This window comes from Vicia villosa, unplaced genomic scaffold (assembly GCF_029867415.1).
Source record: "Vicia villosa cultivar HV-30 ecotype Madison, WI unplaced genomic scaffold, Vvil1.0 ctg.004044F_1_1, whole genome shotgun sequence".
In the NCBI taxonomy this organism is placed as follows: Eukaryota; Viridiplantae; Streptophyta; class Magnoliopsida; order Fabales; family Fabaceae; genus Vicia; species Vicia villosa.
In genome coordinates, this window is record NW_026706361.1 from 94454 (window position 1) to 166542 (window position 72089).

Here is a 72089-nt window from a genome sequence, read left to right on the forward strand (position 1 = left end):
AATTAGGGATCTCTTAATGGGAGCTGCTAAAGCAACATATTTTCAAGCTTGGGAGAAAAAGATGAATGAGTTGAAGGCCCTTGACAAGAAGGCATGGGAATGGCTTATGGGTGTTCCAACCAGATTGTGGTGTAAGCATTCTTTCTCTTTTTATCCAAAGTGTGATGTATTGATGAACAATTTAAGTGAGTCATTTAACAGTACAATCTTGCAAGTTAGGGACAAACCTATCCTCACAATGTGTGAGTGGATTAGAAACTACTTGATGAATAGGATTGTTAATAATTTAGAAAAGCTAAGCAAGTGGAATCACAATATTATGCCAATGCCTAGGAAGAGACTAGACAAGGAAGTCTCAATGAGTGGTCAATGGCTCCCTACTTGGAGTATGGGTGACATCTGGCAGGTGCATCACCCATTCAATGGCCAACAGTTTATAGTTGATATTGGGAAAAAAAACATGTTCATGTTGTTTTTGGGAACTAGTGGGTATACCATGTATGCATGTTGTGTCTGCCATGAGTTATCAAAGTTTGAATCCAGAGTCATATGTAGACGAGTGCTATACTAGAGAGGCATATCAAAAGTGTTATGAACATAATGTGAGCCCCATCAATGGGATGGAAATGTGGCCATCAGTAGATGTGGAAGATATGCTGCCACCTATGTTTAAGAAAGGACCTGGTAGGCCAAAGAAGTTAAGGTATAGGGAACAAGATGAGTCTGGTTCAAGAATGCGAAGGCCTGGTATTTCATATAGATGCACCAAGTGTGATCAGTTTGGGCATAACTCAAGGAAATGCAAAAGCAAGGAACAAAACCCTAATGCACTAAAGAGAAAGGTAAACCACTAAATACATTTATTCAATTTATTAACTTGTTGTAAACACTTGGTTGCTTATAATAAATTGCATGATTTTCAGAGAAAGGCACCAAGAGCCAAAGCTGCACCTGCTGGAAATAATAGAGATCTCCCTGCTGAAAATGATGAAGCTGCAACTGCACCTATTGGAAATGAGGAAGCTGCACCTACTGAGAATTATGATGATCCTGAAATAGATGTTGTAATTGAAGCTATGCTGCACCAAGAAGAATTATCACAAGTCTGCAATCCCACACCCTCTACACATGTTCAAGCTGCAGCAGTCAATCCAGTCCCTGCATCACATGTTCAAGCTGAAACAACAACCATAGCAGCTGATCAACCTAAGTCTACTGCATCTGTTGCAAAAAAAGAAAAGAAAAAGGGACCTGTTGACAAGCCTAAGAGGAAGAGGGTTAGTGAAAGGATTAAGATTTTGAAGAATTCAAGGCAAATTAGTGGGCCTGGCTCAACTTCAAATGCACCATTGGTGGTTGATGATGCATCAGAAAAATGGAAGGACATTGCAAGAAGAATGACTCAGTAGTTTATTTGTCTCCTATTTTGTAACTTTAAGGACCTCTAATTGAAAGAAATCCGTCCCAATGATACTTTGTAATGAACATGTTATTAGGGGAATTCATTGTTTTTGGTGACTGTTTGCAATGAATATGTAATAGATGCTGTAAGGTTTCTAAGCCTCTTTTTGTAATGAACATGTAATGATCATTGTAATGCAACTGTTATGAATATTATAGTGTTATTGATCATTGTAATGCAACTGCTATAGCAGTCTGTTATGGCATACCATATGGCATTATGGTATTTTGATATATGGTTCAATTGTTTCTGCATTCCATAGATAAGTTGGTAGAGTTTATTACTTTGAAAACTATACTAAACTAAATTAAGATAAACATTGACTGCCAGGTGTGTATGGTTTTGTTTTATAATAGTACCCATAAAAAAGTAATACACTATAGCAGTTTGTTATAGATCAGAAACAATTTCTCTGTTATAGCAGTCTATGGCATTATGGTATTCTGATATGGCATTTTGATATGGCATACCATATGTTTTGTTTTATAATAGTACCCATAAAAAAGTAATACACTATAGCAGTCTGTTATAGATCAGAAACAATTTCTCTGTTATAGCTATAACAGCCCAAATTTTATTATTTGGCTAATTAAATTAAATAAGAATTTATTTACTTAATTTGGACGAAGTTTGATAATTAATTGGATCGTCGGTGTTATTGAGAAACGTGTTCAAATTATTAAGTGAAGTTAGAATTTATTCGGTTAATCGAAGAATTAATAAAGTGGAGCATGTGGAGAAATAATATTAGAAATAATATTATTATTGGATTTTACTTATTTGAGATAAAGTCGGATTTAATTGGATTAATTAGAAAATAATATTAAGGGTAATAATATTATTTGTTGGAGCATAATTATTTATTTGACTACTATATTTTATGATTGGGCCTAATTAGTTAGGAAGTGGAATTATTTGGGTAAGCCCAATATCATAAATAAAGATAGAAAGAGAGGAAATGAGAAGTAGGAGAATCATTAGTTCATTTCAAGAGAAGAGAAGAGAGGAAATAAGGAGAAGAGGAGCAAAAGAGGAATAAAGAGAAAAGCTAGGTTTGAAGAAATTGAAGAGGTAAGGGGGAGAATGCTTATTATTATGGGTTAGTATGATTGGGTCAATGGGTATATTAACATGATTTAGGAATTTTGTTCTTCAATTTTTAGGCTTTTGACATGTTAGGTTTTGTTGAGAATTCATAAAAATTGATCTTAAAAATATGTTTTGATGTTAGTAATTGATACATTGGTGAAGTTGAGAGATGATTGAGAATCACAAAGTGACATATGTGAGTTAGATCCACAGGAATAACACTGTCACTTGCGTTTTAATGTGAACTGCAGTGTTTGAAAATGTTGTTGCGGTACCCTGTTGTAGCTTCATGTTTCAATTTATTGGAGTATCATGTGTTCAATTGCTAATATATGTTCCTCAATAATAATAATATTATTATTATATTCATACTTATAAATGCTTGCACAAGTGCTTGTGGTGAGAATTTGATACTGATAGTGATAAGTCCAAATACAAGTGCTTCTACTAATAATTTATCATAATGAGTACCATTTACTTTTTGTATTATTTTACTGATACTAAAATGTGTGGTAAGGTATATTGCAATTGATAGATAACATTTTGGCATATATACTGTATCGGTATCACCTTTTAACTCTACTGATATATCACATTTTAGTACATCACATTTCATTAGTATAAATAATTATATGACTAAAACAAATGTTAGATCATGTTCCTGTTATACTAAAGGTGACATTTCAAGCTATGACTCTTAGAATTAGAGATGTATTTCAAGTTAAAACAATATAGTGTTTTCTACTGTAGCGACTTGTAGATATATAAATATATGTTTCATTAATGTATTATTTGAAATTATAGATAAACAATTAAATTAATGAGTTAATTTAAATTAGTTTTCGATTTTGATAGATTTTTCAATAAAGTTGTTAGAGTTGTCAACAGAGTTGTCAATAAAATTGTCGGAGTTGTTTCGAGTTATTACGAGTCATATTTTAATTGTTTCGCGTAATTCTGACATGTTTAGAGTTGTTAGTGTATGGTGTCGGTGTTTGTTTTTTTTATAAAAACTTTAAAAAATTCATAACTTTTGAACCGTAACTCTGTTTGAGTCTCCGTTAGAAGCCTTAGAAAGCTAGCGCGGTATTCTTTTCAATTAAAATGGTCTAATTGGAAATAATTGATTTAATAATGACGTGATTATGTAAATGACTTGTAATTGTGTGTACATTTATGTTAAGAATAATATATTGCTATGTCAATGATGTTGTTTTGAATAATATTCTCTGTGCGTACCCGTATAGCATGAATCCTAGTGATTAATTGATTGATTGTGAAAGTGTGTATTTGTATATATCGGCAAATGTGAATTAACATGAGATAGTATAATTAATAGTGTTAATTGGATTGTGTGAATCGTAATTGATTAATTGGCCTCTTATATATGATGTCTGTGTGTTGTGAATGTTGTGTATAATTGGTGGATAATTCATAGAGTTGAATTATTGTGATATGCGGAAAATTAAGATGGTAGGGATGATCTTAATTGCTTATGTTTGTTGACATTGTACATACATTCATAGCATGGTGTTCCTTGAAACAAAGGTGGTTTGCTTTGAAACAAAAGCGAGGCTTAGATTCTAGAGTGAATCGGAAGCGGTAAACTATATGTTTACGTTTTGGTGGGCTTTGATCTTGTACGGATCGGAAGCGTGGCTTGGATTCTAGATATTGAATCGGAAAGCGGTGAAACCTTGGGTTCACTATTCGGTACCACATGCATAGCGTCACATATCTTGCATTGAGTCACATTAAAATCATGCGATAATTGAGTATGTGAAGTTGATGTAGTTGTGATATGTGTATGAGTTTGATAATTGAACGAGTGAAGTTTGAATATATATTTGATTAAATGTGTGAATATGTGATAATTATGATTGTGTACTTAATTGAGAAAATAATAGTAGAATTGAAATATTATACTATTTAAGCTTGTTGTATACTCGATAACATGTGAAATATGGGTTGATTACTATTATTTACATGGTTATACATAGTATGATTAATTACCTGAAGTGTTGATTTAACCTTTGTATTCCGTTATACTTTCTTCATAATGGTTCGTATTCTCACCCTTCTGTTTTAATGTTGCCCTCGATTGGCGACATGCAGGCTTGACGATTAGTAGCTGGCGTGTGATCTAGTCGGAGTTTCTTCTGAGTTGCTTGGTAATTAAGTAGTGAGTCGATGCTCTGGTCATGTAACACTGGGTAGATTAGTCGTGTTGAACTCATGTTCCTATTTGGTTATGTATTATGTTTATGACTTGAGAACTTGTTATTTGGCTACTTGTTGTTTGAGAGGCTTTCAAGCCAAATATTCTGAATTATGTTTTAATTTATGTTGATATGATTATTGAGACTTGATCATGGTATGGGACATGGATCATTTTATGAAACACATGAGTATTTAGTAGTTTCCGCTGTGAATGCATATTCTGGATAAAATATGATTAATTGAGAAGTGTTATTTGAAATGACCAGGTGTATCATATATTGTAAGTAAATGCTGTCGGTTTTTAAAGGCTTTTAGTTTTTGAAAACATCGATGTGACGCCCTTTTATTATATGCATGTTTATTCTCTGATTATATGCTTAATTATTTTGGGGTATAAAAGGGGTGTTACATTAGTGGTATCAGAGCATGGTCGACCAGTTGGTCAAGGTTATTAATGTCTTTTATCCTGTTGTATTTGATTCGTGTATCTGACACGATCGATACTGTTTTGTCTGGTTGTTTGGTTTTTTAGGATGATGGCTACAAGAAGGAATGTTGACATTAATGTTGAGGCAATGATGAGGTGGACTGGTGTGATTGGACAAGCGCCGCAAGAGAATGTCGGTTATGGAGGAAAGGATGAGTTTCGTGCTTTTGGAGACTTTCAAAGGTGCAACCCGCCGATCTTTGAAGGAGGGTATGGATCGGACAAAGCGCACGCATGGATGAGAGAAATTGAGAAGATCTTTCAAGTCGTGAGTTATACTGATGTACAGAAGGTACAGTTTGGTACTCACATGCTGACAAAAGAAGCTGACGTTTGGTGGAGTAATACTGTACGGAGATTTGAAATAGAAGGTATTGAAGTTACTTGGACTCTTTTCCGTGATGCATTTTTGGGAAACTATTTTCCAGAAGATGTGCGTGGAAAGAAAGAAGTGAGGTTTCTACAGTTGAAACGAGGAGGAGAACAGTTCCGTGAGAAATCGTATGATGACATGAGGGAACAATCTGGTCTTGGCAAGAAGCCAAGTGGGGGAGGAGCTTCTACTCCGATTAAATGCTACAGGTGTGGCGAGACGGGTCACAAAACTGTTGACTGTGGAGTTGGTTCGAGTAGGATTTGCTACAGTTGTGGTGAGCAAGGACACAATTGTGCCATGTGCGATAAGCCAAAGAAGGAGCAAGCGAAAGGAAAAGTGTCTGCGTTGTCTGGTGCTGAGACTAATACTAAGGATAAGTTAATCTGAGGTACGTGCTTTATTATTGATAATAGTGCAACGCGTTATTTTATTCTTTGAATTGTGCTATAAGATTGGATCATGTTTTATCTGTTATGCATGGAAGTGTAGTTATTGATACAACCGTTGTGGCTTTGTTTCTATTTCTTTTACGAGTTTGAATTATTTGTTGATCATCTTTGGTAGAGATTTTGAGAATTGATGTAATTTGTTTTCCGTTAGACCATGTTGATGAATTTTGGTGTGAACTGTTTGGAGTTAAACTAAGTAATTGTAACTGTAAGAGAGATTGTGGAACTCGGTGTTGTAAGTGATTTCGAGTACGAGTTCTGAAGGAACACTATTATGGTTTAGTAACGATGGTTTATGTTTCATTATGATTGTCGATTGTCTATTGACAAATTGAGGATTTGATCACCCTTGATCTATTGTTGATAGGAGGCGATATGGTATTGAACGAGATAGACTTGTCTTACTAACTTGGTAGTGTGTAAGCGACTAAGGAGAAGTTGAAGAGTAGATTTGAGGAATTTTTTGAGAAAAGGGTTCATTGTCTGAGTGTATAGTCGTAGAGTTACCCTGCTCGTCGAGTAAGAAGAAAGAAGGTTCTATGAGGTAATGTTTCTTGAGGATATTTGATTCAAAGAGCGACGATGATCATGTTTAACATTTAAGGATTGTGTTATCGGTGCTGAAAGAGAAGAAGGTTATGTAAAGCTTTCTGAATGTGAGTTTTGGTTGGAAGAAGTGAATTTTCTTGGATATGGGATTTCGAGTTGAGGTGTGTTGATGCAGATATCGATAAGTGGTAGCTTATGCTTCAAGGTAACTTAAAGTTTATAAGGGGAATTATTCGATGTATGTATTGGAGTTGTTGCCTTTGTGTTTGTTTGGAATGTAAGAGGCATTGGTAGTGTGGATCAAGGTTTGATGTGTTGAGTGATCACAAGAGTTGAATATGAGGTAAACAAGACGAGTAGAATTTCGAAGAATTTTAATCTTTGGTTTGAATTACCATCCTGGAAAAGCGAATGTTGTAACTTATGCATTGAGTAGGAAATCATTGCATATGTCTATGTCAATGATTTGAGAATTAAAGGTGTTGGAACAATTTAGAGACTCGAGTTTGGTTTGTGAGATGAAGCCTTCGTATGTTAAGTTTGGTATGTTGAAGCTTACTTGTGGGATTCTTGACGAGGTTAGAGAGGGTAAAAAAATGGATTTAGAATTAGTTGACAAGATGACATTGATGAAACAAGGAAAAAGGTAATAACTTTCGGATTGATGAGAATGGTGTCATGAGATGTTGTGATCGAGTTTGTATTCCTGATGGTTAGAATTCGGACAAAGAGAATTTTTAATGAGGAACATCGTAATGATTTGAGTATTAATCATGGTGTTAATTATGTATCGAGAATTGAGGAAATGTGTAGTGGTAAAGTATGAAGAGGGATATACCGGAATTGTGTATTTGAGTTGGAGTATCAGGAACCGTTTCGTTTGGTGCAACAGTTATCTATTTTTCGAGTGGAAGGGAGATAGTATCTCTATGGATTTTGTTTCGAGATTGCCGAGGCATCGAGTAAATGTGGAGTGAGTTGGGTCAGTATGGATAGTTGACAAATTGTGCTCGTTTTATTCTGATGAAGATGGATTATTCGATGAAGAGACTTGCTAAGTTGTGCATCAAAAGGATTGTGTTTTGCATGGTATTTCCTTCGGATGTTGAAATTATATCTTTTGAAGCTTTGTATGGTCGTAAGTGTAGACTGTTTTGTATCAATATGAATAGATAGAGAGGGTGGATGTGGTCTGGGTGCTGAGATGGTTGTGTCGACTGAATTTTCGAGGACGAAAATATTTTAAGTGGGGGAGAGTTGTAACAGCCCGAATTTTATTATTTGGCTAATTAAATTAAATAATTATTTACTTAATTTGGAAGAAGTTTGATAATTAATTGGATCGTCGGTGTTATTGAGAAATGTGTTCAAATTATTAAGTGAAGTTAGAATTTATTCGGTTAATCGAAGAATTAATAAAGTGGAGCATGTGGAGAAATAATATTAGAAATAATATTATTACTGGATTTTACTTATTTGAGATAAAGTCGGATTTAATTGGATTAATTGGAAAATAATATTAAGGGTAATAATATTATTTGTTTGAGCATAATTATTTATTTGACTACTATATTTTATGATTGGGCCTAATTAGTTAGGAAGTGGAATTATTTGGGTAAGCCCAATATCATAAATAAAGATAGTAAGAGAGGAAATGAGAAGTAGGAGAATCATTAGTTCATTTCAAGAGAAGAGAAGAGAGGAAATAAGGAGAAGAAGAGCAAAAGAGGAATATAGAGAAAAGCTAGGTTTGAAGAAATTGAAGAGGTAAGGGGGAGAATGCTTATTATTATGGGTTAGTATGATTGGATCAATGGGTATATTAACATGATTTAGGAATTTTGTTCTTCAATTTTTAGGCTTTTGACATGTTAGGTTTTGTTGAGAATTCATAAAAATTGATGTTAAAAATATGTTTTGATGTTAGTAATTGATACATTGGTGAAGTTGAGAGATGATTGAGAATCACAAAGTGACATATGTGAGTTAGATCCACAGGAATAACACTGTCACTTGCGTTTTAATGTGAACTGCAGTGTTTGAAAATGCTGTTGCGGTACCCTGTTGTAGCTTCATGTTTCAATTTATTGGAGTATCATGTGTTCAATTGCTAATATATGTTCCTCAATAATAATAATAATAATATTATTATATTAATACTTATAAATGCTTGCACAAGTGCTTGTGGTGAGAATTTGATAGTGATAGTGATAAGTCCAAATACAAGTGCTTCTACTAATAATTTATTATAATGAGTACCATTTACTTTTTGTATTATTTTACTGATATTAAAATGTGTGGTAAGGTATATTGCAATTGATAGATAACATTTTGGCATATATACTGTATCGGTATCACCTTTTAACTCTACTGATATATCACATTTTAGTACATCACATTTCATTAGTATAAATAATTATATGACTAAAACAAATGTTAGATCATGTTCCTGTAATACTAAAGGTGACATTTCAAGTTATGACTCTTAGAATTAGAGATGTATTTCAAGTTAAAACAATATAGTGTTTTCTACTGTAGCGACTTGTAGATATATAAATATATGTTTCATTAATGTATTATTTGAAATTAGAGATAAACAATTAAATTAATGAGTTAATTTAAATTAGTTTTCGATTTTGATAGATTTTTCAATAAAGTTGTTAGAGTTGTCAACAGAGTTGTCAATAAAATTGTCGGAGTTGTTTCGAGTTATTACGAGTCATATTTTAATTGTTTCGCGTAATTCTGACATGTTTAGAGTTGTTAGTGTATGGTGTCGGTGTTTGTTTTTTTTATAAAAACTTTAGAAAATTCATAACTTTTGAACCGTAACTCTGTTTGAGTCTCCGTTAGAAGCCTTAGAAAGCTAGCGCGGTATTCTTTTCAATTAAAATGGTCTAATTGGAAATAATTGATTTAATAATGACGTGATTATGTAAATGACTTGTAATTGTGTGTACATTTATGTTAAGAATAATATATTGCTATGTCAATGATGTTGTTTTGAATAATATTCTCTGTGCGTACCCGTATAGCATGAATCCTAGTGATTAATTGATTGATTGTGAAAGTGTGTATTTGTATATATCGGCAAATGTGAATTAACATGAGATAGTATAATTAATAGTGTTAATTGGATTGTGTGAATCGTAATTGATTAATTGGCCTCTTATATATGATGTCTGTGTGTTGTGAATGTTGTGTATAATTGGTGGATAATTCATAGAGTTGAATTATTGTGATATGCGGAAAATTAAGATGGTAGGGATGATCTTAATTGCTTATGTTTGTTGACATTGTACATACATTCATAGCATGGTGTTCCTTGAAACAAAGGTGGTTTGCTTTGAAACAAAAGCGAGGCTTAGATTCTAGAGTGAATCGGAAGCGGTAAACTATATGTTTACGTTTTGGTGGGCTTTGATCTTGTACGGATCGGAAGCGTGGCTTGGATTCTAGATATTGAATCGGAAAGCGGTGAAACCTTGGGTTCACTATTCGGTACCACATGCATAGCGTCACATATCTTGCATTGAGTCACATTAAAATCATGCGATAATTGAGTATGTGAAGTTGATGTAGTTGTGATATGTGTATGAGTTTGATAATTGAACGAGTGAAGTTTGAATATATATTTGATTAAATGTGTGAATATGTGATAATTATGATTGTGTACTTAATTGAGAAAATAATAGTAGAATTGAAATATTATACTATTTAAGCTTGTTGTATACTCGATAACATGTGAAATATGGGTTGATTACTATTATTTACATGGTTATACATAGTATGATTAATTACCTGAAGTGTTGATTTAACCTTTGTATTCCGTTATACTTTCTTCATAATGGTTCGTATTCTCACCCTTCTGTTTTAATGTTGCCCTCGATTGGCGACATGCAGGCTTGACGATTAGTAGCTGGCGTGTGATCTAGTCGGAGTTTCTTCTGAGTTGCTTGGTAATTAAGTAGTGAGTCGATGCTCTGGTCATGTAACACTGGGTAGATTAGTCGTGTTGAACTCATGTTCCTATTTGGTTATGTATTATGTTTATGACTTGAGAACTTGTTATTTGGCTACTTGTTGTTTGAGAGGCTTTCAAGCCAAATATTCTGAATTATGTTTTAATTTATGTTGATATGATTATTGAGACTTGATCATGGTATGGGACATGGATCATTTTATGAAACACATGAGTATTTAGTAGTTTCCGCTGTGAATGCATATTCTGGATAAAATATGATTAATTGAGAAGTGTTATTTGAAATGACCAGGTGTATCATATATTGTAAGTAAATGCTGTCGGTTTTTAAAGGCTTTTAGTTTTTGAAAACATCGATGTGACGCCCTTTTATTATATGCATGTTTATTCTCTGATTATATGCTTAATTATTTTGGGGTATAAAAGGGGTGTTACATTAGTGGTATCAGAGCATGGTCGACCAGTTGGTCAAGGTTATTAATGTCTTTTATCCTGTTGTATTTGATTCGTGTATCTGACACGATCGATACTGTTTTGTCTGGTTGTTTGGTTTTTTAGGATGATGGCTACAAGAAGGAATGTTGACATTAATGTTGAGGCAATGATGAGGTGGACTGGTGTGATTGGACAAGCGCCGCAAGAGAATGTCGGTTATGGAGGAAAGGATGAGTTTCGTGCTTTTGGAGACTTTCAAAGGTGCAACCCGCCGATCTTTGAAGGAGGGTATGGATCGGACAAAGCGCACGCATGGATGAGAGAAATTGAGAAGATCTTTCAAGTCGTGAGTTATACTGATGTACAGAAGGTACAGTTTGGTACTCACATGCTGACAAAAGAAGCTGACGTTTGGTGGAGTAATACTGTACGGAGATTTGAAATAGAAGGTATTGAAGTTACTTGGACTCTTTTCCGTGATGCATTTTTGGGAAACTATTTTCCAGAAGATGTGCGTGGAAAGAAAGAAGTGAGGTTTCTACAGTTGAAACGAGGAGGAGAACAGTTCCGTGAGAAATCGTATGATGACATGAGGGAACAATCTGGTCTTGGCAAGAAGCCAAGTGGGGGAGGAGCTTCTACTCCAATTAAATGCTACAGGTGTGGCGAGACGGGTCACAAAACTGTTGACTGTGGAGTTGGTTCGAGTAGGATTTGCTACAGTTGTGGTGAGCAAGGACACAATTGTGCCATGTGCGATAAGCCAAAGAAGGAGCAAGCGAAAGGAAAAGTGTCTGCGTTGTCTGGTGCTGAGACTAATACTAAGGATAAGTTAATCTGAGGTACGTGCTTTATTATTGATAATAGTGCAACGCGTTATTTTATTCTTTGAATTGTGCTATAAGATTGGATCATGTTTTATCTGTTATGCATGGAAGTGTAGTTATTGATACAACCGTTGTGGCTTTGTTTCTATTTCTTTTACGAGTTTGAATTATTTGTTGATCATCTTTGGTAGAGATTTTGAGAATTGATGTAATTTGTTTTCCGTTAGACCATGTTGATGAATTTTGGTGTGAACTGTTTGGAGTTAAACTAAGTAATTGTAACTGTAAGAGAGATTGTGGAACTCGGTGTTGTAAGTGATTTCGAGTACGAGTTCTGAAGGAACACTATTATGGTTTAGTAACGATGGTTTATGTTTCATTATGATTGTCGATTGTCTATTGACAAATTGAGGATTTGATCACCCTTGATCTATTGTTGATAGGAGGCGATATGGTATTGAACGAGATAGACTTGTCTTACTAACTTGGTAGTGTGTAAGCGACTAAGGAGAAGTTGAAGAGTAGATTTGAGGAATTTTTTGAGAAAAGGGTTCATTGTCTGAGTGTATAGTCGTAGAGTTACCCTGCTCGTCGAGTAAGAAGAAAGAAGGTTCTATGAGGTAATGTTTCTTGAGGATATTTGATTCAAAGAGCGACGATGATCATGTTTAACATTTAAGGATTGTGTTATCGGTGCTGAAAGAGAAGAAGGTTATGTAAAGCTTTTTGAATGTGAGTTTTGGTTGGAAGAAGTGAATTTTCTTGGATATGGGATTTCGAGTTGAGGTGTGTTGATGCAGATATCGATAAGTGGTAGCTTATGCTTCAAGGTAACTTAAAGTTTATAAGGGGAATTATTCGATGTATGTATTGGAGTTGTTGCCTTTGTGTTTGTTTGGAATGTAAGAGGCATTGGTAGTGTGGATCAAGGTTTGATGTGTTGAGTGATCACAAGAGTTGAATATGAGGTAAACAAGACGAGTAGAATTTCGAAGAATTTTAATCTTTGGTTTGAATTACCATCCTGGAAAAGCGAATGTTGTAACTTATGCATTGAGTAGGAAATCATTGCATATGTCTATGTCAATGATTTGAGAATTAAAGGTGTTGGAACAATTTAGAGACTCGAGTTTGGTTTGTGAGATGAAGCCTTCGTATGTTAAGTTTGGTATGTTGAAGCTTACTTGTGGGATTCTTGACGAGGTTAGAGAGGGTAAAAAAATGGATTTAGAATTAGTTGACAAGATGACATTGATGAAACAAGGAAAAAGGTAATAACTTTCGGATTGATGAGAATGGTGTCATGAGATGTTGTGATCGAGTTTGTATTCCTGATGGTTAGAATTCGGACAAAGAGAATTTTTAATGAGGAACATCGTAATGATTTGAGTATTAATCATGGTGTTAATTATGTATCGAGAGTTGAGGAAATGTGTAGTGGTAAAGTATGAAGAGGGATATACCGGAATTGTGTATTTGAGTTGGAGTATCAGGAACCGTTTCGTTTGGTGCAACAGTTATCTATTTTTCGAGTGGAAGGGAGATAGTATCTCTATGGATTTTGTTTCGAGATTGCCGAGGCATCGAGTAAATGTGGAGTGAGTTGGGTCAGTATGGATAGTTGACAAATTGTGCTCGTTTTATTCTGATGAAGATGGATTATTCGATGAAGAGACTTGCTAAGTTGTGCATCAAAAGGATTGTGTGTTGCATGGTATTTCCTTCGGATGTTGAAATTATATCTTTTGAAGCTTTGTATGGTCGTAAGTGTAGAATGTTTTGTATCGATATGAATAGATAGAGAGGGTGGATGTGGTCTGGGTGCTGAGATGGTTGTGTCGACTGAATTTTCGAGGACGAAAATATTTTAAGTGGGGGAGAGTTGTAACAGCCCGAATTTTATTATTTGGCTAATTAAATTAAATAAGAATTTATTTACTTAATTTGGACGAAGTTTGATAATTAATTGGATCGTCGGTGTTATTGAGAAATGTGTTCAAATTATTAAGTGAAGTTAGAATTTATTCGGTTAATCGAAGAATTAATAAAGTGGAGCATGTGGAGAAATAATATTAGAAATAATATTATTATTGGATTTTACTTATTTGAGATAAAGTCGGATTTAATTGGATTATTTGGAAAATAATATTAAGGGTAATAATATTATTTGTTTGAGCATAATTATTTATTTGACTACTATATTTTATGATTGGGCCTAATTAGTTAGGAAGTGGAATTATTTGGGTAAGCCCAATATCATAAATAAAGATAGTAAGAGATGAAATGAGAAGTAGGAGAATCATTAGTTCATTTCAAGAGAAGAGAAGAGAGGAAATAAGGAGAAGAAGAGCAAAAGAGGAATATAGAGAAAAGCTAGGTTTGAAGAAATTGAAGAGGTAAGGGGGAGAATGCTTATTATTATGGGTTAGTATGATTGGATCAATGGGTATATTAACATGATTTAGGAATTTTGTTCTTCAATTTTTAGGCTTTTGACATGTTAGGTTTTGTTGAGAATTCATAAAAATTGTTGTTAAAAATATGTTTTGATGTTAGTAATTGATACATTGGTGAAGTTGAGAGATGATTGAGAATCACAAAGTGACATATGTGAGTTAGATCCACAGGAATAACACTGTCACTTGCGTTTTAATGTGAACTGCAGTGTTTGAAAATGCTGTTGCGGTACCCTGTTGTAGCTTCATGTTTCAATTTATTGGAGTATCATGTGTTCAATTGCTAATATATGTTCCTCAATAATAATAATAATAATATTATTATATTAATACTTATAAATGCTTGCACAAGTGCTTGTGGTGAGAATTTGATAGTGATAGTGATAAGTCCAAATACAAGTGCTTCTACTAATAATTTATTATAATGAGTACCATTTACTTTTTGTATTATTTTACTGATATTAAAATGTGTGGTAAGGTATATTGCAATTGATAGATAACATTTTGGCATATATACTGTATCGGTATCACCTTTTAACTCTACTGATATATCACATTTTAGTACATCACATTTCATTAGTATAAATAATTATATGACTAAAACAAATGTTAGATCATGTGCCTGTTATACTAAAGGTGACATTTCAAGTTATGACTCTTAGAATTAGAGATGTATTTCAAGTTAAAACAATATAGTGTTTTCTACTGTAGCGACTTGTAGATATATAAATATATGTTTCATTAATGTATTATTTGAAATTAGAGATAAACAATTAAATTAATGAGTTAATTTAAATTAGTTTTCGATTTTGATAGATTTTTTAATAAAGTTGTTAGAGTTGTCAACAGAGTTGTCAATAAAATTGTCGGAGTTGTTTCGAGTTATTACGAGTCATATTTTAATTGTTTCGCGTAATTCTGACATGTTTAGAGTTGTTAGTGTATGGTGTCGGTGTTTATTTTTTTTATAAAAACTTTAAAAAATTCATAACTTTTGAACCGTAACTCTGTTTGAGTCTCCGTTAGAAGCCTTAGAAAGCTAGCGCGATATTCTTTTCAATTAAAATGGTCTAATTGGAAATAATTGATTTAATAATGACGTGATTATGTAAATGACTTATAATTGTGTGTACATTTATGTTGAGAATAATATATTGCTATGTCAATGATGTTGTTTTGAATAATATTCTCTGTGCGTACCCGTATAGCATGAATCCTAGTGATTAATTGATTGATTGTGAAAGTGTGTATTTGTATATATCGGCAAATGTGAATTAACATGAGATAGTATAATTAATAGTGTTAATTGGATTGTGTGAATCGTAATTGATTAATTGGCCTCTTATATATGATGTCTGTGTGTTGTGAATGTTGTGTATAATTGGTGGATAATTCATAGAGTTGAATTATTGTGATATGCGGAAAATTAAGATGGTAGGGATGATCTTAATTGCATATGTTTGTTGACATTGTACATACATTCATAGCATGGTGTGCCTTGAAATAAAGGTGGTTTGCTTTGAAACAAAAGCGAGGCTTAGATTCTAGAGTGAATCGGAAGCGGTAAACTATATGTTTACGTTTTTGTGGGCTTTGATCTTGTCCGGATCGGAAGTGTGGCTTGGATTCTAGATATTGAATCGGAAAGCGGTGAAACCTTGGGTTCACGATTCGGTACCACATGCATAGCGTCACATATCTTGCATTGAGTCACATTAAAATCATGCGATAATTGAGTATGTGAAGTTGATGTAGTTGTGATATGTGTATGAGTTTGATAATTGAACGAGTGAAGTTTGAATATATATTTGATTAAGTGTGTGAATATGTGATAATTATGATTGTGTACTTAATTGAGAAAATAATAGTAGAATTGAAATATTATACTATTTAAGCTTGTTGTATACTCGATAACATGTGAAATATGAGTTGATTACTATTATTTACATGGTTATACATAGTATGATTAATTACCTGAAGTGTTGATTTAACCTTTGTATTCCGTTATACTTTCTTCATAATGGTTCGTATTCCCACCCTTCTGTTTTAATGTTGCCCTCGATTGGCGACATGCAGGCTTGACGATTAGTAGCTGGCGTGTGATCTAGTCGGAGTTTCTTCTGAGTTGCTTGGTAATTAAGTAGTGAGTCGATGCTCTGGTCATGTAACACTGGGTAGATTAGTCGTGTTGAACTCATGTTCCTATTTGGTTATGTATTATGTTTATGACTTGAGAACTTGTTATTTGGCTACTTGTTGTTTGAGAGGCTTTCAAGCCAAATATTCTGAATTATGTTTTAATTTATGTTGATATGATTATTGAGACTTGATCATGGTATGGGACATGGATCATTTTATGAAACACATGAGTATTTAGTAGTTTCCGCTGTGAATGCATATTCTGGATAAAATATGATTAATTGAGAAGTGTTATTTGAAATGACCAGGTGTATCATATATTGTAAGTAAATGCTGTCGGTTTTTAAAGACTTTTAGTTTTTGAAAACATCGATGTGACGCCCTTTTATTATATGCATGTTTATTCTCTGATTATATGCTTAATTATTTTGGGGTATAAAAGGGGTGTTACAATAGCAGTCTATGGCATTATGGTATTTTGATATGGCATACCATATGGCAGTCTGTTATGGCTCATAAATTAAGCTTCATTCACAACAAGCTGAAATTAAGCTATCATATAAATTAAGCTTGATTCACAACAATCAAAAATAACATTGAGCAACATTGATTTACATTAGAAATTTGAGTTACACGACATTCATACATCATGTTTCTTACATTCTTCCTAAGCCTATAACAGATATCCTTACATTCTTCCAAAGCCTATAACAGATATCCTTACATTCTTCCTAAGCCTATAACATAAAACACCCAGTAACAAGCAACTATTGATATCACAAATTTCACTACTTTTCTAGTGTTGTCAATAGTAATCTTCAAGTCTTCTATCTCCTTCGTGAGCATCTTAATCTGGTGAGCCACAGTCTCGTACGTACAGACCAAACGATCTTCCTTTGAAACGTCCACTCCAAAATACTCATCATCCCATAGAAACAGCTCGCAATCCTCCTCTTTCTGCAAACACATAATACAGTTATGTTCCAAATAGCTGGAAATCAGTATAAGTAGAAGAAATAGAAAATTGGAAAGCTAATGAATCTAACCCCCCAGTGCTTGCACTTCCAGTATTTTCTCCCTGGATTTGCTTTGGATTTGGAAATAAACATTTTCATTGGGAGATCGTGTCCACATTTGGGTCTTGTTCTTCCATTAGAGAGGATGCTTGTGTTTGAGCTTTCTTCCATGAAGACGAAGATGAGAACGCAACGGCGGGAATACGGCAAAGGAAGATCGAGGGTTTTGCTAGTAGAAAGAAGAAGAAGATCGAGCTTTCTTATAAGAAGAAAAAGATGACTTTCTCGGGCTGCTGTTGAAGAAAGGAGAAGAAGAAGATAACCTAATTTGTTTTAGGGTATTCGGTTTGGGATTAGGGTTTGTTAACTCATGAAATTTTTTTACCGCGACTAATTTCAATTACTGTGCCAACTCATCATCTAATCCATGTGTGCTACTAAAAAAACACAAAAAATTATTAAAATAATGAAGATTCTGGTGACTGGTTGGGGGGAGGGGCCAATATGCATGAATCTGAATATGTTAGGGATGGAATCTAAATTTTTTTTTACGGGGGTGTTTTTCAAACCTCGGTAATATGCCAGGGGGAAAATAGGTATTATCCCTATTTAAAAAATACTTTCCGGAAGCAATTGTTGGTTTCTTAATTGACCTAACTCATTAAAAACATAGAATAATCTAGTGGGATCGTAATAGGGCACAGTCGACTCGACAGTAAATTTGGCTTCTCCCGCATCGTTCAACCCCATTCTGCTCGTAGCTAATCCTTTTTCAATCTCTACAACTTTCAACAAAAAAAACCCTAAACATGTGAGCACTCACCATCCCATTTCAAAAACCAACAAAAAATTTCATTCATTTTGATATCTCTGTTTCACGTAATCGATTTTTCTCACTTGTTTGATTATTTTTTGGGGTAAACATGAAGGAAGCCAAAATCATCGGTGAATCGACCTCCAACACCAGATGTTTCCGATAGTCTCCCAGAAAGGGAACCCACGTTTCAGGAACTCATCAATATCAAGGTTTTTGTCTTTCTGTTTTCAGGGTTTTGAGTATTATGATGATTTGAATGGTAAAGTTGTGTTTTTTTAGTTGAATTTTGATGTTTGGTTTGGTTGGTAGTTTATTGAGACTGGAGAGAAGGAGCGGTTGATGGAACTTTTGAGGGAAAGGCTTGTGGATTGTGGTTGGAAGGATGAGATGAAATCTATCTGCAGGTTTTGTTTATTTTTATTGTTGTGTTCTGAGATTCTTATTGAATTGGGGTTTTTGGTAGAAAGTTAATTTAGGGTTTTTGGTTTATTTGTTATATTTGTGCATCTGTTTTCGAACAATATTTTCAATCACTGATCAAGGAAAGTAATGGTTTGTTTAAAATTCTGGTCCATTACAGTGTGGCTAATTGACATTTTGCATTGAATTGTTGCATCGCTGAAAAATAGTGGTTTCCGCAAATTCTGTTATGCTTTATAGCGGTCACTTGACAACATTGTTTGAAAATAGACTTACAAAAGTGGGGCGATGTGGCGAAATAGTGAATCCTAGGCAAGGCGTCAGGACATTTTTTTACGATAATGTATAATGAGACCATATGATGGTTTTCCGTATCAACTAACTTAACTGATCTTTTCCCTTTACAAATGAAACTGAGTGTATGATCTGTATATTATGTTCAAAGTGATTTTTGTATTGTACTGTACTGGCTCGAGGTGCATGATATATTAGAGCTTCAGTGCTATGGAAAATGTGTGCCGGAAAGAATCTAAGTTGCTGTCAAAGAACTGTACGCAACGGCGGAATTGCCGAGAAGATGAACCAAACAGAGAAGACAAACCGAAAAACAAGAAATGCTCTTATTTTCATCATTAAAAGACAAAAATGCCCTTGTTTTTTATCCGTTGAGGGTTATTTTCTCTGATAATGTAGTCTTTTATGAAGGGTTTAGGGTTTTTATTTCCGTGAGGTCTCTTTTTTTTATTTCACGATCTCTCCTCCACGCGACTTCTGTTGCCCTGTGACTGGTGTGGTTTTTCCCGACTCCACAGGGCCTTCTCTCTCCTGCTCTCTGCCCGACCAAATCTGTTCTTCTCCCCTAGACTTCAAGTATCGGCGTTACTGCTACCGGCCGCTACCCCCTACCCTACGCCATCAAGTACATAGAGCCAAATAATATAATGCCGTATTTTTTCTTTCTCAATTAAACGTGTTGTTTGGCTGATGGATTACTGATTCGTGAATTAATTTTGGCTCAGTGTCTATGTTTGTGGATGTAGTTCTAGGTTCAGTGGTATGAGCTTTAGTTTCCACTTAGCAATGTTACAATATGACCATGAATACCTGAAATGAATTCCTAAAAATAAAGTAATCTGAGAAATATTTGCAATATGCTTTTTTATACATTGCTTTGACCCTTTCTTTGAATGTCGATTTAGCTGTCTCGTAAATTAATCATATTTTTTAAAAATGTATTGATTTTCATGAAATGAATCAACTATCAAGAATGTATTAAAGAGGATGCTGCTAGTTTCATTTCGTATTGTTGTGTTTCTCTGTTTGATTCAACCTTTTCTTCATATTTTGATACATCTCTATTTTGTGTGACTTCTAAAAGTTGGAATCTATTTTTTTCCTACAGAGCTTTTGTGAAAAAGAAAGGAAGGAATAATGTTACTCTAGATGAACTTATACACGTAATTACTCCAAAGGGTCGAGGTATTGTTAATTGCTTCACTGATGCACTTCTTTCTGCATATTGTTTACCTGATGGTAACCACATTCAAGCGACTTATTACTAAAGAACCATGCACGGAATTCTCCATTTTATTTGTTTATGAATCTATTGTCAAACATTTAAGAAGCACTTACATGGAGTATCATGTCTCTCAAGATTTGAATCTGTACGACTGTGTTGTCCCTTTAATTATTGTTCTGCACCAAAATTTCTAACTGACGAGACAAAAACTTCTCTATGCAGCCTCAGTTCCTGATTCTGTAAAAGCCGAGCTATTGCAAAGAATTCGAACATTTCTTGTTTCTGCTGCTCTCTAATGGCTTGATCGGCTATATCTCACCAACATTCTGTAAAGGGTTAAGGGTTCTTGTTTGGATTGCAGTTGGAATTGCGGCAGCACTCGTTTCAATGATAAGTAGCAAAGAGATTGCTTTAAAACTGAATTTGAAAACATTGGAAAGAGTACTGCCAATTTTCCAAACATGCAAAGAGCTGCACACATTTCTACCAGATTGTGTTGCAGAGGTATGCTTATGTGTTGTAAAACCAATATTTTTCTCCTTCGTATTAAAATTTGCTAGATAATTTTAATATCTAAATTCTGATAGTAGCCATTAATCGCATCCTTGTTAGTGCCTCATATAAATGTTAGAGTGGCTATGATGTCTATTTAATTTAGCAGATGGAAAAATCAGATTGCAGCATTCCTAATATGAATATAAAAGAAATTCTTTGATTGCATAGACCTTTGTTAAAAATATCTACAACTTCTTATTCCACCTATGCATTTCTAGCGCACTACGCAGAATTTCAAAAATGCTTTTAAAAATCAGAAATATATTTCCGGGCGCACTCTCACACACATAATTTATTTGTTTTTGAGATTCGCCCCCATTTTATTGTAAAACTAATTCCAAAAATATACTTTTGGTAAAAACCGAAAATGTATTTTCAGTTTCTAATAAACATGACCCAAATGGCTTTGTATACCCCAAATAAAACTTGGTATTATGACCTTGTTTCCTTTGTTTTTTTTTTTTTTTTGTGTAAGCAAGGTTTCCATAAAACGGAGACCTAAATGTTAATAAAACAAATGAGATGAGTATCTATAAAAGACGAAAGCATATCCCATTCCTATTTAACCAAATAATCCACACCTTCCTTCCTTTGTTAATAGAAGGGTAGATCCGATTTCTTTTAATTTATAAATTGTCTTTTTTTCATAAATATAATAAATTAAAATATTAAAGTATTACTATATGTTTAAATATGCAACTAGTAAGAAACTCGTGCTGCCGCACGGGTAATAATTTATTTTTTTGTCGAAAAAAAAAAGCCTCAAATGATATAATTGTACATAAAAACAAATAACATTTATGAACTAAAGACCTTGTTCAAATATGATGAGTTTTGATAAAGTCGCAACATATGAATGATAGTTAATAGTTTATACAATTTTTTTGCATGTATTAATCGAGAAACAGCTGCAAAGGAATCTCCAAAACATTTAGCAATGAATAATAAAAAGGAAAACAAAGCTGCAACATGATTCTCCAAAATGAGTAGGATGTATGGACCTGAAATAGCACGAAAACACAAAAATCATATACTGTGGAAGTAAAGAAATAAATTATTTCGGCATTGTTGTCATGGGATAATAAGTTTATATTTTTAAAAACATACCTTCAAATGTTATGGAACACTTCTTTGAATACAACATTGGTGGTAGAGAGCATAGGTTCTTTATCTTTGTCATGAATAAGAATCCTTAATCCCTTTTTGGATCTCACTCTTGAGATAGCCACATATAATTGCCCATGACTAAAAACTTCTTTTGGCAAGTACAAACCAACATTGTCAAGCGATTGGCCTTGAGACTTGTTAATAGTCATGGCAAAGGAAACAATAATTGGAAATTGGCGTCTCACCAGTTTAAATGGCCATGGTGACTGTGAAGGGGACAAAGATATTCTAGGAATATAAAATAAGTTACCAACATTTTTTCCAGAAATGATCTTAGCTTCAATGACATGAGCAGCAAGCCTGGTAACAGTTAGCCTGGTACCATTGCACAAACCTTCAGATTGGTCTAGGTTGCGCATTAACATAATAGTGGCACCAACTTTTAACTTAATTGAATGGTTAGGCAATCCCGAAGTCTTAAGAGCATTTAGGAACTCGGGTGTTACGTGCTCATATGCATCAAAGCTATTTGCATCAGATTTATCAATAGAATCACTGCTAAAGTATTCTTTCTCTTCTCCTACAACAATTGAAAAAGATGAATATTTAGATAAAATGTATGCCCAACAGTAGTTTATATTTTGAAATAGCCAAAAGTTGCTATTATTAACGGAAAAAAACTTGAATACCTGAAAGAAGGTTTGTTATATATTGGTTGATATCATCGACTACTTCGATTGTTGAAGCTAAGATTGCACGACTCTGAAGATAGGTGGAATCAAGATAGTTATGAATGAGATCAGGGTACGTATCTTCAACAATTCCCTTAATCGGATCTGAAAAGTTGGAAATTAAGAACTCTTCTGGAATACAAATATCAGCATAGCCATCATTTGGCTCGCACATGGTACCATCTCCAATTTTTAAAATCCACTCAGAAAAACTCCTTATCTCATCATTTGTAGAAGTAGGCTGACCAACTTGCAAGCGCATGTTCTTTGTAAGCCTCAAGACTTTACAATGATCCCAAATGTAAGACGCATTGATTGTTGCATGAATGATATCAGATCTAGTACCTCTCGGTATAACAAGGAGAATTTGTCTGAAGTCACCTCCAAAGACAACAACCTTTCCTCCAAAAAGTCTTTTAGATGCATTTGTGTCTCCACTCATAATATCTCTCAAGGATTTGTCAAGTGATTCAAAGCAAAACTTGTTAGCCATAGGAGCCTCATCCCATATGAGTAGATCTGTCATCTTTAGAAGCTCAGCAAGGTGATCTTGTTTTTCAATGTTGCATATGGAATTTTCTAAAGTAGGGACAGGAATCTTAAATCTAGAATGAGCCGTTCTTCCACCTGGTAACAACAAACTTGCAATCCCACTTGAAGCAACCGGCAAAACAATTTTTTTTTTAGACCTAAGTGCTGCTGATAGAGTGTTCCACATGAAGGTCTTACCAGTGCCACCGTAGCCATATAAAAAAAAAACTCCGCCTTCTTGCTTTTCTACAGCATCCATGATTTCCTCAAAGATGCTCCTTTGTTCATCTAAATCAAACAGACATTTCCAAAGAGAGTTGTTAACCATTATAGGACGTTGATGAATTTTAAAATGCAATAACACACTAATCAATTACCTGTAAGAGAAGCGTAGAGACTTTCAAACAGTTGTTGTTGAGCAAGAACATCATATTGCTGTTCATCATAAAGGAGTCGATTTCCTGTAAAGGTTTCGACATAGTCTTTCGGATATGGCATGGTCTTGAAGTCCTTCAAACTTCGATTATTATTTTGCAACAGTGTTTCAATAGCCATGAGTGTTCGTTCTTTTAGCTCGGCATCACACATTGTCAGACCTATGATAAAGAATAAAGAAAAACAAAGTTTCAATGCTGAATAAAAGTCTGAACACACATCATGAACATTGTATATACTGTATATCTTTGTATTATTTAACATAAACGAATTAATACTTGTTAAATTTGGTAAAGCAATAGTGATTGTAAACATTAATTATATGCATAAATTTGCGTAGCTGAGATATTATATAAACCAAACACGGACCAAGTTGCAATTGTCCCAACTTTTAAAGAAACAGTGGCTGCAATATGTGAAACTCCCGCAGCAACTACCAGTTTTGATGCAAAGAACTTATTGTCGACCTGTTCCATGGTTTTAGCACGTGCTTTTGAGCTGTGTCAAACTTATGGTCGTGTTACAAATAGAGTATTATTAATTCCCAAATGATACTGGAAATGTCAATATGTGAAATTACCTATTGTAATAGTATGTAACTACAATAAAATCAGTATAGTAAACATACCCTTTGGCAAGCTAGTTGGGCAATTCTACTTATAAGAGTCTGTAATAAGTAGAAAACGGGAATCCAATAGATTTGCAAACGGCTGAAGATAGATAATATGAAAAAAATCGAAAGACCGAATATGTTTTTAGTAAAGATTAAATACCTTGATCTCTTGCGAATGCTCGTTGATCATAAAGAATGCCATCTGATAAATACATCCAAGTCTTTCTCCAAACGTGTTCCGGTCTATTCATCGATGAAGATAGTAACATGGTAACAAATAGCTTGCGTAAAAAATGACCTGAACCCCACTGATGTGCCTCTTTGATGGCCTCGACAAATTCGCGATCATCTTGTAAAAACCCCATTGCAAAGCATGCATCTCGAAATGTTTTTAGTTTCTTACCGTCAACCGTCTTGATGTCTTGATAGGATAAAGGGCCTTTTTTGCAAGTGAGCATCATCCTTAAATAAAACAACTCCCCAGTGCTTTGAGGAACCCAAATGAGTCGACCAATGGTATACCCTCGTTTCCTTGGTTTCCAAGATCGACTTCGTTTATGATAAACAAATTTAGAAACAAAGTCCCCATAAGTTAGTAATCTTGCTTCTTCATAAGTTTTGTTTGCTTCGAACCATGCTGTAAACATAGACTCTGTTACACTTGGTTTGAGCAACACATCACCAACCTGCTCATAGTCTTTGTAGTACACAGAGTTTTCACCTTCCATGTGGAAAAACAATCTTTCTACGGCTGGCTTTCTGCCATGTATAGAATAGGAAAATATCCTCCAGCATGCTTCACTTGGGGAGATGTATCGACAATCCAAATATTGTTTGATTTCGTCGACGTTGTTTTTATCTTGGCCTTGTATGATTGCAGAAATTCTATCGGAACCTTTGTTTATATACTTGAAGAGGTATTTGATAGAAGTACTTTGGTTGCACCATTCCATGTTAATGTGGGCTTCGTACTTCAACAACAAACTTGGATTGTGAGGAACAACATGACCACTATGAAAGATGAGTCCATTTTTTTCAATGGTGTGTTTGTTGTCTCTTCTCCTATAAACAGGATACCCTTCTTGGTCCACGATCGTCGTAGGTTGAAATTTCTTAGGGTAAAACTTGGTGCACCTTCCATCTTTCGTGCAAGGTGTTTTGGGATTTGCCAAACCACAAGGACCATGAACCATGTGAGCTTTGACCAAACTGTACAACCGAGGGTGTGTTTCGGAATCGGGCACTTCAGCACTAATGATCTTGTCAATGTCTTCTGGACCTGGATATTTGTTTGAAGGATGCAAGAAGATCAATATATGGGCATGAGGCAATCCTCTCTTTTGAAACTCAATGGTGTACATATCTACAATTGGAAAAGCAAAAAAAAAACTCAGACCTACTGTTAAAAATGATAAACAATATTAAGTCATCAAAGTTAAGGGGGAGAATAAACTCAAAGGCAAGTACTTTGCCAAGAACACCTTTTTTGGTTAAATCTGTAAGCAATTGATCAAATTTGATTTTGAAGACTCTTGAGATGATATCCAGTCGATCTTGAGGTTTCAAATGAAGAGGTCTAAGTACTCTTTGAATCTCAGGCCAATTTGGATTACAAGTAAAGGTAATAAACAAATCAGGAAATCCAACTTTACTGCATATAGCCATTCCATCATAGTACAATTGATCCATAAACCTACGTCCTCCAACAAAGGAAGAAGGCAATACCACTCGTTTGCCTATGCTGTTCCCTTGGGCTTGACTTTGGTCTCCCTCTTCATTCAAGGAGTTGTACTTGGAAACTCGAAGTTTTGGTTGATTTTTACGTAGCCATTCTAGTTTCTCAGACTCTAACATTGTGTAACCATCGACCAGAAACTGCTGGAACAACCTTCTAGAAGATAATAAAGTCTTAGCTTCATTGGACCTACTTTGAATGCGGTATGCCAAGAACTCCCGAATTGTGAGCCTATTTCGTATGTTGTTATTGTTGCTAGGCAAGTCCCTATGAGCTACATGAGGTCTATAACCGTCCTCACCATAAGGAAAAATCAAAGGATACTGGTATGCCATGTAAGCTGCATGCAATTCGTTGATTCTTTGAAGTCCCCCACCTCTTGTTTGCATAATGATATCACGCATTTCCGCCGTGTCAATATCACCAACGACCAAGGCCGCGACTTCAGACACAGTAGGTTGGTTATACACCCTTCCATCGGTCGATCGGTTAGAAATGAGGCGTAGCTTGAGATTTTGAGTTTCCCCATTGCTTAACCATTGTTTCGCCATCTAAAAGCTCTTTGCATGAGGATTGTATTCGTACAGCATTTTGGACAACTGGTTTACTACATCAGAATCAATGTTCTCTTTGTTCCTGTCAATAAAACATCAAATTTGTCATGTGTTGGATGGCCTGGTAGGAAACGTGACAGTTAGCATTCATAAGTATAATGATATCAGAAATGTAAAACACCTGACAATGAGTATGCATAGGCCTGATTATATAGCTCATGTAAAAAAAGTGACAGTGAGTATTAATGAAACTAATAAACTAAGTCAAGCAGAAATATGTAACAGTGAGTATTCATAGATAATTACCTAAGTCCATGCATACGGTTTTCGGCTTCATTTTCCGTGTCATATATATATATATAACTGTGCAAATTTCGGCTTTTGCCCTTGAGGAGGGAGCAAACTTCCAATTCGATGACACGTTTGACCTTGTATCCTCATTGTTGGAGGGCCGCGACCATTGTTAAAACGATTGTCTATCTTTGCTTCCGGGGATGTGAATGCAAACATCATATTGTATAGTCGGATTTGTTGTTGAAACTTCCGGCTAACTATACTGTCGTGATTAAATAAAAGTTTTGCAAGTAGCTCGGGAGGTTGTCTTAGCATTGGTAATTCAACCTTGCCGTTACCACAACACATCATAAACTTTGGGTTAGGTGAATGTGTACTTTTGTGCATCCTTTCCTGATACCACATCCTTGCTTTGCAATAACAACATTCGATAAGAGGGGAACCGATATCGTAATATTCTACATAAGCATAGAATGTAGGAAATTCAGAAAAGGATTGCATAATGGGTAATGCTTGGTAGTAATGGTAAACATGTTCCAGAGAAGGTCAATTTACCCTCTGAATGTCCAGTTGCATTGTCATTGATTGTAAAAGGTGCTTCAAGATCTTCTGAGTCAGAACAGTTTTCCTCGTCGGATAGGTATGCTGTAATAAACATACAGCAGAATTTATTAAAATGAGACAATGGCGTTTAATTGAAACTGAATTTCTATTCACAGTTACATGAATAAATGGCTTATCCATATAAAAATCTGAGTGATAGAACACGTATCAAGCATACCTGCAAACAGGTCGTAGTCGCTGTCGTCGTTGGAGTCAGTATTAAAATCCATATTAACCGTAGGTGTAAAAATAGGACATGTTGGCTCGGTTCTGCGATGGTGGTTGGGCGTGGACTGTGACATTTGCGTGACCTCGTGAGAAACATGATTCTTGGATATCTCTCCTATTTGCCGAGCAGGGCGCGGTGTGTTAATGACATTACTGTCGAAACAATGGATGCATCAGTTATATTTACACAGTAGGCATTGTATAAAATGAAGGACATTATGTTTCGTACCTTGGTCCGGGTGTATCATTTGGAATGGGGTGCAGCCGACTACTGGTTTGTGTTGGTCGTTGTGTATTCAAATTCAGTCCTGACTCTGGATCACGCATATGTTTTCTTGGCCTGCCTCTACGTCGTTTGGGAGCATCAACACAACTGATTTCAAGTTTAGTTAGTTACATTTCCAGTCCAAGAATTGCACAATTTGATTTAAAATCACATATCCATATAATAATCATATCTGATTAAGAACTTATTGAATATAAGAATTATATAATGGATTCCTACACATAATTCATATGGATTCAAGACCTCAAACAGGCTGAGGTTCAGACATGTATTCTTGTTTAAATTGAAGGTTACCATGAGGTATCTACATGTTTGCTAGTGTTACTTTAGTGTCATGCATGAACTGAAACTTCATAGTCAACTCATTTTATATACACTGTTATAATTGTTTTGAACTAATTAAGGTTACCTAGTGATTTTGACAGGTATAAATGTGAATTTATACTCAGCCAAACCAAGTGAAATTATAAGCAGTTTCAAACCAAGTATTAATTGAGGTGTCTCTAGACCAAGCAACAACTTATTATCTATTTCGGATACCTAATATATTGAATATAAACAGGTAGTTGAAAATAAAATAATAAGGTTGGCCCAAAACTATTAAACAATAGTTGTAAACATGAAGGTGTTGCGAATTTCCCGTACCTCGGTTGTGCTATTGCATGCGACGTGTGGTTTGTATGGCACGGTTGTTGTTCTGCCATTGTTTGATTACTGCCTCATATAAAAGAGCATGGATTAAACAATGAAAGACAAAAAATGTTAAGGTGAAACTATGAAATAAGTTTAATATTACTTCAGGTAAGGTGGGAAGCAACGGAGTTTATAAACGTCAAGGTACTTATGTACCTTATTTGTCCGGTGTAACCAAGGTTCAGATTCACCGTGTGATGCCCTTCCTCTCTTTCCAGTATAGGAAACTTTCTGGTTAAGTTCATAGCCATATTTGGAACTCCGTAGTGATTCTTAGGCCTACCTCTCACCGGTCTGGGAATTTGTAGTAATCTGTTAACAAAAAAACCATGGAAACCTTAAAAAAACAGTGATGTAATCAACTTTCAAGCCTATACACATTGATTCAATGGTGGTATATGTAGAGGCCCAGTGTAAACAATTTTAGTTAACCAAAATACTTTCCACTTCCATGGGGCATGTGATGCACATATGAACCATGAGTCATTTGTTTCAAGCTTACCTTGTCACACAAGTTAATCGAACAGACAACAATAGCACAGTTAAATAAATAGTTAAATGTGTTATCTTGATAAGCAAGTAAGGGATTGCACTAAGTTGGTAAATAAGTTGGTGTGGAATAGATAGGGATTGCACTAACGTGTGTATCATAGAAGAACCTCCAGCTTCACCGATGATGTTTTCATCCGGACACCGGTTTTGATTAGCTTTTAATGAGGAAGGAGTACATCCCGCATTTTCCCTCGCCGTAGAGCTGGATGCAAATTTTGAAAATAGATTTGTTGCCAATGTATCTATCCTTCGGGACCTTATATTTGTTTTAAAGGCGTGTCTTGTTGCGCTCGGTCCCGAACCTTCAAAACCTACACTCAAATGTTGTGACTGTCCATCAATTCTCGTTGTTGTAGTACTGTTTTGAAAGGATGGAGTCAATTCGGACAGAGGTTGCCTCGGCGTGAATGACATTGTAGTGTTAATAGTTGCCTCGAGCGGAAACTGTTGGTGAGGATTGTATTTTTGACGTTTGGAACGATTCTCTTTCAAAAGCATTGTCCTTCTTGATCGTGCCATTTTCGCGTTGCGTTTTCTGTCAAACGGGTCCATATTTTGGAACCTAAAGAGAGCTACAACAGTCAACCAAATTTAATTTGAATAGAGTTAGTAGGTGCAATTTAAATCCACATGATAGTAATCTATAACTATGCACATATTGTCCTATTGACAAACCATATTACCATGCATTTGCTGTACCAAGGGAGTTCATGCAGAATCATATATATAACCATTCATGACAGGCACATTGTCTTAAAAATTAAACACACCTAATTTGGTGGTTGGAATATCATAAATGAGTTACACCCACTGAATTTATTGTAAGGTTGGACCTATATACAAAATGATATAAATTGACTATTTGTAGAGGAATGCTTATCATGTTTCTGCTTCTTAGTGTTATCCTGATATGAGATAAGCATCACTAATACTGCCCCTTTTCTGCATTTCTGCCTAAGGTGAGTAACTCAACCACTATCACTTTTTTATCTATTTCAAATTAAAGAATCATCCTATATTTGGGCAGTACCATTGGTAGATTCATTTGTTGTATAAGAATGGATGCATAGTAGTTCTGCTTAGAGATGTCATGCAAGTATGTGGTGTTATAGACAAAACATCCAAATAGTCTATTAAGTTCCATTGATGTTCTTGGCTGCATATATTTTAAGATCAAAGAATATCTTTACCTGTCAAACCGATTAGTTTAGGAGTCAAGAGTAAGAGAATTCTGTCCTCATATGGAAGACAAGCATCCCATAAGCATCATCATATCAGCAACTTGTTAAAGGTGAAATAGTGTTTTGTATTATCTTTTTTAATTGCACATAGTATAAAATATAAGTATTCCCTATCAGGCAGTTCTTTTAGGTTTTTATTGCTAATCTGTTATAATACTAATGCTAATAAATTCAAAGTTCTTAATCAGCAAGAAATAACAAAATCCAAAATGACTGTGTAATTTAAAAAATTAAAAAAATATAACTCTGCACCTCAGAGATATTGTATTTGTTTAGTCAACATCTATGAGTAGTAGACCATAATAAATGCTAAGCAAAACTGACAAGACATTAAATTGGAAATGGTAAAAGTGATATGTTCAGCAAAAGTTAAAGCATACATATTGACCTACTGTGTAATGAAGCATCAAGCATTTATGGTTGAAGTGACAACAATCTCCATGTTTACCTTAAATGATGGTATTTGTACAATGACACAGGTTTTGTGTCGCAGCAAGCTACACAATGGAGGGGATGGAGGCTGTTCCCAAGAAATCAATCAGTCTAGTAGGAAATGTGCAGGCCCTAGATAACTTGAAAGGCTGTTTTACACAAAAGACAAAGATAAAAACCGCTCAGTTTGGTACTTCCTTCAAATGGTAGATCATAAGTATACAGAGTAGCAACATCTTAATGGCATAATGTTAAATAGTTATAGTCATATAAAAAAGTTAAATATAAAAGATGGAAACATTGCATACGAAATTAATAAAAGTTTACTTAACAACAGCTTTTATTTTGAACCTACCTTTCATGCATATATGTTTTTTGAAGGGCTGGTCTAAAGGTTATAATGTAGTGGTGTTCTATGAGGCACCTACATTTTTGATATGGCTAAAGGGTTAGGCTGCTGGGAAAAAAGCATCAATATGCATTAACATCTATTTCTAAGTGTAGTTTTCATCATTTTGAATGTGAACAATAAGGCAGAACAATGGCATGCAATTAGATAGCTATAAATTTGCAAAATTATGGTTGTGAACAACTATGATTACTGTAGAACATAAACTTGAAGCACCCTTCTAAAAATTGAAACAAAATCAACACTGCATTGTTATCAGGTGCGCTATATATGAATTCCCTTAATGAAGATATGCTCATAATTCGTAGGTCGGCCATAAGCAAGGTATCACAATGAGGGCATGCAGCTGCTACGGGTCTCTAACTTAGGCAGAATATTGCTTTTTTCATAAAGGTATGCAGCTGTATAGAGTATTAAATAAGTTATGGTATGCAGCAAATATTATTCATTCATGTTGTCCTATTGCATGAAGATACCTATCTCTTACAAAACGCATAACTTTTCTAGCCTCATATACCAACCTCATTATGGTAGGCCAGACAATGTAAATATCACACTCTTCAGAAAGTACATATTCCCCTAGAAACATATGGCACCTACATGGGGAGAACCCATGCCTTATGGTATAAATCATTTGTTTTATGAAAGGGCAAGCAGATCCGATGGAAGAACTGAAAGGCGGAAAGAGTACAATTGCATACAGCCTTCCTAAGTCTCGTATCCTACCTTCTCCGTCTCATAAATCGGTTAATAGGCCATACCAAAAAATAAGCATTGAGCTGCCATCTATCATCTATGTAGGATATATGTATAACATGTATATAAAGATTATGAAGCAATAAAAAACCTCTTCTGTTAAGCAGCATTTAAACATGAAGATATCTATCTCTTTCAAAATGCATATCTTTCCTAGCCTCATATATAAACCTCATAATGGTAGGTGCATTAATAAGTTGGTGAAGTGTCTAAAATTGTAGTGGATTATAAACAGAATGTAATACACATAGGCATTATAAATAGAATACCATGGATTAAATAGCAGTTAACATTAGGCATTAGACAAATAAGATTCATTACAAAAGTTTCATAAATAAGAGTTAAGGAGTTTAGAACCATTAGGCATGGCATGCTTTAATTCAAATTGACAGTGGCCAACAAAAAACTGTTATAAAAGTTGGTTTGTAACATTACAAAGAGTTATAGGCTGGTTAGGCATCCAAAAAAGAGGCAAACTTCCATATTAAACCCACCATATTAGTCCTTTTTGAGGTGCTTTATCTTTTTTCCATTCTTGGACTTAGTGGCCGATTGTTTAGGAGTGAGCTCATCGGCCTGAATGAGATCATTGATCGAGGTTGATGTAGCGACCCTCTTGGCAGGAGTACTACTGCAGCTTGCGGAAGGACTCCCCTTATGGTCAGCAGCAGATTCTGGTTGAGCAACGCTCGATTGTTCGCAAGTTTGTGTGACCTAAATTATGCACAAAAAACCGTATTACGAAGGAGTTACCAAGCAGAATCAGATAAGGTACATCTAATGGCATAAACCTACTTGGTTTGGATTAAGAGATGGAGAAGTTGTGTCCATTTCCAAATCAGCAGCAGGTGTTACCTAAGGAAGACATAATGGAAAAGAGTACATATAAATATGATTTTAGTCACTGTGTAAGAAATGAACATTTCATCAGAAACATAATGTGGCAGACATAGGGCTGCAACACCTGAACTGTGGAAACATTTTTAGAGATATAGTGGAAAGAATGCATAATACTATGCTGCTAACCTCATTCGCTGCGAGGTACGCGTCAAACTTATTGTAAAGGCCGTCTTCGTTCAGTATCTTCACAATAGAGAATCGCCGGAATTGTGATTGATATTTGATACGAAACACCATTTGTCTATTCAACAGGGCATCTAGGTGAGTAGGCCAAATCTTAGGATTGTCCTCTCCAGCCTATAGTAAACAACAAAGCATTAGTAGACATGTTCATAGTTTAGTGAAATAATGTAAGACAAATCAAAACTCCTAGCTGAAACTCACCTTCTTCATGATTTCTCTTAATTCGGTAGTAGTGTGATTAGTATAAGGAATAACATCCTTATCCCAAAAAACAAAGACCCCCTTGTGGTTGTCATACTCCACCTCAACTTCAAGTTTGAATATAAAAGACGGCGTAATAATCAGTTTTAATACAATGTTACAATAGAAATGTTAAACAATTAATGGAAGGGCAAGATATGGTACTCACTTAGTAACGCGTTCAGCATCCGTATTTCCGCTTGATTCAAAATACCATCCAAACCTGGAGGCATTAAAAAAGGTGGTAGTTCCAATGGTGGTTGCAAACAGTCCTATTCGGAGAAAGAAAATAGAAAACACATTCTCAGTAACATTATAAACAATGCTATGTGATAGAAGAGCATTACAAATAGAATTAATTATTGAAACAATGTATTAAAAGTCACACCCTTCCAAAGTCAGATACTGCGCGGATACTCTTGACCTCAGACAATTTGGTCCAAAAATTGTTATTAGATTGAACAGATGAATCGCAAGTCAATGATTGTGAAGCAACAGGTAGGTTGGATCCAAAACTGAAAAAACATGATAGGAAAGCAAGATTAATGGTTGTAACAGATTGCACATAGTTCTATCTTTCTTGGGGATTAATAGCATATTACCTAGCTTTGAATTCATCAACTTGTGGATGTTCCAAGTTGATGTAAAGTTTAGAACCGCTCCATGCGTTCGAAAGACATGGTAAACCGGAAACTGAAATATAAAGTGTTGTAAATTATTTGTAAATATGAAACAGCATGCATCAATAAAGGAAACAACAAAAATCCACTATATACCCCTAACACAAAAAGTACACTTATAATACCTGCATTAGTCTTGCACCATGAATGTGTCAAAACAATTATAGTAGGACCGGCAAAGTTGTTAGGGGTAGTGTAGGTTACAAACTGTTTGGCGTAATCCTCCCATAACACCAGTTCAATCACACTGCCTTCTACATCACGCAAAGTGATATTGACGCAAGATTTCCTACCGCCACCTCCTTGCTGGGTTTTCACAACATCTTGTAATACACCAATGACATCTGAAAAGTATAATATGCATTCTTAATCAAAGTGAAAATATTCATGACTATGGATTGAAGTAAATAACAGAAAGTAAAGAGTTGAAATTGGTATCGTACCATACAACATGTCATGCTTGAAGTCTCCTTTGAGAAATCTCTCAATATGGAAACGGCGGACAAAGGTAAACCGAGCGGAGCAGAGGAGTGTTCTGTTTGTGCGGAACACGTTTGTCCTTTTGTCCAAATGAAAAGTTACCTTTGTAGAGGACTAAGATATCAATTTGTTTGGGAGGGAAATGACAATGAGAAGAGTCCAAATGTTAGTACTAACTTTATGGAATAGACCAATCAGATTCCGAAAAGTGGCGGGTTTGATATTTTCTTTTGTTAATTACTTTGGTAACCTTTGTGCAGTGCAAATTTATTTGGTTGGGAGGGTAAAAAAATAATTTTGGTCAACATTTTATTAATGGGTAGATAGTAGATTTGTACCGTTTTTTTCTTGGTAAACAGACTTTGACATGGTATTTCCGGTAAAGCCACTTTTGACATGGTAGTCCCTCCATTGAATATGAGTTTAAGTGGGTTAAAACAGACTTTGAAAGGGCCATCATTGTCAACTGGCTCTCCATTATAAAGGTAATACGTCTCATGCTCCTTGACCACTTCAATCCAATCTTGGAAGTCTCTCCCCCAAGTGGTGACATGAATCTTGTCACCCTGTTTAAAGGTTGCACAATAATTTTAGCAAGAACTAAGAAAATGATGCAAATGAAAAAAGGCATTAAAATATCAAAAATGTTAAAAAGTTGATAAAAATGCAACCTTTTCATCCACTATAACTGCCTCAAGGTGTTGTTTCCCATTTTTCTCACTAACAACCCACAAGTCAACCACCCTAATGTGCATTTTCCAGACCTGATTTCCCTTGACCAAATCTTGAATAAAAATGGGAGGTCTTGACATTTTCGCTGCCATAGATGGAAAGTAGAAGATAAAAGAGATAAAAGATAAACTTCCAGAGCATAGTTTATAGACTTTTTTCCAGATCAGAGGATTTCGAAACATAAAATCAGAGGAAAACTATATCTTGCAGCCATAAAACATAAAACACAGAGTACATAAAACATAAAGTATCAAATATGTGATGTAGCATCAAATATATGTGGCTCGGAGTATGAAATGCAGAAAAAGACGATGCGGTGGCTTAAGTTTGAGAAAGGAAAACTATGATGTTCTTTGTAGAAACACCATTTGAAGGAAGGAGCATATTCACTTCTCTGGAGAAATGATGTCAGTTAAACCATATTTGTACTCTCCTTCACAAACAGTTCTAACAGACAAACGAAAGCTAAGAGAAGGTTGGAGAATTCATAACTGAGGAAGGGACCACGCGGAGAAGTATGGAAACGGCGGACAAAGGTAAACCGAGCGGAGCAGAGGAGTGTTCTGTTTGTGCGGAACACGTTTGTCCTTTTGTCCAAATGAAAAGTTACCTTTGTAGAGGACTAAGATATCAATTTGTTTGGGAGGGAAATGACAATGAGAAGAGTCCAAATGTTAGTACTAACTTTATGGAATAGACCAATCAGATTCCGAAAAGTGGCGGGTTTGATATTTTCTTTTGTTAATTACTTTGGTAACCTTTGTGCAGTGCAAATTTATTTGGTTGGGAGGGTAAAAAAATAATTTTGGTCAACATTTTATTAATGGGTAGATAGTAGATTTGTACCGTTTTTTTCTTGGTAAACAGACTTTGACATGGTATTTCCGGTAAAGCCACTTTTGACATGGTAGTCCCTACATTGAATATGAGTTTAAGTGGGTTAAAACAGACTTTGAAAGGGCCATCATTGTCAACTGGCTCTCCATTATAAAGGTAATACGTCTCATGCTCCTTGACCACTTCAATCCAATCTTGGAAGTCTCTCCCCCAAGTGGTGACATGAATCTTGTCACCCTGTTTAAAGGTTGCACAATAATTTTAGCAAGAACTAAGAAAATGATGCAAATGAAAAAAGGCATTAAAATATCGAAAATGTTAAAAAGTTGATAAAAATGCAACCTTTTCATCCACTATAACTGCCTCAAGGTGTTGTTTCCCATTTTTCTCACTAACAACCCACAAATCAACCACCCTAATGTGCATTTTCCAGACCTGATTTCCCTTGACCAAATCTTGAATAAAAATGGGAGGTCTTGACATTTTCGCTGCCATAGATGGAAAGTAGAAGATAAAAGAGATAAAAGATAAACTTCCAGAGCATAGTTTATAGACTTTTTTCCAGATCAGAGGATTTCGAAACATAAAATCAGAGGAAAACTATATCTTGCAGCCATAAAACATAAAACACAGAGTACATAAAACATAAAGTATCAAATATGTGATGTAGCATCAAATATATGTGGCTCGGAGTATGAAATGCAGAAAAAGACGATGCGGTGGCTTAAGTTTGAGAAAGGAAAACTATGATGTTCTTTGTAGAAACACCATTTGAAGGAAGGAGCATATTCACTTCTTTGGAGAAATGATGTCAGTTAAACCATATTTGTACTCTCCTTCACAAACAGTTCTAACAGACAAACGAAAGCTAAGAGAAGGTTGGAGAATTCATACCTGAGGAAGGGACCACGCGGAGAAGTATGGAAACGGCGGACAAAGGTAAACCGAGCGGAGCAGAGGAGTGTTCTGTTTGTGCGGAACACGTTTGTCCTTTTGTCCAAATGAAAAGTTACCTTTGTAGAGGACTAAGATATCAATTTGTTTGGGAGGGAAATGACAATGAGAAGAGTCCAAATGTTAGTACTAACTTTATGGAATAGACCAATCAGATTCCGAAAAGTGGCGGGTTTGATATTTTCTTTTGTTAATTACTTTGGTAACCTTTGTGCAATGCAAATTTATTTGGTTGGGAGGGTAAAAAAATAATTTTGGTCAACATTTTATTAATGGGTAGATAGTAGATTTGTACCGTTTTTTTCTTGGTAAACAGACTTTGACATGGTATTTCCGGTAAAGCCACTTTTGACATGGTAGTCCCTCCATTGAATATGAGTTTAAGTGGGTTAAAACAGACTTTGAAAGGGCCATCATTGTCAACTGGCTCTCCATTATAAAGGTAATACGTCTCATGCTCCTTGACCACTTCAATCCAATCTTGGAAGTCTCTCCCCCAAGTGGTGACATGAATCTTGTCACCCTGTTTAAAGGTTGCACAATAATTTTAGCAAGAACTAAGAAAATGATGCAAATGAAAAAAGGCATTAAAATATCGAAAATGTTAAAAAGTTGATAAAAATGCAACCTTTTCATCCACTATAACTGCCTCAAGGTGTTGTTTCCCATTTTTCTCACTAACAACCCACAAATCAACCACCCTAATGTGCATTTTCCAGACCTGATTTCCCTTGACCAAATCTTGAATAAAAATGGGAGGTCTTGACATTTTCGCTGCCATAGATGGAAAGTAGAAGATAAAAGAGATAAAAGATAAACTTCCAGAGCATAGTTTATAGACTTTTTTCCAGATCAGAGGATTTCGAAACATAAAATCAGAGGAAAACTATATCTTGCAGCCATAAAACATAAAACACAGAGTACATAAAACATAAAGTATCAAATATGTGATGTAGCATCAAATATATGTGGCTCGGAGTATGAAATGCAGAAAAAGACGATGCGGTGGCTTAAGTTTGAGAAAGGAAAACTATGATGTTCTTTGTAGAAACACCATTTGAAGGAAGGAGCATATTCACTTCTCTGGAGAAATGATGTCAGTTAAACCATATTTGTACTCTCCTTCACAAACAGTTCTAACAGACAAACGAAAGCTAAGAGAAGGTTGGAGAATTCATACCTGAGGAAGGGACCACGCGGAGAAGTATGGAAACGGCGGACAAAGGTAAACCGAGCGGAGCAGAGGAGTGTTCTGTTTGTGCGGAACACGTTTGTCCTTTTGTCCAAATGAAAAGTTACCTTTGTAGAGGACTAAGATATCAATTTGTTTGGGAGGGAAATGACAATGAGAAGAGTCCAAATGTTAGTACTAACTTTATGGAATAGACCAATCAGATTCCGAAAAGTGGCGGGTTTGATATTTTCTTTTGTTAATTACTTTGGTAACCTTTGTGCAGTGCAAATTTATTTGGTTGAGAGGGTAAAAAAATAATTTTGGTCAACATTTTATTAATGGGTAGATAGTAGATTTGTACCGTTTTTTTCTTGGTAAACATGCAATTTGTACTGTTAAATGTATGTATCGTTAAATGTATTTATGTTATTATAATTTATACTGTTAATTTGAATGAAAATAGATGTTAATTAAAATTGTGATATTAATAAATGCTAGTTAATATTGTTAGTTAATATAAATGGTATGATTATAAATGTCCATCAATTAGGAGATTTCAGGTTGATTTTCTATTTATTACGTATAAATAAGAGTCATATTGTATCCGAATTTTTGACACTCAGAATATGAATAATAGAATATACTCTCTTCCTCTCTTCTATTGTTTTATTCAGTTTCATAACACGTTATCAACACAAAATTCTACCAAACTTTAAAAGTACAAAAATTGAAGAACTAACTAGCATAGGACAAGGGCAAAAAAATTCAATTTACTCGGATACAACGATTCCAACTAGTGCGGAGATAAAGATGATAAAATATCTACAGCTGGATACATCTTTACGTTTGAAGAAACACAAATTTCTTAGTGTTTGAAGAAGGAACCGGTAGTGACACTCTATTCTTTTGAGGCCATGTATATTGCAGCTTTGTTGTGCGCATGACAAGCAGTGTGGTTGACGAATTTGTCGAAGGAGCTGGGCAACGAAGATGGTGACACTGTAATGCTCATGGTTTATATTGTTTCCGCTATAAACCTTACTAAGAATTTCATTGCACATGCGAGAAGCAAGCATATTGGGATGTGTTTTCACTACTTGAGAGAACTTGTTAGTGAAGGAAGATTGAAGTTGGGATACTGTAGAAATGAAAATCCAAATGAAAATCCAGTGACTGATTTAATAATCGAAGGAGTGTCGGCTGAAGTGTTTAAGAGATTGAAAAAACATACAGACATGAAAGACTTGGAGCACATAAATTAAGGTGGCGTGTTAAAAACAAAAGCTAATTCAAATGCATGTAACTGATTACTTGATTATTGCAGGGTTGTAATTAGTTACACCTTTGTTGAGTTTTCAAACAAAAGTCTTTTGTAACCGGTTACAGCTTTAGTGTAACCGATTATTACAAAAACTGGAAGTTGGACATAATCGTTATGTAATCGGTTACAACTTTAGTGCAACCAGTTACCACTATTAATTTTAGTTTTTTCCGTCTATTACTTGTACCTCACTCTATGTATCTGTATAAATATCCTTTAGGTAGTTCATTGAAGATTAATGCCAATATAAATTTTTTTCCCCTCAATTACACTCTCATTTTCTCTCACTCTTCCCTCTGCATACTCAGTTATTCATTATCCTTTCTAAAATTCTTAAATAATATGACTTTTGGTTTACGGTAGACTACAAGAGATTTAAAATATAAGATTCTTTGAGCTTTGCATAATTGTCGATTAATGACTCATTCGCGGCCACCAACCATATGGCATACAAAAGACTATATAATATAATGTGTAGATAGAAAAAAGAGTATCGATCTCTATCACCACAACCCACTGTATCATTTTATAATAGGCCTCAAATTTCCTCAGACATGGATGGTAATAGTTAAAATGTACTGCAATTCGGATATTGAATTTTTCAATTTTCTTTTAAAAATTTGCATGCCTTGTGAAAGACAATTACGCGGTTTGGTGAGATTTAAAAATCAATTATGTTTGCCTATATTTTGGTTTATTTGGTTCATGACGAAAGTAGCAAGCTAATGATTGACTTTTTAGGGATAACAGTTTCTTTTGCAGGTTCATTAAAACATTTCTTTAGAAGATCTTATGGCGAAAAAATATGAAGGACGGGCAGTAGGAATAGACCTCGGAACAACATATTCATGTGTTGCTGTATGGATGGAGCATCACAACAGAGTTGAGATCATACACAACGATCAAGGAAATAGAACTACACCATCTTTTGTTGCTTTTACTGATGATCAAAGGTTGATTGGTGATGCTGCTAAGAATCAAGTTGCAACTAACACAGGAAACACTGTCTTTGGTATACTTCTATTCTCTCTTACCACTTTATTAGGACTTCAAAGAATACTTTAAATAATGTTTTTTTTTTTCAGATGCTAAAAGATTAATTGGTAGAAAGTTTAGTGATCCTGTTGTTCAAAAAGATATAATGTGGTGGCCGTTTAAGGTTATTTCTGGAATGAATGATAAACCCGTGATATCCCTCGTGTATAATGGTGAAGAGAAGCAATTTTGTGCTGAGGAAATATCATCCATGGTCCTCACAAAGATGCGACAGATTGCAGAAGCATATCTGGGTTCGCCCGTCAAGAATGCTGTTGTTACTGTCCCGGCTTATTTCAATGATTCTCAGAGAAAAGCTACCATAGATGCTGGTGCTATTGCTGGCCTTAATGTCATTCGGATAATCAATGAACCTACTGCTGCAGCTATTGCATATGGTCTTGACAAGAGAAGTGAATGTGATGGTGACAAGAATATTTTTGTGTTTGATCTTGGTGGCGGAACTTTTGATGTGTCTATTCTAACAATTATGGGTGATGTCTTTGAAGTAAAAGCCACGGCTGGAAACACTCATCTCGGAGGAGAGGACTTTGATAACAGAATGGTGAATTACTTTGTAGAGGAGTTCAAGAAGAAGAATAGAGTGGACATTAGTGGGAACTCAAGAGCCTTAAGGAGGTTGAGAACTGCCTGCGAGAGAGCAAAGAGGACACTCTCTTTCGCTTTTGTCACTACTGTTGAGGTAGATTCTTTATTTCAAGGAATTGATTTTTCTTCGTCTATCACTCGTGCCAAGTTTGAGGAAATTAATATGAACCTTTTTATTGAGTGCATAAAAACGGTTGAAAGTTGTCTTAGTGATTCAAAGATACACATCAGCCATATTGATGATGTTGTTCTTGTGGGTGGCTCGTCTAGGATTCCGAAAGTGCAAGACATGTTGCAAGACTTTTTCAAAGGAAAAGATTTGTGCAAGACTATCAACCCTGACGAGGCAGTTGCTTACGGTGCAGCTGTTCAGGCTGCTATTTTGAGCAAAGGTTTTAACAATGTCCCAAACATGGTGCTTCGAGATGTTACCCCATTATCACTTGGTATCGCGGATGTTGATGATATAATGGAAGTGGTAATTCCGAGGAACACTTCTATACCGGCCAGAAGTACAAAAGGATTTGCTACTGTTACAGATAACCATTGCAGTGTCTCTATTAAGGTTTACGAGGGCGAGAGAGCAAAAGCTAGTAACAACAATCTGCTTGGTATGTTTATTCTTTCTTGCCTTCCCGGGGCTCCTCGTGGTCAGCCCTTGGAGGTATGCTTTGTCATTGATGAAAATGGTATCTTAATTGTTTCTGCTAAGGAAATATCTACTGGAAATACAAACGAGATCACCATAACGAATGACAAAGAAAGATTATCAACATTCGAAATTCAAAAAATGATTGAAGAAGCTGAGACATACCATGAGGAAGATAAGAAGTTTTTGAGGAAGGCCAAGGTAATGAGTGCATTGGATTCTTGTGTTTACAATATGAAGAATTTTTTGAAGAATGACCGTTATTTAATGCTCTCCTCTCAAGAAAGTGAGAAGATCAAGAATGCAATTACTGTGGCCACAAATTTGCTTGATAAGAATAACAAACAGAAAGAAGTAGATGTTCTTGAGGATCATCTTAAGGAGTTGGAGAGGATGTTAGAAAATCTTGTTGTCAAGAGTAGGTAGTTTTAATTTACATTATTAAGAACTAAAGTGAAGTCTTGCTTTTGTTGGTTTTGAATGGAAATGAAGTGATAAACCTTCATGTTAGTCTATATTTCTGACTTCAAATGGCCATTAGAAGCATTCACTTCTTCATCGATTTCAAATGTAATAGTTGGATTAATTGTGAGGTGCCGTGCTGCATGTGCTATGTGATTGTCTTTTTATATTTGTAGCTGCTTAAAATTGTCAATCTAAGCTTTGTGAATTTTTAAATACTATAAATATTTTAAAAAGAAAAATATTGTGTCTGATATGGAGCATGTTTTCCGGACACCAATATAACCGATTATGTTTAACTTATTTATATTTCTAAATTATTATTTATATCAAAGTGTCCCGTGTTTAGGTCGTTTGTCTTAAATATTTTATTTTTGAAAATTTTGGAATGAAAATTGAAATGATTTATTTACTTTAAATGGACAATAAATGAGCACAGTAAGAACTAATATAAAAGTAAATTTGAAATGATTTATTTTAGTTTCACATAGAAGGGAATTCAAATATTAGTAATGTATATATATTACTACTTGGCCAAATGGGTTGGACTCCAAGGATACCCAATTTTGTAAAGGAGTGACGACACACCACCAAATCACTAAATGCGCGCGCGTCACTGTTCATTTGGCTGGCTCGGTTTAGATGAATTAATTTTTTTGAAACCCGAATTGGTGGAATTTAATTAATTATGAATTAATTAATTTAATAAGTGAAAATTTATTATTTATTAATTGATTTCGTGGATATAAATTAATTAACATATATGATGTGTCACTCATCAAAACTTAGTTTTGATTGAGTTTGGCTTGCCCTTCAAGAATAAGTGAGACTGACATGCTGACCAAGCAAAAATGGCCACAGTAATGGGCCTGAACTTTTCAACTCCCTCCCACGATTCTTGCAAACTACTCTAGAATTTCATATTTGAATTCTCTTCTCTCTTTGCTCTACTTCATCTGGAATTTTTTCTTTTCGATTTTTTTTGAATTGCTTATCGGGCCATCAACGACTGAATCATTTCTAGATACAATGAGGGGTTTAAACACCATATGAAGGTGTATCTCTTCGAACGATTCATTTCAGTGCAAGTAATAATCATAGCTTTGAACAAGATATTTTATCTTGGAGACATTGTCGAAACTCGACTGCATTGCATAATTATTGGCAATACGATGAAATGTCTTCAAGAAAGCAACCTGGTACAAGACTCGTCATGATAATTCTCTTTGTGGCAATTTTTCAAAATAGAAAGCAACAATTTTAAGATGATGCTTTAACTGCCATGGCTGCTTAGGAAATTATGGGTACTACTGCGGCCGCTGCTATCTCTAACAAACCGTTTAAGTTTGAGGGATCTCACTTCAAGCGCTGGAAAGCTAAGATGAATTTTTTTCTTAACTTTAAAGAAAGTTGCCCATGTTTTGGCTCAGGATATCCCTGTTGCTCCTTCTAAATTAACCAAACAAACTAACGGCAACAACATTTTGAATTCAAAAGGAGTTGTTAACTCAACTGAATTAGACTCTGCTGCAAAAGCTAAAGCTGCAGCTGATAATTTACAGCTCAGGAAAGAGATCGCCCTATGCCAAGAGCATGATTATCTATGCAAAAATCATATTTTGAACAGTCTTGCTGATGATCTCTATGATTACTATAAAAATTGCAAGACTGCTAAGTAGGTATAGGAAACTCTGCAAAAGAAATATGATATTGAATAAGCAGGTGCAAAGAAATATGTTTCCAACCGCTACTTGAACTATAAGATGGTGGATGAATTGTTTGTGGAAGCTCAAAGCCAGGAAATTCAGAAATTTTCTTATTAAATCGTAACTGAAGGTATGCCCCTCGATGAACAATTTCAGATTGTCGTTATGATGACAAACCGCCCCCCCGGTTGGGGAGACTTCAAAAAATTGCGTTGACATAAAACTAAAGAATTTTCAATTAAGAGTTTGATTACCCGCCTCCAAATTGAAGAGGAATCTCAGAGACAAGATTTGAAAGATGAAATCTTAGTTGTTTCAAACAACAAAAAGAAATTAGGTGCAGTTATGAAGCCTACAAGAAAACCATTAAAGAATCAGAACCACAATGTTGTAAATCGAATTAAGAATGAGAATCCCTCTAGGGCCCCATCTGCTCTGATTGCTTGGAAAAAACCACCACCCCAAAGAAATAATGCTCCAACGTTCATCTATTATAATTGTGGAAAGTCGGTTCATATGGCTAAGAGATGTAATACTGGGCCTAAACCTGCTGTTGGCTTTAATGCACAAGTTAATCTAAATGTTGAGTAATTCATTGCTATGAGCACTAAAATCAACATGGTTGGTGGATAGATATTAGCGTCTCTCGTCATGTTTGTTATAATCGTGCTATGTTCAAGACATACACGAATGTTGAAGATAAGAAACTGTTGTTGGGATATGCTCACATCATTATTGTTGCTAGAATTAAAGACGTGGAGCTGAAATTTACCTCCAGAGAGACTTTGATCCTAAAGGACATCATGCACGTTCCTGAAATTAAGAAGAATCTTGTTTCTGGTTTTCTTTTAGATAAGGCATGGTTTAGTCAAAATATAGGGGAAAATTTGTACACCATCACTAAGAATGGTATTTTTATTGGGAAAGGGTACGCCACTGATCGAATGTTTAAGTTGAATGTTAATTTGAATAAAATTTCCCCTTTTATTTACTCCTTGTATAATTTTAATATTTGGCATGCTAGACTTTGTCACGCTAATAAGCGAGATATCTCTAATGCAAGCAACTTAGGCCAAATCCCTAAATTAAATGTCAATAATTTAAATAAATGTGAATATTGTTGTCAAGTTAAAATAACTAAGATTTCGCATAAATGAATTACTAAAGAATCTGATCCCCTAGATCTTATATACTTTGATATATATGAATTAGATGGAACTTTAACTAGAAATAGTAAACATTATTTTATCAATTTTATTGATGATTGTTCTGATTATACTTATGTATACTTAATGAAGAATAAAAGTGAAGCGCTTGACATGTCTAAGATGTATCTAATTGAAATTGAGAATTAACTTAGTAAGAAGATTAAAGACTTCGTAGTGATAGGGGAACTAAATACAATTATGGGTTATTCAATGACTTTTATAAAAAAACATGGAATTGTACCTGAAATGACTGCTCCTTATTCTTTTGAAATGAATGGTAAATTAGAAAGAAAGAATAGAACTCTTATTGAACTTGTTGTTGCAATCATGATGAATTCTGGTGTTGCACCTCAATAGTAGGGGAAATTTTATTGACTGTTTTCTATATCCTGAATAGAGTCCCTAAGTCGAAAAGTAAGATCTCTCTTTATGAGATATTAAAGAAAAGACAACTAAGTTTGTCTTATTTGAGAACTTGGGTTGTCTGGCCTATGTCAAAATTCTGGATACAAAACAATTCAAACTCGCTATCAGAGCCTATGAATGTGTATTCATTAGGTATGCAGCAAACAATAAGGCATATAGGTTTTATGAACTAAATGCAAAAGTGATTATAGAATCAAATGATGCTAAATTTTATGATGATAAATTTCTTTTCAAATCGAGAAATAGTGGGGGCACTCAATCGAGTCACATTCCTGTGATAAGAAGCACAGAAAGCAACGAAAATCTAGAAATAGAACTTCGTCGAAGTAAAAGAGTAAGAGTTTCTAAAGACTATGGGCCCGATTACGCGCCTTATAATGCATAAGAATATCCAATAAATCTTCAAGAAGCCTTGTCATCTCTTGATTCAGATTTATGTCAAGAAGCTATTAATGATGAGATATAATATCTAGAATCTAACAAGACCTCTGACTTAGTAGACAAGTCCATGTAAGAACTAAAACTAGCTCCTTAGCAATGGCATAAAATGTTAGATAACTTAATAATATCGAATGGGTACAAAGTGAATGAAAGTGACAAATGCATTTAATACAAATATGAGATCCGTATCTGCACTATCATAAGACTCTATGTAGACGATCTACTCATATGTGGATCAAACATTCAAATCATTAATGATGTGAAATCATTGTTGTGCAACAACTTTGATATGAAAGACCTCCGAGAAGCAAGTACAGTCCTTGGTATCAAGATCACGAGATTCGAACAAGAATTTCTTTGGATCAATCACACTATATGGAGAAGATCTTAAAGAAGAAATATAAATACTTTGACAGTAAACTGTAAGAACAAGAATCGTTCTACATCTGGCCTTAGGTTTTGATGATAACTTCACATGTTATCTTAAGGAATAATTATACACTAAAGGTTTTATTTCTAGTGTCTGGCTTTTGCCTTGTAGGTTCTGACTCTTGTAAGAAGGCGTGTGACATCATCAGGTTCTAAACTCAACACTCTGGAAGAATACTAGTGTTTTGTTATAATGGAAGTTATGATTCTTGAATGCTACTTGTGCAACAGTTCCAAGGAACACATTAGTACAGGAGCTTTTGATCGCGACTTTATAAAGGAAGCGTTGAACGTCTTATAAAGCTTTACTTTTGTGTCCCATGTTTTGAAGATGCTGAAGACGAGGTTCTGGTGAACAAATTCTGAAGATCTGAAGACATCACTTCTGAAGACCAAGTGTTGAAGACTCTGAAGAAAAAGGTTCTGCTGAAAAAGCTCTGAAAGACTCAAAGACTTAGGCTTGAAGATTCAAGTTTTATCATCTACAACATGCTTCAATCAACATACAATCAGAAGCCTCTGAAGACTTAGAAGATCAAGCACGGCTTGTGTGTGATGGTGAGCATAAAAGTACTAACGTAAACTGTGACCTTTACTCTTACAGGGTGGCGTAAGGACATTCCAACATGTTCTGGTTATCTACCATTTCCATCATGGCTGTTGGAGACTTTACAATTGTACTTTGAATTTCCTGTTATACCCTCCAACGGATCTATCCTTCTCTATAAAGGAATCCATTGGAAGAATTTTAAATCAACGAATCAGTTCTACAAAGCTACACCAAAGAGATGTACAAACTCTCTTAGAGTAATCTTTGTACAGTTTTGTATTTTAAGAAAAGAGCTTTTATCCGTATCTTGCTTGTCAACACTTTTGTGTTGCTATACTTAAACATTGTGTAATATGCTTATTAGAAGCATCTTGTAATACACATTTGTAATCAACTAGGGCTGCAATCATAGTGGTTTCACAATAAGGATCATCTAAACTTGTTGGGATTGTCAGCAAGGTTTATCAGAAGCTTATTATGGTTGTTTCCTTGAGAAGGCTAGGTGCTAGCCATGAGTCTCAAGAAGACGTTGGTTGTGGTCAATGTGGTTGTCTGTAATCATTTTGGCTATAGTGGCTTAAGTCCTTATTGAGAAGGAAAAATCACCTTGGCGGGTGGACTGGAGTAAATTCGTTAACAGTGACCTAGGATAAAAATAATTGTGTTCATATATTTGTATTCACTTGTTAACCTTATTTTTAAGTTGCAAAAAGATTATATTTGGTGCAACCCAATTTAAACTCCTCTTTCTTGTGTTTCTCGCACATTCAATTAGGATCAGAGCTTAGATTATGGTTTTATACACTTAACCGTGTCAGATAAAGATCTAGACAAGTTTAAGAAACACCATGGTTGATCCCACTCCAAAACCCTCTACTCCAGTTTCAAATGAAAGCTACAATTCTAAACTTCCCATATTTGATGGTGAGAATTTTGAATATTGGAAAAATAGACTAGAAAGTTTCTTTCTGGGTCTCGACTTTGATCTCTACGATATGGTAGTAGAAGGATATGGACATCCCATAGATGGGAATGGAAAATAGCTTGAAGGAAAAGCTATTACTGATCAACAAAAGAAGGATCGTAAGAATCATCATAAGGCAAGAACTATCTTGTTGAATTTTATATCTTACACTAAATACGAGAAGATCACAAATAAAGACTCAACTAAGTCTATATTTAACTCTCTCAGAATGACTCATAAAGGCAATGATCAAGTAAAGGAAACCAAGGCACCGGACTGAGAGTTTTGAACAAAGGTTATTCTTCTTCAGATCATGTGAAGAAAATTATCAGAAGCTTGACATCTAAATTAAGGCCTATGGTAACTACGCTCAAGCTTGCAAAGGATATGAATAACACTTCTTTAGAAGAACTGATGAGTTCTTTAAGAAGTCATGAGATTAAGCTAGAACAAGATGAACCTCAGAAGAAGGTAAAATCTATTGCGCTCAAATGTGTCAGAAGTTCTGAGAATTCGGAAGCTCTTCCAGCCGAAGAGATCGAGGATTCTGAAGAAGATTATGATGGAATCAAAGATGAGTTGTCTTTATTATTGAGAAGGGTTAACCGTCTCTAGAAGAGAAATAAAGGAAACAAGTTTAGAGGTACTAGAAGGACTGGTGGTTGCTTCGAGTTTACCTTTGCTCAAAGGAAATCTAGTGGCAAAGAAGTCATTTGTTATGAATGCAACGAGCCAGGACCACCTCAAATACGACTGTCCTGAACTACAAAAGGATATGTCCAAGAAGAAAGCTCTCAAAAGCAAGAAGAAATGGCTGGTGGATACTTTGGACGACTCTGACTCCTCAAAAGATGAGTCACAATAATAACGGGCCAATGTAGCTCTAGTTATTTGTGAAGGGACTTCAGAAGCAAAAATCTCTTCAGAAGGCAAAGCAGGCTCAGAATCAAGTGAAGCAGAAGTAATCATTAAACATGTATTTTTTGACTTTTCTCATTTAGAAATATTTCCGTCCTTAACTAAAATTTTGGAAAGACATGAGTTACTCAAGATTGAATTCAAGGAACTTAAAAAATCCCATGAATTTATATTTTCTCAAAACAACATGCTTAATCTAAGGAAGATCTCTTCATTTTAAATGGATATTTTCTTTCTTAAGAATGATAACTCCGCCCTCAAAGGCACGAGACCTCTTCTAGAAGCTTATGAGAGTACTAATGATGTCATTAAAAAATATGACAAAGCTTTTCAAAAGTTCCTAGCCAGAAGCATATGGAGAAGCGCAATGGCTTTGATGATCTATAAGGTAAGCAGAAATAGGACATATGGTTTTGGTTACGATTCCTATGACGAATCTAAATTTGATAAGGAAGACAAACCGAATACTCTTCAGTCATATTTTGTCTCTGTTAAGTCTATGCCAAAATACAAAGGAAAAGAAAAAGAGAAATATGATACTAATCCTAAGGCAAAACCTCTGCTTAAGAACTCCTGTTTTAAATTCTGTAAATATAATTATTTTGTTGTTAAACCCAAGGTTGTCAAAAATCCTGTGAAGTCTAACGTAAAAAGACCCACACAATTATGGGTACCTAAGACACAAATAATCTATGTTGCAGACATTTTGAGTAGAGAAATTAAGATACCTACCATGGCTCCTGGACATTGGCGACTTGTATCACTTGAAGGGAAAAGGTGTATGTTCCAAAGTCTGGAACTTAAGCCTTACAATGGCATGAAGTTTTGGAGTTAATCAAAAGAAAAGATCATATACTCTAGAACTATGAAGAACTAGAGATTGTTCATTCTCAAACATCCTAAAAGGTTGTTGTCAACATTTAAACTCTGCTTATTAGAAGAGGAGGAACATCATCTGAACTCCTTGAGAAAGCATGTCAGATGGTTCTGCTCTAAAAAATGTGTTAAAGACAGAACTTGATTGGCTGTTAGTGTTAAGTATGAGTAAAGCTTCTCTGTCATAAGGATGAGTCACATTCTGTGTTCACCACCTCATGTAACCTAGGACAAATCGAGACTAGTCTCAACTATGTCAAGGTTAGAAATGGCTATGTTGCATAAATTGAAAACAAACACTGAGGAAGTGTTTGATGAGAAAGACATTTCAAATGATCTCTCCTATTCCTATCGCTCAAAGGTTGAGTAGTACAAGAGTATATCGTTCTTTTGAATTCATACAAATCTGGTTCAATGAAATCAATATGGCATAACATTTCTGGATAGAGGATGTAAACACAGCGTGTTACCCTTAAGACAATGTTTCACTAAGACTTGGTCTGAGTAAGATCTCATATGAATTATGATTCATCAGAAGTCAAACTTGTTCTATGCTCTACCAATAGTTCAAATGCTAGAAAACTTGATTCTAAAGAGACTCAAAATTTGTAACATCTTATGTTATTCTGAATGCTAAAAAAGGTTCCAGAATACACAAACAGTGAAACACTTGTTGTTCAAGAATCAATCTTTCGTTAAAGTTATCAGAAGCTCAACCTTAAACAAGTAAAAGCGAATTATACTTCATATTCCTGGTGTGAACATTATACCTTCTGGTAATAAAAGGTATTAATGTTGCTCAAAAGGATTAAGAAGTGAGAAACCTAGAAGATGTAGATTCAGAAGTTGTCTAAAGCATAGATGAAGATATATGTCATTTCATAAATAATATACCTTTATTTATATGTAATTTAGAGTTTTATAAGACAGTTTTAATTATTATTTAATCAATAATACTCATATTTAATTTTACGGAATACATTTAAAATATTAATTAATTAATTCAATTATACAAACGGAAATAATAATTTTACAAAATGAATGCATAATTTTTTTTGCAAAATAAACACAATCGTAAAAATTTACTAAATACTTTGTGATAAAATGATAACATTTATACTAAAAATTGATATAATAGTTGTTTCAACAAAAAACATGAGACAATTATGATGTATGGGAAACACAATTTTCTTATGAAAAACTCAAATTTGTCATTATTTTTATTTAATTTATTTTTTATGTATTAAATATTTATAAGAAAGATGGATAAGTTCATACTATATTTTTGCATATATAAATTCATAATATATGAATTTTATATTCATATGATATTTTTTACAATTTACTAATCACATTTTATTTTTCAAAAACTTTTTCTTTTAAGTTTTTCAACAATTGTTATTTGTCCAAGATTTGTCAGAGAATCCTTATAAAACTTAACCGTGTTTAAATTAATTTTCTATTAGATGATAAAATCATATTATATCAAAAGAATCCATAAATTTACCATCCATAAGAATTTAAAAATTATAGGCATGTCCGATGGGCCGAACCTATTTTTATGACGGGCCGACAAAATATTTACTTAAATTGAACAAATATTAGAGATCATATGTTTAATGACTTTTGAATTACTATCACATTCAATTCATTCAATCTAATCTAATTAATAAACCAATATGTTTTTTTGGTGTGTAATATGTAAGTTCAAGAGTGCGCCTAAGAGGGGGGGGGGGGTGTGAATTAGGTACTTTAAAATTTTATTGGTGTTTGGAGATGATGGTATTATTTTTCTGGTTATGATGATTTTATGAATAATGTAAAGTGCAGAAAAATAAATGACACGGCGACGTATACTGGTTCCCCTCACAGTCCGAGAGTACTCCAATCCCCTTTCAACATGAAAGAGATTTTTACTAATGTAAGCACCTTACAATAGTCAATGCAATCCACAAGAACAATCCTCTTGTGATTGACTAACAAATGATCAAGAGAACAATCCTCTCCTTGATCAATCCAAATGATTAAGAGAATAATCCTCTCCTTAATCAAGTAACCCTTGCTTCTAACAATCCTAGAAAGCAAGTCAATAACAATCTTATTTTCAACAATCCTGAAAAATAAGATTATAACAAGAACCTTTTGAATAGAGATTTGAATAATGGTGATCACTTTAAGTGATGTATCAAATAAATTGATCTTCCCTTCCAATGACAATAATTCTCAATTCCTAAGTAATCGATTGCTCAAGATTTTTCTGTTTTGGATAATGTGAAAGTATGCACAAGAAATCTTGAGTAAAGGTTGAAGAATGTAAGAAATGAATTCTAAAAATGTCTAAGAGTTTTATTGGAAGAGGTAATTTGTTATTTGAAATTTTTTGTATATATATGTGCATAACACCCTTTTGAAACATGGCAAATGAATGAAGAAATACCATGAACAATTGTCAATTTGAAATGAAATGGTTCCATGAAGTGGTGTATGAAAGGGTGTCTAAAAAGCTACTGGTTTTTCAATTTCGTACAGGGTGCAATCGATTGCACAAAAACAACAATTGATTGCACAAGGGCCAACAACTATATTTTTTGAAAAAGCTTCAGCAAGCAATCTATTGCACCAATACAACAATCGATTGCACTAATAGGACAAAAAATATGCTAAGTGATTTTTAGGCAATTTTTGAGAAGGCTTCAGTGAGCAATCGATTGCATGGTAAGGCAGAGACAAATTTTGGCTACTGGAAGAGGGAGCAATCGATTGCTTGAAGTGTGCAATCGATTGCACGTAATGAAAAATGGAATTTTTGTCTAAGTCTTTTGTGTTATGGTTATGGCAAAGGTATGTAATGATCTTTGATGTTTTGAGCAACCAAGACTTAAGTATTTTGTGAGTTATAGTTATAACTTCTTTTTGATGCTTGAACCATAGTCTTGACTAAAATGCTTTATGTTTGAATAACATCTTTGCCTTCTTGATACAAAGAGATTTGTCTTCATCAAAACAAATCCTTTCATTGAGAAGCTTGAATTTACATTCTCCCCCTTTTTGATGATGACAAACAATCGTATTGATGCTTTGTAATTTCCGGAAAAATTCTCCCCCTAAGATGTATAACTCTCCCTTTGTATGTGAAGCTTATAATTATTTTGACATGATCATCTTGAAGTATTTTTTGTACCTTAAAACTTTAAGACAAGGAAATACACAAGCATAACATATAACACCTTTCTCCCCCTTTGACATTATCAAAAAGAAGGGAAAGATGGGTGAAAGATTGTAGTATAACATATACCATAACATAGGACATTAAAAGCTTAATCATGCATGCACTAAAATATAAAGATAAGTAATTCAAATAAGGTTTATGGTAGCAAGTACCTTGCATAAAAATTGACTAAAAATAACATAACATCACATGATACGATAATAAAAGCAACATACTAAACTAATAAAGCAACAAATTTGAGAGACATAACTAATAAAACATATTAAGATTGTTCCATCTCATTGTTGGTATTGTTGTTGTTGAAGAAGTTTGGTCCTTGGTAGGGAAAATGAGTTTGAATAGGTGGAACCATTGGAGCAGGGGAATCCGGGTTATTCGGATCATATGGTGGAATGTGAAGATGTGTGTATAGGTAAGAGAATTGTTGGTTCACATCATGGAAAAAATCATTAATCCGAGTTGTAGTGGATTCATTGATGGAGTTCCGTTGGTTGTTGATGGAGGTGTTGAGAGTTTCAAATTGTTGAGTCATGAAGTTAATCATATCTTGATTACTTGGTCCATGTGGACCATGGGAAGGAGGTACATCTTCTTCACCACCTTCAACCTCTTGCTCATTTCCTTCATTTTATATGATATCTTCACCAATGTAAGTAATACTATCTGTTTCCTTATTGTAACACACTCCCATCCTTTTGTCAACATTTGTGATAGTAATTTTGTTAACCTTTCCTGTAACACCCCCAACTCTATACTAAACAAATAAGACATACTATCATACCCCAAATTTTGACCCTAAGATCATACATCAATTGCATTCAATCATCAATCAAAAGCACCATTGTGAGGCTTTGTCTTTGATACTGTGATTATCTCTGAGGGCAATCATCAAGCACTTTTAGATTTTTATTTGTTTAGTGCTAACCAAAAATCAAAAAATATATGTTTTGTCTCTTTTGTTTATATTTTACAGGTGAAAGATCGGGCAAAAGTCAAAACAGTGCAAGAAAAACAATTTTTGAAAATTTGAAGGTGGAAATCGATTTACCCCTGTGGGAAATCGATTTCCTGTGCGCAAAATTCAAAAAAATATAAGGAGGGAAGCTTGACATCATTTTGGCACCTTTTTATTTGATCATTTTACCAATTAACCACAAATTAATTACCAAACACAAAATGACCAATTTGCCACTACTCTTGCTCCAATTCTATAAATAGAGACCTCTACTCTCTCATTTCTCAAGCTTTGAGAGCCAAAAAACCCCTTGCAATTTCTCTCCTCATCCCTACCAAATTCACCAAAGCTCTTTATTCTTTCATAAAGTTTGTGAGTCACACCTTGAACCTCACAAACTTTGAGCTAAACCACCATCCATTTCACTCTTTTTTTCTTCAATTGTTGAGAGATCTGTTAGAACAAGATTTGTTCTGATCAATTATCTTAGTTTTGATGATAACAATAATATGAATTTTGCTTAAGATAATATGGTACTCTAATCCAATGCAATTTCCTTTTCAGGAAATATATAAAGAGTATGCATAATTCAGCGCTCAGAAGCTTTGTCTCAAGGGTTCAGCATGCAACATCAGAACATGGTCTGGCAAGACATCATAAGATGGTCGAAGCAGAATCAGAACATGGGTCTATGGAAGCATCAGAAGAACATGAGATCAGAAGCACTGAAGTTCTGATGGTATCACGCTCAGAAGCACTTCAAGGTCAGAAGATCAGAAGATGCTTTGCACCAAGCTGTTTGACTCTGATGATATTCAAACGTTGTATTCACAAACATCAGATCAGAAGGAAGTACAAGTGGCAAGCTACGCTGACTGACAAAAGGAACGTTAAAAGCTATTATAGGCAACGTCAGTAGACACAGCGTGAACAAGGCTCGAGGTAGTTGACAAAAGCGTATAACATTAAATGCGATGCTGTACGGAACATGCAAAGCATTAAATGCATTCAACGGTCATCTTCTCCAACGCCTATAAATATGAAGTTCTGATGAGAAGCAAGGTTAACGATTCTAAACAAAACAACTCATATTAACTTGCTGAAACTCTGTTCTATTCAAAGCTCAGAATCTTCATCTTCATCAAAGCTCACTACATTGCTGTTGTAATATATTAGTGAGATTAAGCTTAAACGTTAAGAGAAATATCACAGTTTGTGATTATAGCTTTTAAGAAGCAATTCTAATACTCTTAGAATTGATTACATTAAGTTGTAAGGAACTAGAGTGATCGTGTGGATCAGAATACTCTAGGAAGTCTTAGAGGTTATCTAAGCAGGTTGTAACTAGAGTGATCGTGTGGATCAGAATACTCTAGAAAGTCTTAGAGGGTATCTAAGCAGTTGTTCCTGGAGTGATCAGTGTGTGATCAGAAGACTCTGGAAGACTTAGTTGCTGACTAAGTGGAGAACCATTGTAATCCGTGCGATTAGTGGATTAAATCCTCAGTTGAGGTAAATCATCTCTGCGGGGGTGGACTGGAGTAGTTTAGTTAACAACGAACCAGGATAAAAATGACTGTGCAATTTATTTTTATCTGTCAAGTTTTTAAAGCTACACTTATTCAAACCCCCCCCTTTCTAAGTGTTTTTCTATCCTTCAATTGGCATCAGAGCGCCGGTTCTAAGGTGCAAGCACTTAACCGTGTTTAGAAAAGATTCAGGAAGAGAAAAACGCTTCAGTAAAAGATGGCTGATGAAACTGCAAAGTCTACATCTACATCTGGCTCTGCTGAGCAACACAACGGTAACAATGGTTATACTAGACCGCCGGTATTTGATGGTGAAAACTTTGAATACTGGAAAGATAAACTGGAAAGTTACTTTCTTGGTCTAGATGGTGATCTATGGGATCTTCTGATGGATGGTTACAAACATCCAGTAAATGCCAGTGGCGTAAAGCTGACAAGGCAAGAAATGAGTGATGATCAGAAGAAGCTTTTCAGGAATCATCATAAATGCAGAACTGTTTTGCTGAATGCTATCTCTCATGCTGAGTATGAGAAGATATCTAACAGGGAAACGGCCTATGACATATATGAGTCCTTGAAAATGACTCATGAAGGAAATGCTCAAGTCAAGGAGACTAAAGCTCTCGCTTTAATCCAGAAGTATGAAGCCTTCAAGATGGAGGATGATGAAGACATTGAAAAGATGTTTTCAAGATTTCAAACTCTTACTGCTGGATTGAGAGTTCTTGACAAGGGATACACCAAGGCTGATCACGTAAAGAAGATCATCAGAAGCTTACCCAGAAGATGGGGTCCTATGGTGACTGCATTCAAGATTGCAAAGAATCTGAATGAAGTTTCTCTGGAAGAGCTTATCAGTGCCTTAAGAAGCCATGAAATAGAGCTGGACGCAAATGAGCCTCAAAAGAAAGGTAAGTCTATTGCATTAAAATCCAATATCATGAAATGCACTAACGCTTTTCAAGCTAGAGAAGAAGATCCTGAAGTATCAGAATCTGAAGAAGAAGATGAACTGTCCTTGATCTCCAGAAGGCTAAATCAACTCTGTAAGAACAAGCAAAGGAAGTTCAGAGGCGTCAGAAGTTCAAAGAAATTTGAACGTGGAGAATCTTCTGATGACAGAAGATTTGACAAGAAGAAGGTCATGTGCTATGAATGCAATGAGCCTGGACACTTCAAGAATGAATGTCCAAAACTTCAGAAGGAAAATCCCAAGAAGAAGTTTCATAAGAAGAAAGGTCTTATGGCAACCTGGGATGAGTCAGAAGATTATTCAGACTCTGAAGATGAGCAGGCTAACTGTGTGCTGATGGCGACAAAAGATGACGGATCAGAATCTACATCAGAATCAGATTTTGAAGAGGTATTTTCTGAACTTACTAGAGATGAGTTAGTTTCCGGTCTAACTGAACTTCTGGAATTCAAGTCTCAGATTAGTCTCAAATACAAAGAGCTGAAAAAGCTATTTGAATTTGAAACAAAGAAGCTTGAGTTGGAGAATTCTGAATTAAAAGAAAAACTTTTAAAATTATCCAATAATGTTGGATCTCCTTCTGATTCAGAAAAATCCACTCCTAGTCTAAACCATATTCTGAAAGAATATGATTTAAGTTTCAGGAAGTTCTTATCTAGAAGTATTGGCAGAAGTCAGCTAGCTTCTATGATATATGCTGTGTCTGGAAACAAAAGAGTCGGCATTGGTTTTGAGGGTGAAACCCCATACAAACTTGAACCTGTTGATGAAATGAAATTCACATACAAGCCATTGTATGATCAGTTCAAGTATGGCCACTCCCATGATATTAGGCACACTTCACATGCTCAAAGTTTTCACATAACACACACCAAAAAGCATGTGACACAACCTAGGAAATATCATGAAACTCACATTAAGAATTATCATGCTGTTCCTCTTTCTGCTTACAATGTTAAACCCAAGTTCAATCAGAACTTGAGGAGAACTAACAAGAAAGGACCCAAGAAGATGTGGGTACCAAAGAAAAAGACTATTTCTTTTGCAGATTCTCTTGGCGACAATGAAGATAAAAGTCAACATGTCATGTCACCTGGACTCAAGTTGGTCTCAACACTTGAAGGGAAGAAGGATTGTCTTCCAAGTTCTGGTACTTAAATCTGTTGAAGAAACTATGTTCGTAGGAGATCAGAAAAGAAAGTTTATTAGTCTTGGAACCATCTGTTTTGTCTGTTTCTAAAGCAATGATGTTTCGTTCTTGATTATTCTGAATGCTCTAAGTGCTACAGAATATACAATATTGAAACATTGATTGTGGACGAATCAATAAATATCTGGTTTGATGATAAACTTGTTTCTGATGAAACAAAGCAGCTTAAGAATTTCTGCAGATACAATTTTGTCTTATCAGAAGCTGCAGAACAAAGAAGTGAATCTCCAGAAGCTGTGTATATCAGAAGTAATGGATCAGAAGATCATTCAGATTTATATCAGCACACTTCAGAAGGAGTGTTTCCAGAAGAGAAACTTGATCAATTCAGAAGCAGTGATCGGAATCAGAAGGCGTAAAGCCTATTGAATATTTCACACCTGTCATCCATTATCTGATGATGAACACGTGTCTCTACGGTCAGTACGAAGCGTGCAGTTGAAAAGACGCCGACCTAGGTAACTGCTCTAAATCATTTCTTTTACCACGATCTCTCTCCTCACGTCACTCGTCATTTAATGAAAATGATTTCTTTTGATTCTGAAACTTTTCATTTTGTTTATTTATTCTTTTTCATTCTCTATTTTATATTCGTCTCTTTATATTCATTTCAAATCATATCATATATCTTTTTCGCTCCCTTGTCTCTCTTTATTCTTGCATTCTCTCGTTTGAAAAGTTCTTAGCCGTTTTCTAAAACCCTAATCGAAAACCCAGTTTTCTCTTCTTGTTCGTCTTTTGTTCATTCTGCATCCATGGCTGCCTTCTCATCCCAAAATGTTGATACATCTGTTCCTCACCATCTCCAAGAAGAAATGTTGCAACTTACTCCTGTTGTTGCATGCTCTATTCCCAAGGACAAATTAGAAGTTCTATGTGAACTTATTGTTAATTTTGACAACCTTGAAGAACATGCATTTCATCTTAAAGAAGACATCATCTTTCAAGGATGGACCTCGTTGTTTGCTGAGTTCGTTGGCCCAGTTTATCCGGATCTTGTCAAGGAGTTCTGGGCACATGCTGTGGTTGCTCCAAAATCTATACTTTCTTTCGTCCATGGAAAGTTTGTTGTTATTACTGAAAACATCCTAAGAGTGATGTTTGATCTGAAAAACCCTGAAGGGGCTTTTGAGTTTGATCAAAGGGCAGATTTGGGAGATGTTCTATCCACTCTCTATCCAAATGTCAAGAAAACAAAAAGCGTCAAGGATTTGAGAGATGTCTACAAAATCTGGACAAAGATCCTTCTTGGGTGCTTCTACCATAGGAAAGGAACACATGCCGCGGATTTCATCAATAATGAGCAAAGGTATATTCTTTATTGCATTGCCACTAAGAAGAAGGTTGATGCGATCTACATCATCTTCAACCATTTGTGGAAAGCAGTAAAGGATTCCAGAAATGCTTTCAGAGAAAAAGGTGGAACAATCATTCCTTTTGGAAGGATTATTTCAAATCTTTTGGTGCATTCAAAGATTGTTGAAAGCTTGGAATCTGAAGGTATTGTGAAAGACCTTGCTGTCACATCTGGGGCTTGTCTGAATGCATTTACTTTGAAGAAGATGAAAGTAATTAAGGCTATCAGTAAGACTCCCCAACCTCTCGCTGATACAAGAATCAGAAGAGCACCTGTTCTTGCTGAATTTGAAACTTTCTTCAACTGTGAGGTACCTGTAGTCAAAACTAGGTATCTGTTATCACAAGAAGAAAATAAATATCTCAAAAATCAAGAGAAGGGTGCTCCAATGAAAATAAATAAGAAGAAGGAAGAAAGGACTAAAAGAAAGCATGATTATCCTTCTGCTGTCTCTAAGAAACAAGATGTTTCTAAAGAGGTCATTGCAAAGGTTGCTAAGTCTGTCTCTGATGAGTTTGAGAAGAAAGGGAAAGAAGCTGTTGAGAAGAAGAAAACAAGAAAAAGGAAGATGATTCTTCAAGAGTCTGATGAAGAAAATGTCTCTCAAGAGGCTGAGAATCAACCAGAAGTTCTGGCATATGTCAGAAGGAAAGAAATCTCTAGCGGCAAAGCAAAGATTATTGAAGAGCCGAAGAGTAAGAAGCAGAAGAAGACTGAGGATGTGGCCAAAGCTTTTCTGAGAGGTTCCAAAGGTATATGCATTTCTGAACCTGATCCTGTTCCTGCTGTTCGTTCAGAAGTTGCACCAATAGAGGTTGTCCCTACACCTGAACCAGAAAAAGCCACATCAGAATCACCTGTTTTTGTCCATGTTCTTACACCTCCATCTTCTCCTATAACCATTCCTTCCTCTCCACCTACCATCAATCCTGTTCTGGATATACCACCCCTTCAAACTCTCTTTCCATCTCAACCTTCTCCCAATGCCACCTTTGAACATACTCCCTCCACCTCTCAAAACAATCTTTGTGATTCTCCTTTTCCAACCTCTGCATCACATGAGCAGCTGCTCCGTGATTGCAACTACACTCCCAAGCCTCGTCCTGAAGCTGAAGTGGTAGTGTTAGATTCTGATACTGAAGCAGAATCTTCTTATAGGTTGGATAGAGAACCTCATCCGTACTTCACTTCCAACCCTGCCTTTTCAAAAACCCAAATAAAATTCCGCCCTGTATATCCTATTGGTGTAGTTTTTGAAAAAAATAAAGAGGAATCTCAGAAGTATCTTTGATACTCTCAGAATTGCTGAAAGTTCTGGATTGAATGATGTTGCTATGCGGAACTTCTGAAGGATCTTTCGCAGAGAATCAGATGCTCTGTTTTTAGAACTTCAGGAAGCCTGTGTAGATGCTGCCCCACGACCTCGTGGAATTCTGAGGAATTATGAAGACTTCTGGTTTGCTAGTCTCAAAGGAAGACATCTGTTGGAAGAGAAGCCCTTCTTGGATGAGATGGAACAATTAAGACTGGCTGCTGAAATGGAAGCAAATCCATGCAGGGATATTGTTATCTTTATTCCTGATTATCCTGTTCTGCTCGGAGACTTCAAGACTCTCTTTGACTATCTGAGGGAAAACCCTTCTGAGAAAAACCCAAGCTTGGTCATTCCAGAAGTTGTTAACCCACCAGAAATTGAAGGTCCTTCTGCTCCCAGGAATCTAGCTGCCATTCTTCAGGCACTTGAGAATGGAGACTCGGAAATTCCTGCTGCAGAATATGGAGATGCATCTATGCAAGAAGCAGATGCTGAAGATCATGTTGCTGAATCAGATCCTGTTGAGGAAATCCCTGCAAATGATCTATCCATGGAAGCTACAGATCAAGTTGCTATTCCTGTGGTTGAAAGCGGTGAAGCTTCTTCTGATGAATCTTCTCGTCTTGCAAGGACTCTGGAAGAAATTCAGAAGAGACAGGATGAGCAAAGCTCACTCAATGCTGAGTATAGAGCTTTCATGTTGAGGCAAGATGGACACAACAATGAGGTTCAAGAGATGCTGGCCAAGATCTTGTCAAGGCTAGGGCCATCTTAGATTGAGTCTGTGTTGTTTCTTTTTTTTCGTTGCATCTGTTTTTTGTGCATCTGATCTTACTTATCTTCATGTACTTCTGTACCTGCTGTTTGAACTTCAATGAAATCATCTTCTTCCTCCGTGTGTTTCTTTTTGTTTGTCTCTGAATCTTTTCTGTTTTTTGATGATATGACAAAAAGGGGGAGAAGATAAATGATAAATGATTTGATTAATCTATCAGTTGCTGGGTAAAGCTCCCACACATTTACTAACAAGAACTGCAAGTTCTATATGGTTTAAGTGTTTTGCAGGTATAAAGAAGTGAAGAGAATCTTCAAAGAAAACACAAGAAGCAAAACCATAAGAAGTGTTATTCTGTAAAAAGAATAAGCTCATGGAAACTGAAGCAAGCTGAGTGCTGTCAAGCTTCAGAAATCAGAAGCAAGAAAGAAGAATGAATCAGAAGCACTGATAATAGAATTTGATCCATATTTGTCTATTTGCTCTGACAAAATTCTATTTGCTCTGATACATTATTTTAGCCTATATGGCTCTGATACATATCATGTGTTCTAATATACATTTTATGTTCTGACTCGCTCATGCTGACTTTTGTCGTTTAGTTTTTTGTTCTGTAACATTTCAGGATGTAGAGATGCTCTGATGATGCTCTGGTACATTCAACAATGTTCTGATACAAATCTAGCATGAAGTGATGTTGGTAGAAATTCAAAGCTCTGAAGCTATCCGAGGGAAGCAGAAATCAGAAGCTGTGAATATTCTAAAGATCCAGAAAACTCAAGATCTGAAGCTGTCCTAAATGGAAGCAGAAATCAGAAGCTGTGAATGTTCTGAAGATCAAAGAAATTCAAGTTCTGAAGCTGTCCTAAATGGAAGCAGAAATCAGAAGCTGTGAATGTTCTGAAGATCAAAGTAATTCAAGTTCTGAAGCTGTCCTAGATGGAAGCAGGAATCAGAAGCTGTGAGTGTTCTAGGGATCTAAAGAAATTCTAGTTCTGAAGCTGTCCAATGGAAGCAGAAGTCAGAAGCTATGAATTCTCTGAAGACAGAAGCTTATGTGATCGTCTCTACCGAAATAATCAGGGAAGTCTTTTATTAAAGTTCTTCGAGTATTTATTTCAGGGGGAGATTATTTATCTTAGGGGGAGATTGTTAATCTCAGGGGGAGACATATTCATATGCTTATGCTATAGCTGTGTAATTTGTCTTTTGCCGTCTGCTCTTTCTGATTGCAAATTCATATCATTTATATATGTTTTTGTCATCATCAAAAAGGGGGAGATTGTTAGAACAAGATTTGTTCTGATCAATTATCTTAGTTTTGATGATAACAATAATATGAATTTTGCTTAAGATAATATGGTACTCTAATCCAATGCAATTTCCTTTTCAGGAAATATATAAAGAGTATGCATAATTCAGCGCTCAAAAGCTTTGTCTCAAGGGTTCAGCATGCAACATCAGAACATGGTCTGGCAAGACATCAGAAGATGGTCGAAGCAGAATCAGAACATGGGTCTATGGAAGCATCAGAAGAACATGAGATCAGAAGCACTGAAGTTCTGATGGTATCACGCTCAGAAGCACTTCAAGGTCAGAAGATCAGAAGATGCTTTGCACCAAGCTGTTTGACTCTGATGATATTCAAACGTTGTATTCACAAACATCAGATCAGAAGGAAGTACAAGTGGCAAGCTACGCTGACTGACAAAAGGAACGTTAAAAGCTATTATAGGCAACGTCAGTAGACACAGCGTGAACAAGGCTCGAGGTAGTTGACAAAAGCGTATAACATTAAATGCGATGCTGTACGGAACACGCAAAGCATTAAATGCACTCAACGGTCATCTTCTCCAACGCCTATAAATATGAAGTTCTGATGAGAAGCAAGGTTAACGATTCTGAACAAAACAACTCATATTAACTTGCTGAAACTCTGTTCTATTCAAAGCTCAGAATCTTCATCTTCATCAAAGCTCACTACATTGCTGTTGTAATATATTAGTGAGATTAAGCTTAAACGTTAAGAGAAATATCACAGTTTGTGATTATAGCTTTTAAGAAGCAATTGTAATACTCTTAGAATTGATTACATTAAGTTGTAAGGAACTAGAGTGATCGTGTGGATCAGAATACTCTAGGAAGTCTTAGAGGTTATCTAAGTAGGTTGTAACTAGAGTGATCGTGTGGATCAGAATACTCTAGAAAGTCTTAGAGGGTATCTAAGCAGTTGTTCCTGGAGTGATCAGTGTGTGATCAGAAGACTCTGGAAGACTTAGTTGCTGACTAAGTGGAGAACCATTGTAATCCGTGCGATTAGTGGATTAAATCCTCAGTTGAGGTAAATCATCTCTGCGGGGGTGGACTGGAGTAGTTTAGTTAACAACGAACCAGGATAAAAATGACTGTGCAATTTATTTTTATCTGTCAAGTTTTTAAAGCTTCACTTATTCAAACCCCCCCTTTCTAAGTGTTTTTCTATCCTTCAAGATCAAGATTTGTGTTGGTGATTGTTGAAGTGGATCTAAGTTTTGTTCAAGAATTGGTAATTTTCATTCTCCTTTTCCATCTACCATAATGTGATTCTTTGTTGCTTGTGTTCAATGCATCTTTGATGCTATATTGGTCCTATTTGATGGTGATTTGATGGAAAATTCGTGCTCCTATGGATATGTGATCATAAGGTGTTTGTATGTTTGCCTAAATCAAGTTTCAAAGTTCATAATGCTGTTTTTTTGAAAACTGTGCGCAGGAAATCGATTTCCTACAGAGGGAAATCTATTTCCACTCTGTTTTTTGCGCCAGATCTGAATTCTGCAGGCAGGAAATCGATTTCCTACAGAGGTAAATCGATTTCCAATGAGGCAGAATGCTTGTTTTTGCTATTTTTGACTTGTTTTTGGTTCTAACTCTTCTTCTACTCCATTCTTTTGATATTTTCTTTGAATCACAAACTAGAGGCCTAATTTCTCTCTAATTTCAATGGACTTAGGGCGTCGATAGGATGAGAATCCAAATCCGCAATATTATGTGATTGAAATTATGGATGAAAGGAGCTTTTAATGTGGTTCCATCTTTTGTTTCTCTTTATTTTGATCGATGAAAGTCTTAATACTTTGAGAATTCTTATGGATTCTTAGTAAAGACTAGATCACTCACCATTTTTCTTTTCGTGCGGTATTGCTTTCGGAGAATGATCTACATATCATTCCTCTCGCATGCATTAGCACATAAAGTTTTGACCGGCCTCGTTGTAGGGTGATTTAGACATAAATCACTTGGCGATCTGCTTAACATAGCGCAATATTTCGTGTCCCGAATCAAAAAGATCAAACATGGAAGAGAATTGTATGCGGTTGATTTAAGACTTATGAAGGTTTATCGTGTAGTCGCTATGATTTTATCAAGCTTCTGATAAATGTTCATTGAATTTAAATCCGAGTACATCCTTCACTCACCATCGATCTTCATTACTAACTTTGATAACATACTTGACAAGTTTCAAGATGGTTATCTTTAACATCTAACAATTGACTTTAATTTTCGTACTTCTATTATATTGCTCTTTATATTTCTCGCTTTATCACTTTATTCTATCATTTCATCATATTTACATTCCGCTATTTTTCCTTTGTCCATTTGGACATATGTTTATGTTTCCGCCATTTTCTTTTTGTCCATTTGGACCATACTTTACTTTTATGCTAAAACACTAATAATCAACAAAAATCTAAAAAACTCTTAAGGCTCTCTTTTGGACTATTGGTTACTATCCCTAGCATTTTGGAGATTCGGACTTATGGACTTGGTGCCTCTGGACCCTTATTCTGTTATTACTCTGCTGTTATTCTGTCTGTCTGGCATTGGATTGTTGTCTGTTTATGTGTGCAGGTATTTCCTTGAAAGCCCTTGATGGTTAATTCCAAGGCATTGAGATAAGGATTTTACCCGAAAACAGCCGTTACTCTGCCCGATTTTTGTCAGAATTTTAATGTACTTAATGCAAAATGGTGCTAAGATAATAAGTTCATCTGGATCCCCAAGTGATAATGTTGGTTTAGTATTGATAAGTCCAAAGGAAGGGAAATCTACCTTGACTCATAATGTCAAGTGTTGGCTTCTTATTTCGGTTAGATCGTTTCTTTCCTTAGCTTTTATTTTACGCAATAGGATAGCCTCTTCATCTCCTCCCATTTTTAAATTTTCAAAATCTTCTCCCTTTTTCAAAAACCTTCTTATGTTTGCATTCTTTTTAAAACCTTTTCTTTTAAAAATATCTTTTGCCTTCAATGGCCTTTTTCTTCAAAAAGTTTAGACACCGTTAATTGTCGAAACGAGTGGTTATACCCCACGATTTTGAAATTGATTGATATAATGAGATCTTTTCCGCGTGAGAGAGCTAGTGGCATACTCGTCGATTTTATCCGAGTTGGAGCCCTTCTTTCATTTGCGATGCAAAGAACTCGTTTGTTCTCATGCTCAAGATCAATGGCTGAGTATCTCTCTCCAACGACGATAAAGTGTTTATTCGTTTTAAAAATGTTTTCCCTTTAAAGCGGAACTACATTAGCTCTGACTTCTCCATTGCACCGAGGAGGTATGTAGGCCCAAAGCTTAACGCTTTGCCGAGCTTATTTTAAAAATAAAACAAACCGTTTTTAGCACACACGACACAGATTTTCAAAAAGGTTCCTGTGGAATACCACAGATATGATGGGTGCTTAAAACCTTCCCCTCATATAATCAACACCCGTACCTGAGATGTCTTTCTTGTTTTAAAAACAAAACTTTGGGTTTTACGTTCTTTTCCCTTTCCCTTTGAAAAAATAAAGCGCGGTGGCGATTTCAAACGAAATATTGATTCGAGTCAATCTCATGGCTTCGATATCACATTTTCCCCGCTACAGAAAAATGGCGACTTCACTGGGGAGGCAGTTTTAAGTGTGTTAAGCCTATTTTTGTTTATCTGTGTGTTTTTATCTGTATATATTGCTGTGTGCTTTGTTTGTTTTTTTTCTTTTTTTTCTTTTTGGTGCTCGATGGTTCCTCTGTGATGAGATAAAGTTCTAACCCGAACTTTGGTGAGTAACTTGAGATAGGAGGTGGTAAGACCAATAGTCGCATGTCAGGAGCAATCCTTACCATGAGCGTCATATGGTGGAACCCCAATCAGTGGAGGCCTCATGGAAGGTAGTAGAGGTTGTTACGAACCATCGTGATAACGCTATTACTTTCAATAGTGAGTGTCCGTAGAAGCTGAATGGCCTAGAACCTTTTTAACCAACCTAAGCCTTTTTAGGATGTAGTGCAGAAACAAGATCAAGTACCAATTTGAGCTTGTTGTCATGCGATACTACGCTCAGACGAGGTCTTTTTAGGCATATTATTGGCGCCCATGAGCAATTGTGCGTGCCGGTAATATCCGATAGAAGATTGAAAACTCTGGGAACCTTTGTAGAACCCGATTGGCAGGTACAAAATTCCCTAGAACACACCTTGTGGGATGGGTAGACCCATGGCTCCATGCTCGTGACGTCGAACCTAAGAACCTGGACTGTGTGATTTTGTGTGATTTGCTGTGATCTTGTGTGCTCTTGATTGTGGTTGATGCATAAACCATGCATTCATGCATTCATAAAAATGACATTCACAAATGGTTTTCAAGGAACTTAGAGACTTTCTTTGTAAACATAACAGGTACCATGGATCAAAAGAGAAGCATCAAGAAGTACACTTTCAGGAATTCAAGTGCAAAGGAACTGAAAGAGCTAGCAACTTTGGTTCCTAATCTTGACAACTTCAAAAGCCGTTATGGGAAATTGATCTCTATCTTGAAGACCAAAGTGGAAAAAGGGATTCTTGAGACTCTTGTGCAGTTTTATGACCCGGTTTATCATTGTTTCACCTTTCCTGATTATCAGCTTATTCCCACTTTGGAGGAGTATTCTTATTGGATTGGTTTGCCAGTTACGAATGATATACCGTTTAGTGGTCTGGAGAAAGAGCCTCAGGTTGATGAGATAGCAGAACTCCTTCAGTTGAAAATATCATATGTGAAAGCAAATATGACCAAAAAAGGAGGAATTTGGGGGTTGACTTCTAAGTTCTTGATTGGAAAGGCTTCTATGTTGGCTAGTAAAGGAAGTATGATTGCTTTTGAGACATTTTTGGCCTTGCTCATCTATGGTTTGATACTCTTTCCCAACATTGACAATTTTGTCGATGTTAATGCTATTCGGATCTTCATGATTGGGAATCCTGTGCCTACTTTGCTTGGGGATACTTATCATTCCATTCACCATAGGAATGATAAGAAAGGTGGACTTATCAACTGTTGCACTCCTTTGCTCTATAAGTGGTTTATTTCGCACTTACCCCAAGCTAAGAGTTTCTTGAACAATCCTGATGGTCTCTCATGGTCTCAGAAGATCATGCCTCTTACTAATGGGAATATCCATTGGTACAATCCTGCTTATGACATTGGTGAGATTATTGATAGTTGTGGAGAATTCCCTAATGTACCTCTTCTTGGTATACAAGGAGGAATTACCTACAACCCCATTCTTGCACGGCGTCAATTTTGCTATCCCATGAAGGAGCGACCCGCTAGTATTCTCGTGTCAGGAATCTTCTATCTTAATCAAGATGGAAATTTGGATATGAGAAATCGGTTTGTGCGTGCTTGGCACCATGTTGATAGGAAGAGACATTTGGGAACGAAACAATGTGTTGCTCTCAAAGACTACACTGATTGGGTTCGAGCTAGAGCTCACACTTTCCAGATGCCTTATTTGCTCGAGGAGCCTTCTCTACTCATTACTCCACCTTTGTCTTTCACTACTCCTGTTGAAAGTAATGAAGAGCATCTTGAGCTCATGGCTAAGTTGAGATTGGAAAGAGATGCTTGGGAGAAGAATTTTTATGCTTTGGAAGTGGAAAATAAAGAGTTGAAGATACATTTGAAAGAAAAGGATGAAATGCTTGATATACAAGATGGTTGGTTGATGGAAAAGGATGACCAAATCCGTCACCAAGAAGAGTTGCTTCAACAACATGGAGAAAAGCGAAAGAGACAACATGAAGATTCAGTTGCATGGAAGGAAGTTGCTGATAAGCTGATGGTCGAGAATGCTCATTTGAAGGCCTTTGATGAAGAAGAGTTGGAGAAGCTCCGTAGGAAGCTGCAGAGAGGAGTTGGATCTTCATCAGAAGTGTTCCCTTCTAGTTTTTAGATTTTTCATTGTTTTGTAATTTTGGATCTTTGAATCCTTTTGTAAGCTTTTCTATTATTAATGAAGAATGTTGTTATGTTTTATGTTTTTTGCTAATGTTTACAATCAATGTCTTAAAGTTCCTTGAAAACCAATAAAAATAAAAATCATTTGCATTGCATTTCATGCATCATTCTGCATTTTTGGTCTTGCTTCCGAGAGTATTCCCGAGGTCTTATTCAGTGTTCTTCATACAGAATTGAATTGAATCAAGCTGTCTCACCGGTATAATACTCGAGCTAACTGCAAGAAGAAGATGGAAGGTCTTGAACAAGAGAATCGTGAGCTACGTGAAGAGGTTGTTACTTTGAGATCTGGTGTGGATCGTCTCACTGCTCTGGTTGAGACATTGATGGCTGCTCAGAATCAAAATCAGGTTCCTCCTCCTAATGCCCAAGCTCAGGGTCAGACCACTGTGATTTCTGAAATTGCTGCTACAACTATTCCTGCTATTCCTGTTGGTGCTACTCAACAACGTATGCCTAATGGATATCCTTGGGGCATGCCTGAAGGTTATTTGTCTGCTCCTGAGATGACTCGTCCGTTGACTCCTGTTATGGTCAACACATCTCCTATTGTTTATACTGGTCCTTTTGTCCCAGAGCCCATTTATGATGCTGTTCCAAGTGAAATTCATGACAGAATGGATGGTTTCCAAGATCAGTTTGAAGAATTGCAGAAAGAAATGAAAGCCCTGCGTGGGAAAGAACTGTTTGGAAAGAATGTGCATGATCTTTGCCTTGTTCCCAATGTGAAAGTACCTGCTAAGTTCAAACTGCCTGAATTTGAGAAGTATAAGGGAAATTCCTGTCCTCAGGCACACCTGGTGATGTATGTGAGAAAGATGTCTACTCACACTGATGATCAACGTCTGTTGATTCACTATTTCCAAGACAGTTTGACTGGAGCTGCTTCTAGTGGTATATGGGCCTTGATAGCACCCATATTCGCACTTTCAATGACTTAGCTGAGGCGTTCGTGAAACAATACAAGTATAATGTGGACATGGCTGCTGATAGGGATCAATTGCGAGCTATGATGCAGAAAGAGAAAGAATCCTTTAAGGAGTATGCTCAGAGATGGCGTGAGGTTGCCGCCCAAGTGATTCCTCCGATGGAAGAAAAAGAGATGACTAAGATTTTTCTGAAGACTCTTGGTCCATTTTACTCTGAAAAGATGATTGCAAGTGCTCCTGTAGACTTCACCGAAATGGTGGGTATGGGTGTCCGATTGGAAGAAGCTGTGCGAGAAGGTCGTTTGGTTCGGAATGACAATTCGTCTGGTGGTGCGAAGAAGTTTGGTTCTTCATTCCAAAAGAAGAAAGAATCAGATGCTAATGCTGTTTCTCATGGGAGGAATAGTCGATTCAGAAATCAATTTCAACAAGTGGCGTCAGTAACTCCTATTGTGAATTCAGTGCCTGTGGCTCCTGTTAATCAACAACCAGCAAGGCGGAATCCGTATCCTCGAGTTAATGTTGATCCTATTCCCATGACGTACACTGAACTGTATCCTGCTCTAATTCATAAGAAGTTGGTTCAACCAAGGTCACCACCTCCTGTGCCAGAGAAACTCCCTTGGTGGTATAAGGCTGATGCCACTTGTGCTTATCATCAGAATGCTCCTGGGCATGATTTGGAAAACTGTTGGGCCCTGAAGAATGAAGTCCAGAGATTGGTTCGTTCTGGTATGCTTTCTTTCCGTGATATTGGTCCAAATGTGCAGAACAATCCATTGCCAACTCATGAAGCGTCTGCTGTGAATATGGTATCTGGTTGCCCTGGGAAGTATAAGATTTATCGTGTGGAACACATCAGAGGATCATTGGTAGAGATGCATGCCACTCTGTGTGAGTACAGTCATTATGAGCATAATCATGCTGCTTGTAGGATTTGTTCAGTTAATCCTCGAGGGTGTTATATTGTGAGAAGAGATTTATAAGAGATGATAGACCAAAGGCTCATTGAGATTCTAAGGGATAGAGATGAAGATGCTGTCAATGTGATTGAACCATGCTTTGAAATCCCGGAATGTGTAGAGATTGGTTATTATGGCAAAGCTGCTGTAGAACATCTTGTGATATGTTTGCCTGGATCTGTACCTTATAGTTCTGATAAAGCTGTACCCTACAGATACAATGCCACCATGTTGGAAGCTGGAAAAGAAGTTGAGATTAAGTCTCTGTCTTCTGTTGAGAATATAGCAGATGTTAGTAGAGTGACTAGAAGTGGACGAGTTTTTACTCAGCCCCAAACGGTTGTGGATGTCCAGAGGAATCTTACTCAAGTGCCTGTGGACAATAATGATGTGACAAAAGTGAATGCTGGATCATCTTCAGGAAAGGAGATGGATGAGATTTTGAAGCTTATCAAGATGAGTGATTATAAGATTGTGGATCAGTTGCATCGTACTCCGTACAAGATCTCTATAATGGAGCTGCTGACGAGTTCTCCTGCTCATAGAGATTCTTTGATGAAGATACTTGATCAAGCCTTTGTGGATCATGATGTGACGCTGGATCAGTTTAATGGGGTTGTGAGTAATATCACTGCATGTAACAATCTGAGCTTTAGTGATGAAGATTTGCCTGAGGAAGGAAGAAATCATAATTTGGCTTTGCACATCTGTGTCAGTTGCAAAGAGGACTCAATGTCCAATGTGTTGATCGATACTGGTTCATCTCTGAATGTCATGCCAAAATCCACTCTTGCTAAGCTGTCTTATGGAGGAACACCGATGAGATTTAGTAATGTGATTGTCAAGGCTTTTGATGGATCGAAGAAATCAGTGGTGGGAGAGGTTGATTTGCCTATTAGTATTGGACCATTTGTCTTCAAGATTACTTTTCAAGTGATGGACATCTTCCCTGCATACAGTTGCTTATTGGGACGCCCATGGATCCATGAGGCTGGGGCAGTTACTTCGACTCTCCACCAAAAGTTGAAATTTGTGAAAGATGGAAAGATGGTTGTTGTGAATGGAGAACAAGCTTTGCTGATTAGTCATCTCTCTTCGTTCCGTACCATAGAAGCTGATGAAGTGGTCATTGGAACTGCATTCCAAGCCCTGTCTGTTAATGATGAATTCAAAAAGGATGAAGCTTCCATTGCCTCCTTCAAAGATGCTCAACTGGTAGTTCAGAATGGACATTCAGGAGTATGGGGACAAGTGGTGAGTCTGCAAGAGAACAAGAATAGAGCTGGTCTGGGATTTTCTACCTCAGACAAGTCCGTGATGAAGCCTGAATCTGCTTTTCGTCCTTATCAGGAGATGTTCCATAGTGCTGGGTTTCTACATCCGACTCTTCCAGAAGTGAACGTTATTGTTGAAGATGAGCCAGAGCCAGAAGTGCCAAGCTTTGTGACCCGTGGAAAGATGATTAAGAACTGGATCACCATTGACATTCCTGAGTGTACTCATGCTTCAAAGTAATTTGCTTTTATGTTTTTCAAAAATCCTTTCATTCTGCCCAAGATGAAAGTGAAGTTGTTGGGCTCTCCATTTTCAGTTTGTTTTAAACATTAAAATCATCAATAAAAGTCATTTTGTTTCTGCATATACATGTTTTTTATCTTTTTGCTTTTTCTGGAAAGTGGTAACACAAAAAACCTTAAAAAAATTGTTTTCATTTGCCATAATCTGCACGATTACATGTTTGCATATATCTTTCCTTTTTTCTGAAATAATAATCACTTGTGCAGAT

The 72089-nt window shown here is 35.7% G+C and overlaps 3 protein-coding genes across 3 annotated transcripts; 2 read left to right on the forward strand and 1 right to left on the reverse strand.

Moving 5' to 3' along the window:
* Positions 1-18150: 18150 nt before the first annotated feature.
* Positions 18151-20903, forward strand: LOC131641758 (transcription and mRNA export factor ENY2-like). The gene is made up of 5 exons (XM_058912062.1): positions 18151-18298; positions 18417-18513; positions 18614-18708; positions 20127-20203; positions 20466-20903. Coding segments are annotated over exons 1-5 (345 nt in total). The 5' UTR covers positions 18151-18296; the 3' UTR covers positions 20540-20903.
* Positions 20904-21907: 1004 nt separating this feature from the next.
* Positions 21908-26501, reverse strand: LOC131641761 (uncharacterized). The gene is made up of 5 exons (XM_058912064.1): positions 25697-26501; positions 24376-25578; positions 23545-23763; positions 22595-23455; positions 21908-22485 (listed from the first exon to the last, which is right to left on the reverse strand). Exons 1-5 carry the CDS (start codon positions 26499-26501, stop codon positions 21908-21910), a joined length of 3666 nt encoding a protein of 1221 aa, XP_058768047.1.
* Positions 26502-40212: 13711 nt separating this feature from the next.
* LOC131641759 (heat shock cognate 70 kDa protein-like) lies at positions 40213-42531 on the forward strand. The gene is made up of 2 exons (XM_058912063.1): positions 40213-40511; positions 40585-42531. Exons 1-2 carry the CDS (start codon positions 40292-40294, stop codon positions 42216-42218), a joined length of 1854 nt encoding a protein of 617 aa, XP_058768046.1. The 5' UTR covers positions 40213-40291; the 3' UTR covers positions 42219-42531.
* The last annotated feature ends 29558 nt before the right edge of the window (positions 42532-72089 follow it).

What these genes read in the sequence shown, in the direction of transcription:
- LOC131641758 (XM_058912062.1), top strand. An exon ending in GAGATGAAATCTATCTGCAG is followed by an intron (nt 18,709 to 20,126) that starts GTTTTGTTTATT and finishes TTTTTCCTACAG; the next exon opens with AGCTTTTGTGAAAAAGAAAG. An exon ending in AATTACTCCAAAGGGTCGAG is followed by an intron (nt 20,204 to 20,465) that starts GTATTGTTAATT and finishes TTCTCTATGCAG; the next exon opens with CCTCAGTTCCTGATTCTGTA.
- LOC131641761 (XM_058912064.1), bottom strand. Translation starts at nt 26,501, where the DNA reads ATGGCGAAACAATGGTTAAGCAATGGGGAAACTCAAAATCTCAAGCTA. An exon ending in TACAGATTTAACCAAAAAAG is followed by an intron (nt 25,579 to 25,696) that starts GTGTTCTTGGCA and finishes TTCCAATTGTAG; the next exon opens with ATATGTACACCATTGAGTTT. An exon ending in AGCATTCGCAAGAGATCAAG is followed by an intron (nt 23,764 to 24,375) that starts GTATTTAATCTT and finishes TCTTTATCATAG; the next exon opens with GTCTGACAATGTGTGATGCC.
- LOC131641759 (XM_058912063.1), top strand. Translation starts at nt 40,292, where the DNA reads ATGGCGAAAAAATATGAAGGACGGGCAGTAGGAATAGACCTCGGAACA. An exon ending in CACAGGAAACACTGTCTTTG is followed by an intron (nt 40,512 to 40,584) that starts GTATACTTCTAT and finishes TTTTTTTTTCAG; the next exon opens with ATGCTAAAAGATTAATTGGT.